The sequence below is a fragment of the Arachis hypogaea genome, chromosome 20 (assembly GCF_003086295.3).
Source record: "Arachis hypogaea cultivar Tifrunner chromosome 20, arahy.Tifrunner.gnm2.J5K5, whole genome shotgun sequence".
NCBI classification, from domain to species: domain Eukaryota; kingdom Viridiplantae; phylum Streptophyta; class Magnoliopsida; order Fabales; family Fabaceae; genus Arachis; species Arachis hypogaea.
Window position 1 is genome coordinate 57,824,279 of NC_092055.1, and position 72,089 is coordinate 57,896,367.

The window sequence follows — 72,089 nt, forward strand, 5'->3', positions numbered from 1 at the left end:
ATATGATTTTTTGTGAAGTTGAGTGTTAAAGCATTCATAGGAAATCTGAATTGATTGTTTGAATTTGGGAAATAGGCCAATTTACTGCTATAATGCTGCGGATTTCTCCTAAACCTATTTCATTAAATGATATTGTTTTACTTGGTGCAACAAAATTCTAATTGACAGAATTCTGTGTCAAAAAGAATCTTGTTGGCTTAAAGGTTTTGGAAATTTTCTCAAGAGTCTCCTTACAAGTTTTGGTCAATTCTCTAAAATATTTGCTTGTTTTATCTTGTATGTTATTTTTAAGCATTGAAAAATCCCTGTTTTAGTTTCGATTTGACCATAAACTTGGTTTCATTTAACTTCGAGTCTCTTTTGCATGCTCTCACAAGGTTGGATTTCTTTTTACCTATGTGGCTGAATTTGATTCAATTTTCTCCATGTCTAAGTTGCCTTGAGTCACATAGTAACTAAGCTTGTCAATTTTCCATTTCAACCATGTGATTTTCATACCTCATATGAATTTGGTGTTTGAATCTCTCAATGTTTTTAACTTGCTAACACCAAATTGCTTAAACTTATGCCAATTTACTTGTGATTGAGATTTACTTGATTATGTGCTCTACATGTATATGTGAATCACTTGTTTTGGCATCTTGAACTTCTGAAAAGTGAATAGAAACTTGCTTGTTTTGACATTTTTGAAACTTTTTGGAATCAAGGAACTTGTGACTATGTACCTAAATTTTGATTTTCCTCCCATTTCTTTTACTAACTGTTTCTCTCTTTTTACATAACTTTTAAGCTTTGATTTCTTTTTCAACTAACTTTTTCTACTTCTTTTCCTTTTCAACTAATTTTTCTTTTTCTTTGCCTGTCTTTTAACTTTGCTTTTCCTTTTTCATCCAACTTTTCTTTTCACTTTCAATTAACTATTTTCCTTTTTACTAACATAACTTTTAACTTTTAACTTTCTTTTTCCTTTTTCAACTAACATTAACTTTTAACTTTTAAGTGTTTTCTTTCTCCTTATGCATAGTAACAATGCTCCTTCCTTCCTTTATTCTTTGATAAACAAGCAAGTTAGCTTTCCTCATGTCCTGATGAGTTGATACCTCCGGCAAAAGAAAATAGACTTCTCGGTCTGTTGATACCTCTGATGCTGCATTCGATGCAAGGCATATCAGTGGGAATGACAAGGAAGCTCAGAATACACCTCTCACTGATAAACATAAGTTCAGCAATGCATATTCGGAGCGGAAGTTTGAAAAGTTCCTAAAAAAAACTTACATGTTGAGCAGGAACTCCATCTCCCGGATGAGTTGAGCCAGTATACGGATGATCGGATTGCTCAGCAGGGTTAGAGTTTCATAGTCGGGAGCTTCCAACGGTGAATGAATCATGGGTCAAGGAATTTTATGCGAACTACTACACTGGGGCCCTTGATGCAGTTTACCTGAGCGGCCAGCAGATTCTGGTCACTGAGGAGGCAATTGAGCATGCCCTCAAGTGGTAAAGATGCATATGAAGAGGTTGAAGGTGAGAGGCTCATGAAGACTTTTGATTGGGACCAAGTCTTAGCTGTGATTACTGAGCTTGGGAGTCAGTGGATATATGGTGCTGATAAGACGACTCCCTTGGGTATCCATGTCCGTTCTTTGACATATAAGGCCTATATTTGGTAGCAGCTACTGTCCAACTATGTGATGCCAAGCACCCATGAGATGAGGGTTACTGTAGATATGGCTGTTATGGTCTGGTGTGTCTTGGAGGGCCGTGAGTTACACCTTCCATGGCACATTAGACGGTCCATGAGGCGGGCTCACTATGTGGGCAAGCTAGCCTTCCCGTGCTTCGTTACTCAGCTAGCCACGGAGGTTGGGGTTCTTTGGATGACTACTGATCAGAGACCGACAGTCGCCGGCCATAAAAAGATCATTCCACATGGCGACTGGCCGGGACTTGAGCTAGCACTTGGACGACGCAGCAGACAGACACCAGCACCTTCTATAGAGGCGGGACCTTCCACATTAGTCCCTTCAGCTTCAGCACCTACCGATGCAGCACCACCAGCATTCCCACAGCCACTCTTCAGCCTGATCTACCAGTTGTCTGACGACATAGCCAGTTCAGAGCGTCGCAACCAGCAACATTTTGAACAGCTAGAGCATCGCAGCCAGGGATGTTATGAGCATTTGAGGAGGCTTATTCTCTCCGGCGGTGTTGACATTTCACCTGAGCCAAACACTCCACCCGAGCATTCTGAGGAGGCCCGAGACCCACCAGCAGATAGAGGAGCCGATGCGAGTGACGAGTCTTTCCACTCTGCTTGATCTGAGCACCGAGGACGGTGCTACATCTTAAGTGTGGGGAGGTTGTCCTTCAACAAACATATTTTGGGTGACAATTTCATTTCCGAACACTTGTAGTTTAGTTTTTATTATTATTATGCTTTTTAGTTGCTTTGTATATATTTTATCCTCTTGAGAGACTACTTAGTTTAGTTTATTGCACTTTCTTAGTTTATTGAACTTTTTGATTTTGCTTGTACGTAACTTAGTATTATATAGTAGTTATTCATATTTTGACATTTCGCTCTTAATTTTGAATTGTGCATATGCTCTTTTTGGTTTTTAGTTATGATTGTGATTTGGATGATGTGATGATTGCACCTAGTTTGATTTCCTATACACTTGCTATTTTGGTTTGATTGAAATTAGGAATTAAACTTAGGATTTTTGCCCTTTTTCATCCAATCACACTATATATGTATATAGAATAAATGTTAGTTAATTTAATGAAATTTTCAAGAAACTTACTTTTTATAAAGGGCATTGAAATTCAAATTGAGTTGAGTTGAAATTCTTTGAAACCTGCATGATTTATACATTGTGGAATATGGTTTTTGAGTTAAAGAACATACAACTTGTGAGTTTTGAGCCTTATTGTGTGGTTACACCATTTGACCACTTATTCCATTCTTGTGTGTTGCTCTTCGCTATGATTGCAATCTTTGGTTTGTTTAAGTCAATATATCCATTGTTTAATGTATATTCATACAATTATGTGATTGAGGCCATCACTTCATTATAGCTCACTTAACCCAAAAAGCCTACCATTTTATTCACCTTTGTTTGCCACTTTGAGCTTATGAATGCCCCCTTTTTGTTCTTTATTTTGTCACATCATTAACCTTAAGTGAAAAACAATGAAATGTCCTTTATTTGAATCTTTGAGTAGCTTAAGTTAGTGAAAGTGTGTAATGTTTAAGTGTGGGGAAAATGTGGGAACTTTGGGTGATGAAAATGTATTTTATGCTTATTGAAAAATGTTGGAAATTTGGGTACATGCTCATGTAATATTATAGAAACTATATGCATTGATGAGTTGGTATATATTATGTTAAAAAAAAGGAGAAGAAAAAAAGAAAAAAAAAATAATAAAAAGGTGACAAAATTAGCCCAATGTGAAATCTAATAAAAAGCAATGCATATGTGATTGAATTTGATGCATGAGTGTGTATATATGTACAAGTGAGATTATGGGTAGCTAAGCTTGATATTAGAATTGTATAAATTGTATAGGTTGTGTATGTCTTAGGTGAGAATTTAGGCTAATCAAAGATTCAAATGCAAGCTCACCTAGCCATATACACATCCTTACCTTTAACCTTAGCCCCATTACAACCTTGAAAAGACTTCATGATTTTTGCATATGTAAATTAAATTTTTGTTGATTGGTTAGATGAAGAAAAACCTTTAGAAAGCATGATTAGAGGAGAATTGAGTGGATTGACCCTAAACATTTGAGTGATCAGAGTGCATATACATATCCGGTGAGGGTCCAATCACTCAATTCCATATTTCCACCTTTAATCATTGTTATCTTGCAAGTTTGTTAAATTCTTTTATGACTCAATTCAATTGTGAATGTGATTTGGTTATAATTGCCTTAGCCCTTAATTGTGTATGGATGCTTTCTTGAAAATGGACTTATTTGGACTAATTAAATACATATAGATAGTTAGATAGTATAGTTACATACATATAGATAGATTGCATATAGTTAGTTACATTGAATAATTGTTGATTCCCCTTCTTATCTTCCTTTGGTATAGCATTAGGACATGCTATTGTTTAAGTATAGGGATGTGATGAATCCACATTTCATGGTACTTATTTGCTTTAATTAGGTGGATTTCATTGACTTTTCTTGTATTTATCCGTTGAAATAGCATAGTTTCATGATGTCTTCCTAATTTGTGCTTGAAAGTGAAAACATACTCTTTAGGCCTTTTTATTGCTAAATTTTATTCACTTTGATCCCATTTGGTGCCTTGATGGTTTTGATGAGTGATTTCAGGTTTTCAAGACAAGTTTCGGTTGAAGAAGTGAAGAAAGAGCATCCAAAAGGGGAGAAATCATGAAGAAAATAGAGTTTGGAAGCTGCTGCAAAGATGTGTACACACAGTGATGCGTGCGTACGCACAACGGACTTCGTGCAAGGATGCGTACGCACTGAATGTTGTGCATACGCACGATGGAAATTATGCACAACTGTGCGTACGCACCGTAGGTCTTGCGTACGCACGCGTGCATATGCGTGAGGACATTAATGCAAATTACTGGGGGTGAATTCTAGGCCTTCAAAACCTAGTCCAACTCATTTTCTGAAGCTATTTAAGGCCAAAGTAAAGAGGAATGAAGGGGGCAATTAGGTTTAGTTTTTATTATGTTTTCTCTTAGTTTCTAGAGAGAGAAGCTCCCCCCTCTCTCTAGAATTAGGTAAGGTTTAGTTAATTTCTCCTTAATTTCTGTCTTTAATTCTTGTTTTAGTGTAGTTTCATTTATGTTTTCATGCTTTCTTGTCTTTATCTTCTTCATCTCTTTTGTTATTTTCTCTTTTATGTTAATATTCATGTTATGAAAACTCTTGTCATTTTAATTCCAATCAATGCAAAATTATCATTCAATTTTATTTATTGCTTTCTTTAGTTGTCATTGTCATTTTCTTGCTTTTGGTATTTTAGATTTTATTTTTAATACAATTTAATATTATTTTATTTTCATGCACACCAATTGTTTGATAAAATGCTTGGCTTAGTTTTTACTTAGTTTTTCTACACTTTTGGCTTGAAATTGATGACTTTGGTGATCCTTGAGCCATTGATGTCCATTCTTGTTTGATACATTAGAGTAGTTAGTTGATTTGGTCTCCCTTGACTCTATGTGACCCCTTAGTGTTGACATAGGACTTAGGGATTGGAATTAACTATGCCTATTTGACTTATTTTCGATGTAAGGTTGACTAAGTAGGATTAACTCTTCATAATCATCATGTGTTTGTGGTCAATGGCTAGGATAGGTAACCTTAGCTCTCAATTACTTGCCAAGATGTTTTCTTGCATTTTAAGTTTTCTTTCCTTGCATTTAATTGCTTTGATTGTTATTGTTTTGACTTTTAATCCCTTGCATGTTTATTTAATTACTTTGATGTTTAAATTCTTGCATGTTTAGCTTTTACACTTTTGGTTGAGAAATTGGGTGTTTGGGTGGAATTGAGTTGTTGATGTTCATTCCGCATTATGTGAGAATAGTTAATTGGTTTAGTTTGCATTGACGCTAGTCTTTCACTAAGTTATTAGTGAGTTGACTAGGACTTATGGATTGAGATCAATTACACTCTTTGACTAATTCTCAAGGAGGATTGACTAGCTTGGATTGATTCCACACAATTTCCATGTTTGTAGTCCATAACTAGGATAGGAATCCTAAATTTTCAAATTCTCACTAGGAGCTCCTTTTAGTATTTAATTTCCATTTCCATTGCTTTAATTACTTTCCTTTAATTCCTTGCACGATCATTTAATTTCTTGCTATTTACATCTTTTGCTCTCTTTCATTCCCAATTTCCCTTGATCTCATAGCCAATGATATGACACTTAATTGCAATTCCTAGGGAGAACGACCCGAGGTTTTATTACTCTCGGTTATTTTGTATTGGATTTAATGTTTGATCTTGGGAATTAATTGTTGGTCTAGACTATACTTTCAATGATAGAATTCTATTTTGTGAAAATCTAGACTAACAATAATTCTCTTATCACACGCTAAGCCAAGCTACGGAGCTGGGAATGGCACGCCGATCACACGCCGGTCACACGCCAGGCACATATCTCAATTTAATTAGTTTTTCCTTTTTATTTCAATTGTAATTTTTTTTCCTTTTTGTAATTTTTATTTCTAGTAATATAAGTGGTATAAATACACCTTGAGAGTACTGAAAAAGGGGGTTGGTTGGCTAGTAGAGGAATTAGTTTAGTTTTACTCTTACACTTCACTTCATCTTCTTCCATCTCTTATATTTTTTTCTAAGCTATAAGTAGCTAAACTCCCTCTCATTGGAAAAGGGAGCTCTGTTGTACTTGATGGATTAATGATAGTGAATTTCTACTTCTTTTCATCTCTCTTTGATTTGCTAGAAGGAATTTTATTTCTCAAGCCTAGTATTCAATCATATTAGAAAAGAGGTTGAATGCAAATTGGGTTTTATGGGAACCCTGGAAAAGAAAACATGGAACCATGCTTGAAATCCTTTCTTACACTTGAGTAGATCTGGGTTTTGAGATTGGATATGGTGACATGAAATCCACCCACTACTTGGATCTATGAGGATGTGTGGTATAATCAGGAACCAAGTTTATCTCTCTTTATGAGAAATTAGACCAAGGAATTGGCTGATTATCAAGATTTGAGAGATTGAATCACCAAGAAATCGGGATTCAATCAATCATGATTGCCAAGTGGTCAATGAGTTGCATGATGAAGATGAGATGATCTAGATTTGATCCAAAGAGAGCAACATCTCCTAATCCCAATGAATTTCTCCTATTCTTATCTTCCCTATTCTTTATAGCTTTCTTTAATTTCCGCTATCAACCCATTCCCCATTTATAATTCAGTCATTTATGTTTCCGCAATTTACCTTCATGCTCTTTATAATTCTGCACTTTACTGCATTCCTTTATCTTTAAGTCATTTACAATTATGTCATTTATAATTCTTCACTAAACAATTCTTATCGATTAGCTTGACTAAATCACTCATTAACTAAAGTTTCTCAATCAATCAATCTCTATGGAATTCGACCTCACTCTATTATATTCATTATAGTGAACTTAAAATCCAGTCAACAAGTTTATGGCGCCGTTGCCGGGGATTGATTTTGGATTGACAATGATTAAGTTTATGGGTATTTAGATTAAGCATTTTTATTTACCTTGTTAGTTACTTGAATTTCAGTTCATATTTTCTTTCTTTCTTTTAGCACTTGAATTTCCAGTTGTTCATTGTATATATATCCATTCTAATAAGAAACACAATAACTGTTTGATGCTTTGCGTCAACCAAATTTGACTTATCTACCTTTCTTCCAAAGAGGGTGATAACCATTGCTTTAGATTGGGTTTGGTGTTCTGTATGACAGGGAGGAGTGGAGCTGTAACCTCCTACAATTTTAAACCTGAAAGGACATTTCTAAGATTGAAAAGAGAAGCAGTGGCAAGAGGCAAAAGGGTAGTTGGTGAAGAAGAAGAAGAAGAGAATCTAACTCAAAGTATGGATGGTGAAGCACACAATCATCAAGATGAAGTAGTGGGCAACCATGCTCTCCTACAAGAAAGGAGAGTGCTAGACTCTTATATCAATCCCAATCCTGGGAATTGTGGGAGTAGCATTTTGAAACCCACCATACATGTGATGCCAGGGAATCTTGGCTAGTTTCACAAGCCATTTTGAGTTTGTTTTAGGTTAGTTTCATGCAATTTCTTAGGCAATAAGCAAGTATTTGGTTGAATATGCATTCATATCTTGATTCAATCAAACATTGTGAATTCTAAACATTTTCATGAGAATAAGGCAAGCATTGATTGATGTAATGAGTAATGCATTATCTCATGATTAGAGCAAGGCTTTGATGCAGTTTATTTGATTAATTTCAGGTAGGAAAAAGCAGAGAAGAGCCACGTTATTGGCCACGTTAATGCCACTAACATGGCCATTAATGTAGAGGAAAGGACAACTTGCAACGTTAGTGGTGAAGTTAGCACCACTAATGTGTTCGAAAGCCAAACAAGCCCATGTTAGTGGCGACGTTAGTGCCACTAACGTGGGTACTAACGTGGAAGAAGGAAGAGCTGAAGACGTTAGTGGTGAAGTTAACACCACTAACGTGAGGAATGGCCAAGGAAGCCCATGTTAGCGGCCACGTTAGTGCCATTAACATGGGCACTAATGTGGATAAAGGGGGAGTTTGCAACGTTAGTGGTGAAGTTAGCACCACTAATGTGTTCGAAGCCAAGGTTTGCCCACGTTAATGGCCATGTTAATGCCACTAACGTGGGCCATTAACGTGGAGGAAAGGGTGTCTTGGACGTTAATGGTGAAGTTAACACCATTAACGTGATCAAGGGTTAGGAAAGGCTACGTTAGTGGCCACGTTAGTGCCACTAACGGTGGGGTTAACGTGACTCAAAGGGGTTGGGGACGTTAGTGACTAAGTTAGTGTCACTAACGTCTTCGAACTAGGAATTTACACTCAACGTTAACCACACTAACGGCCTGACTAACGTGAAAGCCACACAACTCAAACTCTTCCAGCAAGCTGATCAAAGTCCACTGAGATTGTAACTGCTTCAACTAAGCTCAAGGGCTCACATCCAGAGACTTGAAGACTGGTGCACGAAATCACAATCACACTTTTGCAATTTCACACAACTAACCAGCAAGTGCTCTGGGTCGTCCAAGTAATACCCTACGTGAGTAAGGGTCGATTCCACGGAGATTGTCGGCTTGAAGCAAGTTATGGTTATCTTGTAACTCTTAGTCAGGATATCAATAACAATTCTTAGTTTTAATTAGAATGAGTAAAAGAACATATATTAAATAATACTTGTTATGTAGTAATGGAGAACAGGTTGAAGTTTTGGAGATGCTTTGTCTTCTGAATCTCTGCTTTCCTGCTGTCTTCTTCTTCATGCACGCAAGGCTCCTTCCATGGCAAGCTGTATGTTGGGGGATCACCATTGTCAATGGCTACCGTCCGTCCTCTCAGTGAAATGGTCCAAATACGCTGTCACCGCATGGCTAATCATCTGTCGGTTCTCACTCATGTTGGAATAGGATCCATTGATCCTTTTACGTCTGTCACTACGCCTAACACTCGCGAGTTTGAAGCTCGTCACAGTCATCCCTTCTCGGATCCTACTCGGAATACCACAGACAAGGTTTAGACTTTTCGGATCTCAAGGATACTCCCAATTAATTCTAGCTTATACCACGAAGACTCCGATCTCATATATTCGAATGCTCTGTTGTCAGGAGAGGCAATCAAACTCGTGAATCAGGAACCAAAGAGATATACACTCAATCTAAGGTAGAACGGAAGTGGTTGTCAGGCACGTGTTCATAGGTTGAGAATAGTGATGAGTGTCACGGATCATCACATTCATAATGTTGAAGTGCGAGTGAATATCTTAGAATAGAAACAAGCGTGATTGAATGGAAAACGGTAGTAATTGCATTAATCCATCGAGACACAGCAGAGCTCCTCACCCCCAACCATGGAGTTTAGAGACTCATGCCGTAGAAGATACAAAATTCAGATGTAAAAAATGTCATGATGTACAAAATGAATCACTAAAAGTAGTTTTTATAATGAACCAGTAACCTAGGTTTAGAGAAAATGAGTAAGCTAAGATAGTTAGTGCAGAAATCCACTTTGGGGCCCACTTCGTGTGTGCTTGGGCTGAGTATTGAAGTTTTCACATGTAGAGACTTTTTTTGGAGTTAAACTCCAGCTTTTAACGCCAGAAAAGGGTAGAAAGTTGGCGTTTAAACGCCATTTTGCGTTATCAAAACTCGGGCCATGTATGGACTATTATATATTGCTGGAAAGCCCAGAATGTCCACTTTCTAACGCAATTGAGAGCGCACCAATTGGACTTCTTTAGCTCCAGAAAATCCACTTCAAGTGCAGGGAGGTCAGAATTCAACAACATCTGCAGTCCTTTTTCAGCCTCTGAATCAGATTTTTGCTCAGGTCCCTCAATTTCAGCCAGAAAATACCTAAAATCACAAAAAAAACACAAAAACTCATAGTAAAATCCAGAAATGTGATTTTTATTTAAAAACTAATAAAAATATAAAAAAAGTAACTAAAACATACTAAAAACTGCCTAAAAACAATGCCAAAAAGCGTATAAATTATCCGCTCATCACAACACCAAACTTAAATTGTTGCTTGTCCCCAAGCAACTGAAAATAAAATAGGATAAAAAGAAGAGAATATGCAATGAATTTCAAAGTTATCAATGAAGATTAGCTTCAATTAGATGAGCGGGACTTGTAGCTTTTTGCTTCGGAACAATTTTGGCATCTCACTTTATCCTTTGAAGTTCAGAATGATTGGCATCTATAGGAACTCAGAATTCAGATAGTATTATTGATTTTTCTATTTTAGTATGTTGATTCTTGAACACAGCTACTTTATGAGTCTTGGCTGTGACCCTAAGCATTTTGATTTCCAGTATTACCACCGGATACATAAATGCCACAGACACATAACTGGGTGAACCTTTTCAGATTGTGACTCAGCTTTGCTAGAGTCCCCATGACGTTAGGATTTTTGCCAGTAAAGAATTTCATAAAAACAGTCGCGTTGTAGATATAGTCTCTAAACCGACAGAAATCCCTTCGTACAAACGTTTTGGTTGTCACAAGTAACAAATACCTTTAAAATTGATAACCGAGTATTTAAACCTCGGGTCGTCTTCTCAAGGAATTGCAGGGAGGTGTTCTTATTATTGGTTATGAGTCTTGTAAATTGGGAGTTTTGAAAGTAAGGAAGCAGTATGTTGAATGATAAGAAAAATAAATAATAATAATAAAATAAACTCTTGGCAAGGTATTAGAAATTGGAAGTCCAGACTTAGTTATCCTTATCAATAATAATGAAAATTGAATCTTAATTCCACTTAGTCAACCTTTACTAAAGTAAAGGAAAGTCAAGGGATTAATTAGTTTGATCTTCGAATCCTATTTATTTCCTAAGAAAAGATTGGGATTATTGAAGTTCAATTCAATTGGCAAGATAACAATTATCAATTATGCTGTTGAATTGGATAACTCCTGAGTTACTGATTTCTTAACCAAAACCAAGAATGTAAAAAGCTAAATATAAATCACAAATCTGAAAATACCTCAATTGCATTAATAAAGAAAATCATAACATGAAAGCTATAAGCCAATTATTCAAAAGATAAATATCAATTAAAGTACTAAGGTGAATAAAAATGGAAACAAAATTAAACAGAAAAGAACATTAAACCTGGGATCGAGAGTCACTCCTAAAACTAAGAAAAGTCCTAAATCCTAATCCTAAGAGAGAGAGAGAGATGAGAGAACCTCTCTCTCTAAAACTATATCTAAAACATGAAAAGTGAGTTATGAGAGCCTGTTCATGAATGGATGCATTCCCCCACTTTATAGCCTTTAATCTGTGCTTTCTGGGCCGAAAACTGGGTCAGAAACAGCCCAGAAATCGCTGGTTGCGAAATCTGCCACGCTGGTTTTTCGTCACTGCGATGCGGCCGCATGGAGCACGCGGTCGCGTCACCTAGTATCAGGGAAACCATAGCAAATTATATATCAAATCGAAGCCCCGGACGTTAGCTTTCCAACGCAACTGGAACCGCATCGTTTGGACCTCTGTAGCTAAAGTTATAGCCATTTGAGTGCGAAGAGATCAGGCTGGACAGCTTAGCAATTACTCCAACTTCTTGTATTCCTTCCACTTTTGCATGCTTCCTTTCCATCCTCTGAGCCATTCCTGCCCTGTAATCTCTGAAATTACTTAACACACATATCAAGGAATCTAATGGTAATAAGAGAGGATTAATAATAAGCAAATATAAGATCAAAGAAGAATGTTTTCAATCATAGCACAAAATCAAGAAGGAAATATAAAACCATGCAAATATTATGAATAAGTGGATAAAGGGTTGATAAAATCCACTCAATTGAGCACAAGATAAACCATAAAATAGTGGTTTATCAACCTCCCCACACTTAAACATTAGCATGTCCTCATGCTAAGCTCAAGAGAAGCTATAAAGGTGAAGAGGAGTAGTAGAATGTATGAAATGCAACCTATCTATATGAATGCAACTACATGCAAAATGTTTCTACCTACTTGGTTAAGAGTAAATAAGTTCTCCAAGACAAATACAAACCAATTTCCACTAATTCAAATCATACAATAAAAAGCAAGTAAACTTGTAAGAAGATAGCTCATGAAAGTAGGGAACATAGAATTTAAGCGTTGAACCCTCACTGGAAGTGTATATTACTCTAATCTCTCAAGTGTATAGGGTAATTCACTCTAGTCTTCTCTAATAATGCTTTTTAAAACTTTGTTCTTCATCTAACCAATCAACAAATATTTAGCATTCAAATGCAAACATCATGAGGTCTTTTCAAGGTTGTAATGGGGCTCAGGTAAAGGTAAGGATATATATATGGCTAAGTGAGCTATAATTTGAATCTTTGACTAACCTAAGTTCTCACCTAACATACATACACTCTATATAACTTTAAAATCATACCTAGCTACCCATAATTCTCACTTTTGTATGATTCCCATACTCATGTACCAAAATTTGATATTTCTTTACTTTTGTCACATGTGCATTGATATTTTCATTAACTTAGCATTGGGGTAATTTTGTCCCCTTATATATATATTTTTTTTCTTTTAACATAAAAGCAAACATAACTTATCAATGCACATGGATTTTCCATTATTTTTCTATTTTGGTTTTTCATGAGTAGGTTCCCAAATTCCCAATATTCAAATAAATTAGAAACATGATACATTTCCTTATTAACCCATGTTCCCACAGTTTTCCCACACTTAGTTGATGTACAATCTCTATCTTAAGCTAACCAAAGATTCAATTGTGATATTACTTTTGTTTTTCTGCTTAAGGCTAGTGATGTGGTAAAATAGAACAGAAGGGGATTAAAAGGCTCAAAGTGGCTAACAAGGGTGATTTAAAGGGTAGGCTTATTTGGGATAAGTGAGCTAATAACAAATAATGGCCTTAATCATATGCAAGCATGTAAATACACTAAATAATGGACATATAGATTGAAACAAAATATAGATTACAATCATAGAGAAGAAAACACACAAGAATAAAAAATTATGGTTAAATAATGTAACCATGTAAATAAGCTCAAAACCTCACAGCTTGTGTGTTTTTTTGCTCAAAAATCATGTTCCAAATACAACTTCTGATAAGTTTAACACAAAAATTTTGATTTTAAATTAGTGAAAATTTTTCAAAAATAGGGTCTTTAAAAAGAAACTTATTATTTCTCAACCAAGCAATAGCTAAATGCATAAAATCAAACAAACATGCAATTAAATATGCAGATGCAATAATGAACAAACAAAGAAAATAAAACAATGGTGTTGAAAAGAAAATACTAACCCATGGAGATCGGTATCGACCTCTCCACACTTAAAGATTGCACCGTCCTCAGTGCATGTTAAGATGTACAAGTGGATGGGCTGCTCCAACTGATGCTTTTCTCCAAAGATTTGTGCAGATGGACTTGTCTATCTCCCCATGTAAACGTCTTCCGGTTCTCTTTCTGGTGGCCATCCTGAAAGAAAAAGGGAAGAAAGGTAACCCAATAATAGAGATAAGAAAATAAATGAAGTATGGTTGGATTAATGCCAATTGGTAAGGGTCTCATTTACATGGAAGCTTCAACATGTACGTGAGAAAACAATAGAAGCCATGGCATACCAGTGGTGCAAAATTTGCAACAATGGGGAAGAGAGTGGGTAACGAAAGACAATGTAAGTTCATGTCAATGTAAAAGGAATATCAGTAACATAAAAATTAACATTGATTTGAATAATATTACCCAATCAGAATAAAACAAGTCATGAAGCACCCAAAATAATTCAAGAGAAAATGCAATAGTTAAATAAGAAAATTTTAACACCAAAGGAGAAATAATTAATTTTAGAAAAGAAAATAAAAATATGCACAAAATTAAGATGTAATGAATGAAATATGCAAATAAATTAAGTAAAATAAAATGGAGGTGAAAGAAAATTAGAAAGGAAGAAGAAAGAAATAAGAAAAGATAAGAAAAATAAGGATTAGAGAAGAAAAGATAAGAAATTTGGCTGATCTGGATATTCTGTGCGCTGCATGTGACGCGGACGCGTGAGTGACGCGGTCGCGTGGTGCGCAAGAAGGTCAGGTGACGCCAACGCGTGGGTCACGCGATCGTGTGGCCTGTTTTGTGCGATTGGCGCGAGTGCAGCCTCGCGATCGCGCAACTCTCTGTTCGAAACTCTTTTTGCCAAGATTCTGGGCGACGCAATCGCGTGAGTGGCCTTTCTTTTAAAAATGACGCGGACGCGTGGGGCCCGCGTTCGCGTGGTAAGGCTTGGGCTTCCAGCACGAGTCTAGCCCAACTCCAGCTCAACTTTCTGCCATACACCCTTTTTACGCCGATTTCAGGTCACGCGGCCGCGTGGGTGACGCGGTCGCGTGGGAGGCTATTTTTCCAAATGACGCGGATGCATCATCGACGCGGTCGCGTGGAGTCAATTTGTGCTAATGGCGCGCCTCCAGCCACGCTTTCGCGTGACTCTCTGTTCAACTTCATTTTCTTCCGAACGCACATACGACGCGGACGTGTCGGTGACGCTGTCGCGTCGCGTGCAAAAATCCCTCTTTTTTTTTTGATAATCTGAAAAAAATGCAGAATGCAGTGTTAATATGAATGTGATGCAAAACTCCAGGTTCAATATAAAATAAAATAAAACTCGAGAACAAACAAAACTAAATAAAAATGAAAAAGGAACGATCATACCACGGTGGGTTGTCTCCCACCTAGCACTTTTAGTTAAAGTCCTTAAGTTAGACATTTGGTGAGCTTCCTGTTATGGTGGCTTATGCTTGAACTCATCCAGGAATCTCTACCAATGTTTGTGATTCCAATATCCTCCAGGGTCCCAAACTAGGCACGTAAAGCCTTTGAGCAGCTTCAAACAGATTCTTAGGCTCCCGGGGTGTCGGATGTCAGAACAGATTCCAGGATCCCAAATCTTGCTTTTACACCCATCTTTGTCGGGATTTGTATTTTTCCAACTGGGTGATAAGTAATTTGAATTCTCACTGCAGCTACCAAATAGCTTCCTAGACCCATTTATTTGAGCTTTATACCAACCTTTGCGTTTAAACTTAAAGCTTCCAACCATGATGAACCTTGCAGGACAATTCTTACCACTGGCCATCTTCCTCTTACTCTTAATGTTACAAAGAGCTCTAAGTTGACCATCCGTCTCCAGTAGCCCATATTCAAGTGGAATTAGAAAGCTAAGGGATATGAATTTTACCCACTTGAATGTTGTGAAAGATGATGGCAACTTAGGGGGAGGTATTTTTAATGAAATTGCAAGCTCCACTCCCTTGTTCTCTTCTCTGATAATTACCACCTCTTTGCAATCTTCTTCAATTTCAACCTCTTCCTCTTGGTAGCTTTCTTCCAATTCAATCTCCTCTTCATTGCTTTCCAAGGGCATGGGAGGTTGTGCTTCTTCTTCTTGAATCTCCATCTCTTAATCAACCTCTTCCAAGTCTTTAACTATGATATGCTTTGGAGGTTGTACACCCTCCTCAGCATTAATTTCAAACGTCTTGGAAGGGGGTTCTATGACTGGACTTTCCCATGGAGGTTCTGCATTTCCTAAGTCTTCAACCAATTCTTCTTCTTCAATAATTCCAGCTTCCTCTACTTGTTCCAGTACAAAGTCATGCTCCGTACTGTTCACTGGAGTTTCTAGTATCTCCTTCATACTACGTTCTTCATTAGATTGTCCACATGAAGCCATGGGGGTTCCTTGAGTGTTCGAACGTCGGGAAGCTAATTGACTCATTATTGCTTGCTCCAATTGACGAATGGTTGCATGAAATCAATCCACTGTTTCCTTGAAATGATCCTTTGTCTCTTGATGCACTTGGCTTTCATAAATAGGATCATAGTGCTCTTAGATTGATGGATATGGAGATGGTGAATATTGAAGTGGTGGTTCTTATGGGTAATTGGTTTGGAATTGGGGTGGTTCTATATATGGTTCATATGGCTCATAAGGTGGTTGGTATGGTGGTTGAGGGTTAGGGTCATATGGAGGTGAATGGCGGAAAGGGGCTTGTGAGTATGGTGGTCCAAAGTCATGTTGAGGAGAGGATTCATAGGCATATGGTGGTGGTTGTTGATAGTCCATTGGAGGTGGTTGTTGCCATGAGGGTTGATCAAATCCTTGTGGCTCCTCCCATCTTTGATTGTTCCAACCTTGATGCCTGTTCTCATTGTAATTTCTTCTTCCTGCAACATTATTGTAACCAGACTCATAGCCAAAGGGTGAGAGTTCATAGTAGCAAATAAAAATTAAAAACAAAAATAAAAACAAATTTAAATTAAAAGGTTATTTATATTTCGAATTTCAAAATTAAATTTTGAAATTTTGAATTTTAAATTTTTGAAATTTGAATTTTTGAAATTTGAAATTTGACTTTTGAAAAATAAAAATTTTAAAATAAAAACCAATAACCTCTTAACTTAAGAAAAAGCAAAAATAAAAAACAAAAATAAAAACAAATAAACAAGCAAAAATAAAATATTTACAATAACCAATAATAAGGCACACATTTGTAATTCCCCGGCAACGGCGCCATTTTGACGTTAGGATTTTTGCCAGTAAAGAATTTCATAAAAACAGTCGCGTTGTAGATATAGTTTCTAAATCGACAGAAATCCCTTCGCACAAACGTTTTGGTTGTCACAAGTAACAAACCCCTTTAAAATTGATAACCGAGTATTTAAACCTCGGGTCGTCTTCTCAAGGAATTGCAGGGATGTGTTCTTATTATTGGTTATGAGTCTTGTAAATTGAGGATTTTGAAAGAAAGGAAGCAGTATGTTGAATGATAAGAAAAATAAATAATAATAAAATAAACTCTTGGCAAGGTATTAGAAATTGGAAGTCCAGACTTAGTTATCCTTATCAATAATAATGAAAGTTGAATCTTAATTCCACTTAGTCAACCTTTACTAAAGTAAAGGAAAGTCAAGGGATTAATTAGTTTGATCTTCGAATCCTATTTATTTCCTAAGAAAAGATTGGGATTATTGAAGTTCAATTCAATTGGCAAGATAACAATTATCAATTATGCTGTTGAATTGGATAACTCCTGAGTTACTGATTTCTTAACCAAAACCAAGAATGTAAAAAGCTAAATATAAATCACAAATCTGAAAATACCTCAATTGCATTAATAAAGAAAATCATAACATGAAAGCTATAAGCCAATTATTCAAAAGATAAATATCAATTAAAGTACTAAGGTGAATAAAAATGGAAACGAAATTAAATAGAAAAGAACATTAAACCTGGGATCGAGAGTCACTCCTAAAACTAAGAGAAGTCCTAAATCCTAATCCTAAGAGAGAGAGAGGAGAGAACCTCTCTCTCTAAAACTACATCTAAAACATGAAAAGTGAATTATGAGAGCCTGTTCATGAATGGATGCATTCCCCCACTTTATAGCCTCCAATCTGTGCTTTCTGGGCTGAAAACTGGGTCAGAAACAGCCCAGGAATCGCTGGTTGCAAAATCTGCCACGCTGGTTTTTCGTCACTGCGACGTGGCCGCATGAAGCACGCGGTTGCGTCGCCTAGCGTCAGGGAAACCATAGCACATTATATATCAAATCAAAGCTCCAGACGTTAGCTTTCCAACACAACTGGAACCACATCGTTTGGACCTCTGTAGCTAAAGTTATAGCCGTTTGAGTGCGTAGAGGTCAGGCTGGACAGCTTAGCAATTTCTCCAACTTCTTGTATTCCTTCCACTTTTGCATGCTTCCTTTCCATCCTCTGAGTTATTCCTGCCCTGTAATCTCTGAAATTACTTAACACACATATCAAGGCATCTAATGGTAATAAGAGAGGATTAATAATAAGCAAATATAAGATCAAAGAAGCATGTTTTCAATCATAGCACAAAATCAAGAACGAAATATAAAACCATGCAAATATTATGAATAAGTGGGTAATGGGTTGATAAAATCCACTCAATTGAGCAGAAGATAAACCATAAAATAGTGGTTTATCACCCCAATTAGAGGTGTCCAGAGCTCTTAAGCACACTCTTTTTGTTTTGGACCACGACTTTAACCGCTCAGTCTCAAGCTCTTCACTTGATACCTTCACGCCACAAGCACATGGTTAGGGACAGATTGGTTTAGCCGCTTAGGCCAGGATTTTATTACTGTGGACCCTCCTATCCACTGATGCTCAAAGCCTTGGATCCTTTTTATTTTACCTTTGCCTTTTGGTTTAAAGGGCTATTGGCTTTTTCTGCTTGCTTTTTTTTCTTTTTTTTTCTTTTTTTTCGCAATCTTTTCACTTCTTTTTCTTGCTTCAAGAATCAATTTATGATTTTTTAGATTATCAATAATATTTCTCCTTTTCCATCATTCTTTCAAGAGCCAACAATTTTAACATTCATAAACAACAAATTAAAAAAAAATGCACTGTTCAAGCATTCATTTAGAAAAGAAAAAGCGTTGCCACCACATCAAAATAATTAAACTATTTTCAAGATATAATTCAAAACCATGTACTTCTTGTTCTTTTGTAATTAAAAATATTTTTCATTTAAGAAAGGTGATGGATTCATAGGACATTCATAGCTTTAAGACATAGACTCTAAATTTTATTAATCATGAAATAGAAATAAGACTTAAAATAAACATAAAAGCAGACCAATAATAATAGAAGACAGAAAATTAAAAACATAAAATAAATGACTCTTAAAATAGATCTCTAATAACAAAAGTTATCACAGAGTTAGGACTCAACAACCTGCATTGGGGGAGGTAAGTACTCCTTCAAGTTATGGGACGCCTGGCTCTTCAAGGGAGAGCTTCTGGCACTTCAGCTCCTGTAGCTCACGCCCTTGCTTCTCCTATTCTTTAAGAAGCTTACAAAGCATGCTATTTTGATTTTGTTGTTCCTCCTTAAGTTGATCCATAGCTTCTTGCAGCTCGATGACAGATGCTTCTAGGCGGGTCCAGTAGTCAATCTGAGGGATTTCTGGGAGGAACTCTTGCGCCCTCCTTTTGATGGAGTTATCTTGCAATTGTTGTCCTTCCATTCACTTCTTGGTGATTGGGTGCTCGACTGGGATGAACTCATCTACTCCTATCTTTACCCCAGCATCTTTATATAGCAGAGGGATTAAGCTTGGGTAAGCCAATTTGGCTTCAGTGGAGTTCTTATTTGCAATTGTGTAGATCTCACAAGAAATCAGATGATGAATCTCCACTTCGTTTTCCAGCATAATACAATGAATCATCACTGCTCTTTTGACAGTGACCTCAGAGCAGTTGCTAGTCAGTAGTATGGAATGCCCAATGAAGTCCAGCCAGCCCCTAGCAACTGGTTTGAGATCTCCTCTTTTAAGTTGGTTTGGGACACCTTTTAAGTTGGTTATCCACTTGGCTCCAGGGATGCATATGTCCTCTAGAACTTGGTCCAACTATTTATCCATTCTCACCATTCTCCTATTAAAGGATTCTGGATCATCTTACAGTTGAGGTGGCTTGAAGACCTCTCTTATTTTGTCAAGGTGGAAGTAAATAATCCTCCCTCTGACCATAGTTCGAAAGGTATGGAAGGTAGTTCCAGTCATTCTTGGCTTATCTGTTAGCCACAGATTTGAGTAGAATTCTTCAACCATGTTTCTTCCAACGTTTGTTTCAGGATTGGCTAGAATTTCCCAACCTCTGTTTCGAATCTGTTCTTGGATCTCCAGATATTCGTCTTCTTTTAGATCGAACTTAACTTTCGGGATCACTGACCTCAAACCCATTATTTTGTGATAATGGTCTGCATGTTCTTTGGTTAAGAACCTCTCTTGAATCCAAAGTGGTTTTGGAGTATTCTCTTTCTTACCTCTTGAAGTGGTTTATTTTCCCTTAGGAGCCATGATCTTGATGAGTCTTAGCTCGGTGATCACGGAAAAATACACCAAACTTAGAGGTTTACTTGTCCTCAAGCAAAAGAAAGGAAATGAGAGGAATAGGAGGAGATTCAAATTTGAATGGTAGAGGTATGGGGATGGCCGAATGTGTATTTATAGGTGGAGGGGTGGGGTTTCAAAAATTTTGAAAAAGATATGATTGGTAAAAATGAATCATGATATAAAAAAGATATAAAGAAGTTAATTCTGAAAAATTGTTGATGCATCTAAGAATTAAATGAAGATATGATGAGTTGGAAAATATTTGGAAAGGAATTAAAAAGATAAATAAGTTTTTGAAAAAAATTTAGAAAGGATTTGAAAGAAAATTGAAAAGGGATTTAGAAGAGTATTAAATTTTTGAAAATTGAGTGTGAGTGATGAAGATTTGTAACATGTTTTATGCAGAAAATTATGAATTAAAACTTGAAAGTTTGAAAAAAATTTGAAGTGAAAGCAAAATCCCCTCCCCCTGTCTTTTCTGGCATTAAACGCCCAGAATGGTATCCATTCTGGCGTTTTAACACCCATATGTTGGCCATTGTGGGCGTTTAACGCCAGAAATCTTTTATCACTGGGCGTTTTTCTAAATGCCCAAGATGCTGCAACTCTGGCGTTAAACGCCCAGAATGGTACCCATTCTGGCGTTTAACGCCCAGAATGGTATCTTTACTGGCGTTAAACGCCCAAAATGGTACCCATTCTGGCGTTTAATGCCCAAAATACCCCTTACTGGCGTTTTCGTGCCAGTGAGCTCCTTTTCTCTGCTTTATGCTCTGAATCCTTCTGTAACTCTGTAAACTCCTACAATTGATAATTAATCTTGAAGAAAATTTACATCAAACTCATATAATTATTATTTAAATAACAAATAAACTTTGGTAATAGCTGGGTTGCCTCCCAGCAAGCCCTTCTTTATTGTCTTTAGCTGGACTTTACTGAGCTTTAATCTAGTCTCAGTTTTGAGCACTCTTGCTCAACATTGCCTTCAAGATAATGCTTTACTCTCTGTCCATTAATAATGAACTTTTTGTCAGAGTCAATATCCTGAAGCTCTACATATCCATATGGTGACACACTTGTAATCACATATGGTCCCCTCCACCGGGATTTTAATTTCCCAGGGAATAATCTGAGCCTAGAATTAAACAGCAGAACCTTCTGTCCTGGCTCAAAGACTCTGGATAACCGTTTCTTGTCATGCCAACTTTTTGCTTTCTGCTTGTAAATTTTTGCATTTTCGAAAGCATTGAGTCTGAATTCCTCTAGCTCATTCAACTGGAGCAATCTTTTCTCTCCAGCTAACTTGGCAACAAGGTTTAGGAATCTGGTTGCCCAGTAGGTCTTATGTTCCAGTTCCACTGGCAGGTGACAGGCTTTTCCATACACAAGCTGGTATGGAGAGGTCCCTATAGGTGTTTTAAATGCAGTTCTGTATGCCCATAGAGCATCATCCAGACTCCTTGCCCAATCCTTTCTACAGGTACTCACAGTTCGTTCCAGGATTCGTTTTAGTTCTCTATTTGAGACTTCAGCCTGCCCATTTGTCTGTGGATGATATGGAGTTGCCACTTTGTGGTTAATTCCATATTAGATTAGAGCAGAGTCAAGCTGTTTATTGCAAAAATGAGTCCGTCCATTACTGATTAGTATTCTAGGGACACCAAATCTACTGAAGATATGCTTCTGGAGGAACTTCAGCACTATCTTAGTATCATTAGTGGGTGTGGCAATTGCCTCTACCCATTTAGATACATAGTCTACTGCCACCAGAATGTAAGTGTTTGAGTATGATGGTGGGAAAGGCCCCATGAAGTCAATACCCCATACATCAAATAACTCAATCTCTAAGATCCCTTGCTGAGGCATGGCGTAACCATGAGGCAGATTACCAGCTCTTTGACAACTGTCACAGTTATGTACAAACTCTCGGGAGTCTCTATAGAAGGTAGGCCAGTAGAAGCCACATTGGAGAACTTTTGTGGCTGTTCGCTCACCTCCAAAATGTCCTCCATATTGTGATCCATGGCAATGCCATAGGATCTTCTGTGCCTCTTCTCTAGGCACGCATATGCGGATCATTCCGTCTGCACATCTCCTAAAAAGATATGGTTCATTCCACAAGTAGTACTTTGCATCAAAAATTAATTTTTTCGTTTGCTGTCTACTGTACTCTTTGGGTATGAATATCATAGCCTTATAGTTTGCAATGTCTTCAAACCATGGTATTTCCTGAATAGCAAAGAGTTGCTCATCCGGAAAGGTTTCAGAGATCTTAGTAGGAGGGAGGGATGCCCCCGCTACTGGTTCTATCCAGGACAGGTGATCAGCTACCTGGTTCTCTGTCCCTTTTCTGTCTCTTATTTTTATATCAAACTCTTGCAGAAGCAACACCCATCTTATGAGCCTGGGTTTTGAATCCTGCTTCGTGAGTAAATATTTAAGAGCAGCATGGTCAGTGTACACAATCACTTTTGATCCTACTAAATAGGATCTAAACTTGTCAATGGCATTAACCACTGCAAGCAGCTCTTTTTCTGTGGTTGTGTAATTTTTCTGTGCGCCATTTAGAACACGACTGGCATAGTAAATGATGTGCAGAAGCTTATTGTGCCTCTATCCCAATACTGCACCAATGGCATGGTCACTGGCATTACACATTAATTCGAATGGTAATGTCCAGTCTGGTGCAGAGATGACTGGTGTTATGACCAGCTTAGCTTTCAGAGTTTCAAACGCCTGCAGGCACTCCGTGTCAAAGACAAATGGCGTGTCAGTAGCTAGCAGATTGCTCAGAGGTTTTGCAATTTTTGAAAAATCCTTTATAAACCTCCTGTAGAATCCTGCATGTCCCAGAAAGCTTCTGATTGCCTTAGCATTGGTGGGTGGTGGTAATTTTTCAATTATCTCTACCTTAGCTTGATCCACCTCTATTCCTTTGTTCGAAATTTTATGCCCAAGGACAATTCCTTCAGTCACCATAAAGTGACATTTTTCCCAGTTTAAAACCAGGTTAGTCTCTTGGCGCCTTTTCAGAACAAGTGCTAGATGATCAAGACAGGAGCTGAATGAGTCTCTAAATACTAAGAAGTCATCCATGAAGACTTCCAGAAATTTTTCCACCATCTCAGAGAAAATAGAGAGCATGCATCTCTGAAAGGTTGCAGGTGCATTGCACAGACCAAAAGGCATCCTTCTGTAGGCAAATACTCCAGATGGACATGTGAATGCTGTTTTCTCTTAATCTTGAGGATCTACTGCAATTTGGTTATAACCTGAATAGCCATCCATAAAGTAGTAATAGTCATGACCTGCTAGTCTTTCTAGCATCTGGTCTATGAATGGTAAAGGAAAATGATCCTTTCTGGTGGCTGTATTGAGCCTTCTGTAGTCAATACACATATGCCACCCTGTAACTGTTCTTGTAGGAACCAGTTCATTCTTTTCATTGTGAACCACTGTCATGCCTCCCTTTTTGGGTACAACTTGGACAGGGCTTACCCAGGGGCTATCAGAAATAGGATAAATAATCCCAACCTCTAGTAATTTAGTGACCTCTTTTTGTACCACTTCCTTCATGGCTGGATTCAGCCGCCTTTGTGGTTGGACCACTGGCTTAGCATCGTCCTCTAATAGGATCTTGTACATGCATTTGGCTAGGCTGATTCCCTTAAGGTCACTTATGGACCACCCAAGAGCTATCTTGTGTGTCCTTAGTACCTGAAGTAGTGCTTTCTTTTCCTGTGGCTTCAAGGCAGAGCTTATGATCACAGGAAAAGTGCTATCCTTTCCCAGAAACGTATATTTCAGGGATGGTGGTAGTGGTTTGAGCTCGGGTTTAGGAGGTTTATCCTCTTCCTGAAGAGTTTTCAGAGGCTTTTCTGTTTCCTCTGTTTCCTCCAGATCAGGCTGAACATCTTTAATGATGTCCTCTAGCTCTGATTCGAGACTCTCAGTCATATTGATCTCTTCTACCAAGGAGTCAATAATATCAAAGCTCATGCAGTCATTTGATGTGTCTGGATGCTGCATAGCTTTGACAGCATTTAACTTGAATTCATCCTCATTGACCCTCAGGGTCACTTCCCCTTTTTGGACATCAATGAGAGTTCGTCCAGTTACTAGGAAGGGTCTTCCTAGAATGAGAGTTGCACTCTTGTGCTCCTCCATTTCCAGCACACAAAGTCAGTGGGAAAGGCAAATGGCCCAACCTTGACAATCATGTCCTTAATTATGCTTGATGGATATTTAATGGAGCCATCAGCAAGTTGAAGACATATCCGGGTTGGTTTAACCTCTTCAGTCAAGCCAAGCTTTCTGATAGTGGATGCAGGGATTAGGTTGATACTTGCCCCAAGGTCACATAGAGCTGTCTTGGTACAAGCACCCTCTAATGTGCATGGTATCATAAAGCTTCAAGGATCCCTAACCTTCTCTGGTAAGCTTTTCAGAATGACTGCACTGCATTCTTCAGTGAGGAAAACTTTTTCAGTTTCTCTCCAATCCTTCTTATGACTTAAGATCTCTTTCATGAACTTAGCATAAGAGGGTATTTGCTCAAGTGCCTCTGCAAACAGAATATTTATTTCAAGAGTCCTGAGATAGTCTGCAAAGCAGGCAAATTGTTTATCTTGTTTCGCTTGGCGGAGTTTCTGAGGATAAGGCATCTTGGCTTTATATTCTTCAACCTTAGTTGCTACAGGTTTATTTCCTATAGAGGCGGGTTGAGAAGCCTTCTTAGGAGGGTTACAATCAGCACTTGCAGGTGTCTGATCCCTCATTGGCGTTTGAACGCCAGGATTAGGGGTTGGATGGGCGTTTAACGCCAATTTTCCACCCTTTTCTGGCATTTGAACGCCAGAACTGGGCATGGAATGGGTGTTTAACGCCAGTTTTTCACCCCCTTTCTGGAGTTTGAATGCCAGTAGTGGGCATCCACTGGGCGTTTGACGCCAATTTTTCACCCTTTTCTGGCGTTTGAACGCCAGAAGCATTCCTCTCTGGGCTCTTACTGTCCTCAGAGGGATTTTGAGCACTGGTTTGGTCATCATCTGTCAGTTGTTCCTTTTTTGGCTTTCTGCTACTTTGAGCTGAATTATTCAATGTTTTTCCACTCCTTAATTGAACAGCTTGGCATTCTTCTGTTATCTGTTTAGATAGCTGCTGTCTTGCCTAATCTAATTGTGCTTCCATATTCTGGTTAGCATTTTTAGTGTCTTGGAGCATCTCCTTGAATTTTGCAAACTGTTTTGTTATAATAAGCAATTGCTGATTGAGTTCAACAACTTGTTCTTGAGGACTAAGTTCAGTGGATACTGCTTTAGCCTCTTTTTTCGGGGAGGACTCACTGCTTAAGTACAGATGCTGATTTCTAGCAACTGTATCAAAGAGCTCTTGAGCTTCTTCAATTGTCTTTCTCATGTGTATAGATCCACAAGCTGAGTGATCTAGAGATATTTGAGCTTTTTCTGTAAGCTCATAGTAAAAGATGTCTAACTGCACCCACTCTGAAAATATTTCAGAGGGGCATTTTCTTAGCATCCCTCTGTACCTCTCCCAGGCATTGTAAAGACATTCATTATCCTCTTGTTTAAAGCCTTGGATGTTCAGCCTTAACTGTGTCATCTTTTTTGGAGGGTAAAATTGATTCAGGAATTTGTCTGATAACTGTTTCCATGTTCTTATGCTTGCTGTAGGTTGGTTATTTAACCACCTCTTAGCTTGATCTTTTACAGCAAATGAAAATAGTAATAATCTGTAGACATCCTGATCCACTTCTTTATCACGTACTGTGTCAGCAATTTGTAAGAACTGTGCCAGAAACTCAGTCGGTTCTTCCTGTGGAAGACCGGAATACTGGCAATTTTGCTGCACCATGATAATGAGGTGAGGATTTAGCTCAAAACTGCTTGCTTTGATGGGGGTATACAGATACTACTCCCGTATGCAGCAGTAATGGGGTTAGCATATAACCCCAGATTCCTTCTGGACTCTTCATTTCCACTTAGGTCCATGATGGAGAAAAGGGAATTGATGTGAATTGTAAATAAAATATATTTTTATTTTTATTTTTATTTTATTTAATTAAAAACAAACCGAATAAATAAAAATAAGATAAAATAGAATAATTAGAAATTAAAATATAAATTTCAAAAACTAAAATAATTACTTAATTAAGAAAATTTGAAAAATTTTGGATAGGATTTTTGAAAAGGATTTTGAATTTTGAAATTTCAAAACTAAGATAAGATAAAATATAAATTTTAAAATAAAAATCTAAATTTTTAAATGAAATTTTCGAAAATTCAATTAAATAAATAGAAAAGATATTTTTGAATTTAATGAGGAAAGAGAAAAATAATAAAATGACACCAAACTTAGAATTTTTAGATCAAAACAGAGAAAACAAACAAGAAAACTTAGAACGTTAAGATGAACAACAAGAACACTTTGAAGATCAAGATGAACACCAAGAACAATTTAAAAAAAAAAATTTTTAGAAAATAGAAACACAAAGGACACCAAACTTAAAAATTTTTATATTTTGGACACTAATAATTCAAAAAATTGAAAGAAAAATAAAAACGTGCAATTGACACCAAACTTAAAACATGAAACTAAACTCAAACGGAAGACTAAATTATGAAGTTATTGGTTTTAAAAATTTTTCGAAAATAATTTAAAAAATGAAAATAAGGATTCTAAAATTTTAACCAAAAACAATAATAGAAGACTCTAAACCAAAAAGATAAATTTTTCCTAATCTAAGCAACAAAATAAAGCGTCAGTTATCCAAACTCGAACAATCCCCGGCAACGGCGCCAAAAACTTGGTGCGCGAAATCACAATCACACTTTTGCAATTTCGCACAACTAACCAGCAAGTGCACTGGGTCGTCCAAGTAATACCTTACGTGAGTAAGGGTTGATCCCACGGAGATTGTCGGCTTGAAGCAAGCTATGGTTATCTTGTAACTCTTAGTCAGGATATCAATAACAATTCTTAGTTTTAATTAGAATGAGTAAAAGAACATAGATTAAATAATACTTGTTATGCAGTAATGGAGAAAAGGTTGAAGTTTTAGAGATGCTTTGTCTTCTAAATCTTTGCTTTCCTGCTGTCTTCTTCTTCATGCACGCAAGGCTCCTTCCATGGCAAGCTGTATGTTGGGGGATCACCATTGTCAATGGCTACCGTCCGTCCTCTCAGTGAAAATGGTCCAAATGCGCTGTCACCGCACGGCTAATCATCTATCGGTTCTCACTCATGTTGGAATAGGATCCATTGATCCTTTTGCGTCTGTCACTACGCCCAACACTCGCGAGTTTGAAGCTCGTCACAGTCATCCCTTCCCGGTTCCTACTTGGAATACCACAGACAAGGTTTAGACTTTCCGGATCTCAAGGATGCGGCCAATTGGTTCTAGCTTATACCACGAAGACTTTGATCTCACAGATTCGAATGCTCTGTTGTCAGGAGAGGCAATCAAACTCATGAATCAGGAACCAAAGAGATATACACTAAATCTAAGGTAGAACGAAAGTGGTTGTCAGGCACGCGTTCATAGGTTGAGAATAGTGATGAGTGTCACGGATCATCACATTCATCATGTTGAAGTGCGAGTGAATATCTTAGAATAGAAACAAGCGTGATTGAATGGAAAACGGTAGTAATTACATTAATCCATCTAGACACAGCAGAGCTCCTCACCCCCAACCATGGAGTTTAAAGACTCATGCCGTAGAGGATACAAAATTTAGATGTAAAAAATGTCATGATGTACAAAAGGAATCACTAAAAGTGGTTTTTATAATGAACCAGTAACCTAGGTTTACAGAAAATGAGTAAGCTAAGATAGTTAGTGCAGAAATCCACTTTCGGGGTCCACTTGGTGTGTGCTTGGGCTGAGCATTAAAGTTTTCACATGTAGAGACTTTTCTTGGAGTTAAACGCTAGCTTTTATGCCAGTTTGGGCGTTTAACTCCAGCTTTTATGCCAGTTCTGGCGTTTAACGCCAGAAAAGGGTAGAAAGTTGGTGTTTAAATGCCAGTTTGCGTTATCAAAACTCAGGCCAAGTATGGATTATTATATATTGCTGGAAAGTCTAGGATGTCTACTTTCCAACACAAATGAGAGCACGCTAATTGGGCTTCTGTAGCTCTAGAAAATTCCCTTCGAGTGCAGGGAGGTCAGAATCCAATAGCATCTGCAGTCCTTTTTTAGCCTCTGAATCAGATTTTTGCTCAGGTCCTTCAATTTCAGCTAGAAAATACCTGAAATCACAGAAAAACACACAAACTCATAGTAAAGTCCAAAAATGTGATTTTATTTAAAAACTAATAAAAATATAATAAAAATTAACTAAAATATACTAAAAACTGCCTAAAAATAATGCCAAAAAGCGTATAAATTATCCGCTCATCACAGACTTAATTGAAGATCAGAGAGGTAGTATATATAGGGGTAGTTTTGAGCTAGAAAAGAGGATTAGAACCGGGGGGATCCAAGATTGTAAACACTCTGTATTTACTCTTTTCTGAATTCAGTTTTACTTTTAATGGAATTTACATTTTCATCTTCGATTCCCAGAGCTATGAAAAACTAAACCCCATTTCATCGGGTTAGGGAGTTCTGTTGTAATTCAATGGATCAGTTATAGTTCTTATTCTTCTTCGTCTTTCCATTCTCTTTGATTTGCTTGAAAGCTTTCTCTCTTCATCCAATTGAGCAATTGTCTCGGAAGAGAAATTGCTCATACTTGGATTTCCTCTGAACCTTGGAAGAGGAATGAGGAAATCATGCTAGAAATACTTTCTCATGTTGGACTGGATTGTGGGTTGGATGGATACAGTGACATATAATCCTCACAATACTTTGATCTACAAAAACATGTGGTATAATCAATGATCGCACTTCATTTCTTCCCATGAGAAATTAGATCAAGGAATTGGGCAATTGTTCAAGCTTAGAGAGATTGAATTGCCAAGGAATTGGGATTCAATCACCTAAGATTGCCAAGAGATCAATGAGTTGCATGGATCGAGTAAGAGATGAGAATGAACTTGATCTAGAGAATACAATATCTCCTGAACCCAATGAGCTTCCCCATTCTTATCTTCCCATTCTTTATATTCTGCTATTTACATTTATGCTCATCACCCCATTCCCATTTAAGTTTCTGCAAGTTTAATTTCCTGCAATTACTTTATGCAATTTACATTCAGCTCCTTTACCTTCAGTCATTTACATTTCTTGCAATTTACGTTTCCCGCCATTTAATTTTTTGCAAATCCAAATTCAAATTTTCTCAGTTCAACTAGAACACTTCTCTGATTAAAGTTGCTCAACCAATCAATCCCTGTGGGATTCGACCTCACTCTATTGTGAGTTTTTACTTGGCGATAATTCGGTATACTTGCCGAAGGGAATTTGTAGCGATACAGATTTTTATGCATCAACATGCCAACAATTTTGAGCTCAAACCACAGCTAATCACCCTTGTTCAGAATAACTGTTCATTTAGAGGAAATTCTCAAGAAGATCCAAATCAATATTTAACCACATTTTTGAGAATCTGTGATACAGTGAAGGCTAATGGTGTTCACCCGGACACCTATAAGCTACTTTTGTTTCCCTTTTCTCTTAGGGATAAAGCATCTAAGTGGTTAGAATCCTTTTCAAATGAAAGTTTGACAACTTGGGATGATGTAGTGAACAAGTTCTTGGCAAAATTTTATCCTCCCCAAAGAGTTAACAAGTTGAGAGCTGAGGTACAAATATTTAGACAACAAGATGGGGAGACTCTCTATGAAGCTTGGGAGAGATACAAAGAGTTGACAAGGAAATGCCCACTGGATATGTTCAATGAGTGGGTTCAGCCGCACATTTTCTATGAAAGATTATCTCAATAGTCAAATATGCCCACGCGACCGCCTCGCTGACGCGCTCGCGTCGTTTACGAAATAGCCTCCCCACGCATCCGCATCACCCACGCGACCGCGTGGCCCTGCAAAATCAACGTAAAGGGGTGTATGGCAGAGAGTTATGATGGAGTTGGGCTGGAATGATGCTGGAAGCACAAGCCCTACCACGCGACCGCGTGCCCCACGCAGCCACGTCGTTTTCAAAATATGGCCATTCACGCGGTCGCGTCACCCAAATATTTGGTAATGAGAGTATGAACCAGAGAGTTGCGCGATCGCACGGCTGCACTCGCGCCAATAGCACAAATTAGGCCACGCGATCGCGTGACCCACCCGTCTGCGTCACCTGAACTTATGATACACCACGCGATCGCGTGACCCACGCGTCCGCATCGCCTTCGCCGCACAGCTTATCCAGATCAGTGGTAGATATCTTATCTTTTCTTCCCCAATCCTAGTCTTTTCTTTTCCTTCTTATTTCTTTCTTCCTCCTTTCTTACTTTCTTCTTCTTCATCCCTTAAACCTCTCATCCATCTTCACTTCCATTCTTTTTTACTTAATCTGCATACTTTCATTCATTGCATTTTAATTTTGTGCATCTTTTTATTTTATTTTTTTTAAATTTATTTTTTTTCCTTTGGTGTTAAATTTTCTTTTTCAACTGTTTTATCTTTTCTGGTATTATTTTGGTGCTTAGTGACTTGTTTCACACTGTTGGGGGACATTATTTAGCTATCAATGCCAATCTTTTATGTTACCTGTATTCCTTTTGCATTGACATAAGCTTATACTATCGTGCATTACCCACACCCTCTCCCCCATTGTTGCAATTTTTACACTATTGATATGCCATTTGCTTCTACTGTTTTCTCACTTGCATGTCGTAGCTACCATGTAATTGAGACCCTTATCATTTAGCATTAACCCAACCATATTTTATTTGCTTTCTATCTTTGTTTCTGGATCACTTTTCTTCTTTTCCTCTTCTTTCAGGATGGCCACCGGAAAAGGAAGGGAAAGGAGAAGCTTCTATATGGGGCAACAGAAAAGTCCATCTGCACAATCTCTAGAGAAAAGTATCAGTGGTAGTAGCCCGTCCACTTGCACATCTCAGCATGCACCGAGGATGGTGCAATCTTTAAGTGTGGGGAGGTCGATACCAATCTCCATGGGTTAGTTACTCTTTTATCTCAACACCAATGGTTTATTTTCCTTGTTAGTTGTTGCACTTGCATGTTTGATTGCATATTTATTTGATTTTGTGCATATTTTACCACCACTTGGTTAAAGTAATATTTTCTTTTCCAAGAAATTATTTTATAGCATTTCACTAATTTAAATTAAAATTTTTGATAAACTTGTTTGAAGAAATATTATACTGGAACATGGTTTAGAGCTCGAACACACAAAACCTGTGAGATTTTGAGCTTATTTGAATTGGTTGCATTTTATCAACCAATATTTTATTTTTGGAGTGTGTTTTTCTCTCTAAAATTATGATCTTTGTCTTGCTTAATTCTATATTTCTATGGTTTAATGTATGCATGCACTTATATGATTGAGGCCTTTGTTTCACTGAGCTTACGTACACATATGGCCTTACCTTTCATTATCCCTTGCAAACCAATTTTGAGCCTATTATACCCCTTTGTTCTTTACTTTAGCTCATCACTAACTCTAAGCGGAAAATAATAATGTCCTTAATTTGAATCCTTGGTTAGCTTAGACTAGTGAGAGTGCTCATGAATTAAGTGTGGGAAAAAGTGGGTTTGGAAACATTTGGTTTAAGAATTGGGTGTTATATATCTTTATGAAAATGTGAAAGAAATGTTTAAGACATGTTCATACATTCAATAATTTAATCATATGCATTGAAAAAGAAAAGAAAAGAAAAAAATTTAAGGAAAATAGAAAATAAATAAATAAATAAATAAATAAGAGAGAAAAAGAAAGGAAAAATGGCAAATAACAAAAAGGGGACAAAATGCCCCAAAGTAAATGCTGAAAAGCAATGCATATATACTGTACTCGAAATTAGGATGCATGAATTGTGGAAAATATGGTTAATGGATAGTTAGACGTGGTATTATGATTACATGGATTGTCTAAATGTTAGGTGGAAATTTTAAGTTAATTAAGGATTCAAATTTTAGTCCACTTGGCCAAATACAATCCTACCTTGACCCTAACTCCATTACAACCCTTAAAAGACCTCTTGATATGTGTATCTGTGCATTAAATTTTTGTTGATTGGTAGAAGAAGAGCAAGCCTTAGAAAGCAAGGTTAGTAGAGAATTGAGAGAATCGAACCTTAAACAGCTGAGCGATTAGAGTGCATACACTTCTAGTGAGGGTTCGATGCTCGATTCTTTGTTCTCGGCTTTCATGAGCTATTTTCTTCTGCAAGTTTACTTGTACTTTATTTTGTGATTTGAATTAGTGAAATCCAGTTCATATTTGTTCTTAAAAGATTTGTTTACTTTTAACCAAGTAGGAAAAAGCATTCTGCATGTAGTTGCATTCATATATATAGGTTGCATTTCATACTTATCTACCATTCCTCTTCACCTTTATAGCTTCTCTTGAACTTAGCATGAGGACATGCTAATGTTTAAGTGTGGGGAGGTTGATAAACCACTATTTTATGGTTTATCTTCTACTCAATTGAGTGGATTTTATCAACTCTTCACTCACTTATTCATACTAATTGCATGGTTTTACAAATTCCTTCCTAATTTTGTGCTATGATGGAAAATATGCTTCTTTGGCTTTTATTTTCCTATGTTTAAATCCTCTTTTATTACCATTCGATGCCTTGATATGTGTGTTAAGTGTTTTCAGAGATTACGGGGTAGGAATGGCTTAGAGGATGGAAAGGAAGCATCCAAAAGTGGAAGGAATACAAGAAACTGAAGGAACTGCTAATGCTGTCCAGCCTGACCTCCTGGTACTAAATCGACCATAACTTGAACTACAGAGGTCTAAATGACGCGGTTTTAGTTGCGTTGGAAAGCTAACCTCCGGGGCTTCGCAACGATATATAATTTTTTATAGCTGCTCCGAATCCAGGTGACGCGAACGCGTGGATCACACGGACGCGTGACCTGGCAAAAACACAATCCACGCTAACGCGTGGACGACGCTTCCGCGTCACTTTGCAGTGACCTGTACGTACCAGAAATCGTTGGGGGTGATTTCTGGGCTATTTTGGCCCAGTTTTTGGCCCATAAAACACAGATTAGAGGCTATAAAGTGGGGAAATGCATCCATTCATCAACATCATACATTCACATTCACAATTATTAGGATTTAGATGTAGTTTTTAGAGAGAGAGGCTCTCTCCTCTCTCTTAGGTTTTAGGAATTAGGATTTTTCTTATTTTATGGTTATTTCTTCATACTAGGTTCAATGTTGCTTTAATTTATTTTCTACTTTTATTTATTCTATTACTTTAATTATTATTTATCTTTTCAATTTGATTTATGAACTTTCCTATGTTAGAATTGATATCTTTATTCAATATAATTCGAGGTATTTCAGATTAACGATTTTTATATTCTATTCATGATGCTTTCAATTTAATTTAGATTTATTTTCCCTTTTGTCTTTGGTTGATTAATTGGTAACACTTGAGTTATCAAACTCAGCTGTTGATTAAAATTGGAAGGAAAATGTAAAACATGCGAATTATATGAATAAGTGTGAGAATAGTGGATAAAATCCACTCAATGAAGTACAAAATGTACGACGAAATAGTGGTGCATCAAATCTCCCCACACTTAAACATTAGCATGTCCTCATGCTAAGCTCAAGAGAAGCTATAAGAGTGAAGAAGAATGGTAGAAAGTATGAGATGTAACCTATAAATGCAACTATATGCTAAGATGTTTCTGTCTACTTGGTTAAAAGTAAATAAGCTCTTCAAGACAAACATAAATCAGATTTTAGTAATTCAAATTATACAATCAAAGACAAGTAAACTTGTACGAGGATAATTCATGAAAGCAGGGAACATAGAATCGAGCATTGAACCCTCACTGGTAGTGTATATGCACTCTAATCTCTCAAGTGTCTAGGGTCAATCTCTCTACTCTTCTTTAATCATGCTTTCTAAAATTTTGTTCTTCATCTAACCAATCAACAAATATTTAGTATACCAATGTAAACATCATGGGGTCTTTTCAAGGTTGTAATGGGGCTAAGGTAAGGGTGAGGATATATGTATGGCAAACTGAGCTAAAATATGAATTTTGACTAACCTAAGTTCTCACCTAACATACACACACTCTATGTAATTCTAAAATCATGCCTAGCTACCCAAAATTCTCACTTTTGTATTACATACTCATGTACCAACTTTTCTTTAATTTTATCACATATGCAATGATCTTTTATTGAACTTAGCATTGGGGGTAATTTTATCCCCTATTTATTTATATTATATTATATATATATATATATATATATATATATATTCTCTTTTTCTTTTTCTCTTTTTTTATTTTTTTTATTGATTAAAAATATAAAAGTAAAAATAACATATCAATGCACATGGATTTTTAATTTTTCTGGTCTCACATGAGTAGGTACCCAAATTCCCAATATTTTGTCAATGAAACACTATACACTTCCATCAACCTAAGTTCCCACAGTTCCCCACACTTAATTGACACGCAATCTCTACTTAAGCTAACCAAAGATTCAATTAGGGTAATTAATTATTTTTTCGCTTAAGGCTAGTGATGTGGTAAAATATAGAACAAATGGGATTAAAAGGCTCAAGGTGGCTAACAAGGGTGATTGAAAGGGTAGGCTATTTGGGATAAGTGAGCTAACAACAAATGATAGCCTCAATCATATGCAAGCATGTAAGTAGACTAAACAATGGACATATAGAATGGAACAAAGCAAAGATTGCAATCATAGAGAGAAAAACACATAAGAATAAAATATTATGGTTAAATAGTGTAACCATGTAATCAAGCTCAAATCTCACAGGTTGTATGTTCTTTGCTATAATTCATGTTCCAAATACAATCTTCAAACAAATTTAACACAAAATTTTAATTCGAATTAGTGAAATTTTTCAAAAATAGGATCTTAAAAAGGAACTTATTATTTTTCAACCGAGTAGAACATACATGCAAACACTTATTATTATGCAATCTATCCTATCTAAGAAAAGAAAGAAAAAATATAACCTATTGGTGGTAAGAAAAAGCAATTACCTCCAGAAGTCAGGTACGGATCGACCTCCCCACACTTAAAGCTTGGCACCGTCCTCGGTGCCATCAGTCAGGAACAAAGGAGGGCTAGTAACAGCATCTCCACAGTCAGGGTTGTCATGACTCCCGGTGTTGGTAGGTGAGGTGGAGTCCGGAGTTTCTAGATCTTCCTTAGGTGGGTGGTTGCCAACAATCAGCTCCTTGAGGTATGTAAATTGGCACTTGTTACGGTGCTACATTCGCTTTGCCTGCCGGTCTAGCTGGTCCAACCTTTGAAGTATCTAAAGGAGCAGCTGATTTGTTGAAGGTGCTTGTACTTTTCGTTCCTCTCCTCGCCGGTGGCTTGTTAGTGGCTCTCTCTGTACCCTTCCTGGTGGCCATCCTGAAAAGGGAGAGAAGAAAGGGACATGAAATCAAATATCTAGAACCAGGAGGAGGAAAATACAAGTGATAATCAATGCCAAGGTAAAGAAGAATGTCGTAAACACATGTTCGCGACTCCATGTAATTAGGACATCAATGGAAATATAGCATGATGAATTGAGGCAATTAAATGCAAGATGTTTATTGGCATGCCGGCAAAGGCATGAGTAGCATAGATCAAGCATTAATAGCTCAATTTGATTATCAAATGTAACAAAGTAACAATCACGTTTGTGTTGAAAATTATTTTCAATCAATAAAAATTGCAAGGGTTTTGTGAAAAACAGGCAGTAGAGTAGAGGAATAGAATAATGAAGAATTTGCAATGCCATACGGGCTTTTCACAAACACTTGGTATGCATATAAAGCATGTTAAGGAAAGTATGAAATCAAAACATGCATGCAATCCAAAAATTAATATTAATTGTCAAATCACTCTTGATGACATCCACAAGCTCAAGTATAATAATATAAGATCCAAATAATATTCCAACAATAATATAAAAATTAATGCATGAAGAAAAAAGAAAAGAATGGAAAAGAAGCCATAAATAACTAAGCATGAAAGAGAAATTGAAAAGGAAGAAGAATAAATAAATGCAGTAAATTAAAAGAGAAGAAGAAAAGGAGTAGGAATGAAAAAGAATTAGGATTGGGGGAGGGGAGATGTGAAATCAGGCGGTGATCTGAGTGAATTGTGCATCGCATGCGACGCGTACGCATGGGTCGCGTAAAGTTCCAGTTACGCGTACGCGTCAAGGACGTGCACGCGTGGATCGCCACATATTGAAAATGACGCGCACGCGTCAGGGACGCGTTCGTATGGATAAATTTATGCCTGTAGCACTATTCCAGCGTGGGGGGCAGCACAACTCTCTATTCAGCACGCTATTGACGCCGATTTCCATGCCCACGTGTACGCGTCGCTAACGCTTACGCGTGGGTCAAACTTTTTGCAAGGGACGCGTACGCGTGAGGTACGCGTACATGTGAGGTGCCTTGTGCGCCACATACCCCTCCCGCATGTCTCTCGCACAACTCTCTGTTCAAGTGCGTATATGTAGCGCGCGTCATGGACGCTTGTGCGTCGATCTCCCCCTTTTTTTTATGCAGAATGCAAAATGCAGAATGCAGAATGTAGATGCTGATGATTATGCAGAAATTATGAATGAAAAACTTGTGAAAAATAAAATAAAACTAGGAATAAAAAGGAACAATCATACCATGGTGGGTTGTCTCCCACCTAGCACTTTTAGTCAAAGTCCTTAAGTTGGACATTTGGCGAGCTCCTTGTCATGGTGGCTTATGCTTGAACTCATCCTGGAACTTCCACCAATGCTTGGACTTCCAATAAGCTCTATCAATACCAGGTAAATTCTTCAAGTTTTGATGGGGTTCTTCACAAGCTTTGAGCTCCCAAAATCAATCCTCATATATTCCTGGATCTCAAATCTTGTATCTACACCTGTCTTGAAGTGGATCACTATTGTCCCAATCGGGTGGCAAGCAGTCTGAATTCTCTACGGAGTACCAAACTCATCTTTTAGATCTAACCAAATTATCACCAGTTGAGCCCTTACATCTAGCTCTTGAAATATCAACCTTGATGAGCCTTGATTTGCAACTCCAACCACTAAACAGTCTTCTCTTACGCTTTATTCCACAAAGCCTTCTAAGTTGACCATCCATTTCAAGAATACCATACTCAAGTGGAATAGTAAAGCGAATAGAGATAAGTCTTACCCACTCAAATGAAGGGGTAGATGGTAACCTAGGTAGAGAAGTCTCCAATGATCTTGACAATGCATGTTCAACTCCCGTCCATCCTTTTCGAAAGGCTTCTACTTCCACATCATTCGCAGACTCAATCAGAGAAGAGTCTTCATATTCAAGGAGTTCATTTGCGGATATAGATTCATCACTAGAAGGGCTTGATACATGATCCTCATCACCAAGGGAACTTGCTTCTTGATCTATCCCATCCAAGTCTTCATAAGGAATATGCCATGGAGGTTGTGCACTGGCCTTCTTGACATCAATTTCAATCTTCTTGGAGGAGTACTCTACAACTCTAGATTCCCATGGAGGTTCAGCATCTCCTAAATCTTCAACCACTTCTTCCTATGCAACTATTATGGCTTCCTCCACTTGTTTTAATACAAAGCCACGTTCCTCATTGTCCACTGAAGTTTCTAGTGTCTCTTTCATACTACGCTCTTCTTTAGATTCTCCACATGTAGTCATGGGAGTACTTTGAGTATTCAAATGTTGGGAAGCTAATCGGTTTACTACCTCGGTTAAGGCAGCCGTGAATTCTAGTACCTTCTTTTCCATCTCTTCTTGCCCTTGAAGAAGTACACCAAGGGTTTCATTCATTGGAGATTGGGGTGTATATGAGGGTTCATTACTAGGGAGGAAGGATTCATGATACGGAAGTGGTTCTTCTTGATAAGGATATAGCGGTTCAACGCTCTCCATCTTTTCCACTTGTTGCTCAACACACTCATTTGTGGGAATTCTTTGTTCATTGCATGAGTCTCTTGGGCCAAAGTTTTGATGGATGGTTGCTTGAAGTTGATCCATTTCTTCCTTGAGACGATCCCTTGACTCTTGTCCAGCTTGAATAACATGATTAGGATCATATGGCTCTTGGGTTGATGGATATAGACATGGTATATATGGAGGTGGTGGTTCTTGGGAGTAATTCGGTTGGAATTCGGGTGGATCTATGTATGGCTCATAAGGCTCATAGGGTGGTTGATATGGTGGATAAGGGTTAGGATCATGTGAGGGTGTTTGGTAGTAAGGGGCTTGTGAGTATGGTGGTCCAAAGTCATGTTGAGGAGGGGGTTCATAAGCATAGGGTGGGGCTTGTTGGTAACTACAAGGGGGTCCACCATATCTATCATCTTGGTACGCACCTCGGAATGGCTCTTGACCATAGTAATTTGGTGGAGGTTGGTTGTCACGAAGAGGTCCACCATAACTATTGTCTTGGTATGCATCATAGAATGGTTGTTGGTTATAGCGCATTGGAGGGGTTGTTGCCAAGAGGGTTGATCAAATCCTTGTGGTTCCTCGCATCTTTGATTGTTCTAACCTTGATGCATGTTTTCATTATAGCGTCTATTCCCTACAACAACATTGGAACCAAACTCATAGAGACAGGGGTGAGAATTCATAGTAGCTAATAAAAATTAAAAATAAAAACAAATAAACAAGCAAAAGCAAATATTTACAATAACCAATAATAAGGCACATGTTTGTAATTCCCCGACAACGGCGTCATTTTAACGAATGGATTTCTGCCAGTAAAGAATTCACAATAAATTCCCGTTGTAAGTATAGTTTCTAAACCAACAAAGAATCCTTTCGTACAAAAAATTGTTTGTCACTAAAGCAAACCCAATAAAATTAATAACCAAAGTATTTAAACCTCGGGTCGTCTCTCAAGGAATTGCAGGGAGGTATGATTTATTATTGGTTATGGAAAAGTGTATTTTTGGGTTTTTGAAATAAGGAACAAGGAAGGTAAATTGCAAGAAATTAAATTAATAACTAATAAAGCTCTTAGCAAGGTATGGGAACTGGAAATCCTATCCTAGTTATCCTTATCAATTGTGATGAGAATTGTTTATTTCTCCCACTTAGTTAACCCTTACTAAATAAAGAAAAGTCAAGTGGACTAATCAACTTGATTCCTCAAGTCCTAGTTAACTCCTAAGGAAAGACTAGCTTTAGAGGGATCCAAATCAACCAGCAAATTCCAATTATCAATCAACAAAGGAGTTTGATGACTCAAGTATCACCAATTACTCCACCAAAGCTAAGAATGTAAAAAGCTAGATTAAAATCATAAATATGAAATACCTCAAATTGTATTAATTAAAGAAATCAAATTAAACATGAGAATCCATAAACCAATTAGCAACATAAAGTAATCAATGGGGGAAATAGATAAAGTAGAATACTAAGACAAATAAAAGTAGAAAAGAAACTAAATTAAAGGAACATTGAACATGGAATTGAGAAGAAGAAGAAATCATAATCCTAAAACCTAAGAGAGAGGAGAGAGCCCCTCTCTCTAGAAAACTACATCTAAAATCTAAAATTTGGGAATAATTGTTGTCTCAATGAATTGATTGATTTCCCCATTTTGTAGCCTCTAATCTATGTTTTCTGGGCCGAAAACTGGGTAAAAAATAATCCAAAAATTACCCCCAGTAATTTCTGATACGTCCAGCACGCGGCTCTGTCACGCGTACGCGTCGTTCACGCGTATGCATGGATTGAATTTTTGAAAGGTCACGCGCACACGTGACCCACGCGTGCGCGTCGTCTAACAGCATGGCAACTATGGCAAATTATATATCGTTGCGAATCTCCAGATGTTAGCTTTCCAACGCAACTAAAACCGTGTCATTTGGACCTCTGTAGCTCAAGTTATAGTCAATTTAGTACGAAGAGGTCAGACTGGACAGTTCAGCAATTCCTTCGATTTCTTGTATTCCTTCCAGTTTTGCATGCTTTTTTTCCATCCTCTAAGCCATTCCTGACCTATAAACCCTGAAAACACTTAACACACATATCACGGCATCGAATGGTAATAAGAGAGGATTAATAATTAGCAATTTTATGGCCAAAAAAGCATGTTTTCAATTATAGCACAGAATTAGGAAGGAAAATATAAAACATGCAAATTATATGAATAAGTGTGAGAATAGTGGATAAAATCCACTCAATAAAGTACGAAATGTACCACGAAATAGTGGTGCATCAGTCGTCTTGAGACAAAACCTTTAGAGTTGTGGTCAATAAAGGAAACAAAGGAGGAATGAAAAGAAAAGAACAATCAAAAGAAAATTGATAACAAATCCTACTACTTCAAAATGACAATCAATGGAAAGGGCTCCAGAAGCAAGAACTTAAAAAGGTCCTCAAAAGTCTAAGAGTTCATTGTAATATAAAAATCACAAAGTTCATGCATGATTTGATACTTAGCCTCTATCTTTAATTGTGAATATATTCTCTTAAGGGTCAAGTCTCAATCAATTAAGAATAATTCACATCGATTTACTTGGGGACAAGCAAAACTTAAGTTTGGTTTGTGATGACTTGCATCATCTACCTCTTTCTCCTAACTAAAAGGTCCATAGAATTAGTAAATTCTCATTCAATTGATGCAATTACCTGAACTAAATGATGAATTTTATGGTACATTGCTTTGAAAGGGATCTTGTTTGAATTTTAGGTGAAAATAGCAACAAAAGAGGAAGAAAACAAGAAAAATAAGCTGGACGTGTGTACTAGGGTTGCCACTTGATGTAAACGCCAACAATTTGAATGGGTGTCGCACGCCTGAGTAGGGTGTGGCATGCCAGCTATTGCTTCCAGAGAGAGCCTATGATGAATTACAATAGGCGTGGCACACCAGCTATCAATTCCAAAGAAGGGACTCCAAGCTTTACAATGGGCGTGGCATGCCAAGGCCAGGCGTGGCATGCCAACTACAAATACCAGAGAAGGATCCTTGAAGACGTGCAAGGGGCGTGGCACGCCATGCTCGGCATGGCACGCTAACCCTATCATCCACAATGGGCGTGGCACACCAGGTCGAAGGGGTGGCACGCCAACACAACTGAACAGAGGAGAATGGAGGAAGCATCACCTAGACGTGCCACTTGAGACTTGAGGCGTGGCATGCCAAGTTAAAGAATCTATGGGCGTGCCACTTAGTACTAGAGGTGTGGCACGCCAAGCTCATGAGCCCTCAACACCACTATGGGCATGCCACGCCAGACCTAGGCGTGGCACACCAGAGAGGGTAAGTGAAGCTCCAAAAAGGGCGTGGCATGCCAGATTGAAGGCATGGCATGCCAGCACAAGCCTCCAGTGAAGAAGATCAATGGGCATGCCACTTGAGACTTTAGGCGTGGCACGCCAAGGAAAAATAATAATGGGCGTGCCACTTGATGTTTGGGGCGTGGCACGCCAACCTTACTCGCATCATGGGCATGTCACTTGACTCCTGGGTGTGGCAAGCCAGCTTACGGAGCCAGAGGGGAGTACTCATACTTTATTGAGGGCATGGCATGCCAGTTCAACATTCCAGAGGAGAGATTGAAGGCCTTATTGAAGGCGTGGCATGCCAGATCTGGGAGTGGCACGCTAGTTTATTTGACCCAAAAAGAAAGATGAAGAGTTCAACAAGGGCGTGCCACTTGACTCCTGGGCGTAGAACGCCAGTTATATTGACCAGAAGAGAAGAAGGAGGGCTTTGCTGAAGGCGTGGCACGCCAGTTCTAGGCGTTCCATGCTAGCTCATTTGACCAGAAAGGATTATCACTTGGGCGTGCCACTTGAGTTCGAAGGTGTGGCACGCCAGACTAGCTGCACAAAGAAGGCGTGCCACTTGGAAGCCAGTCGTGGCATGCCAAGCCAAGCTAAGGAGCTGGGCTGGCATGCCGATCAGACGCTGGTCACACTCCAGGCACATGTCTCAATTTAATTAGTTTTTCCTCTTTATTTCAATTGTAATTTTCTTTTTCTTTTGTTAATTTTTATTTCTAGTAACAGGAGTAGTATAAATACCCCTTGAGAGTACTGAAAAGGGGGTTGGATGGCTAGTGGAGGAATTAGTTTAGTTTTACTCTTACATTTCGCTTCATCTTCTTCCATCTCTTGTACTTTTCTCTAAGCTAGGAGTAGCTAAACTCCCTCTCATTGGGAGAGAGAGCTCTGTAGTTCTTGATAGATTAATGATAGTGAATTTCTTCTTCTTTTCATCTCTCTTTGATTTGCTATATGGAATTTTGTTTATCAAGCCTAGTATTCAATCATCTTGGAAAAGAAGTTGAATGCAAATTGGGTTTCATGGGAACCTTGGAAAAGGAAACATGGAACTATGCTTGAAATCCCTTCTCACACTTGAGTAGATCTGGTTTTTGGGATTGGATATGGTGACATGAAATCCACCCACTACTTGGATCTATGAGGATGTGTGGTATAATCAGGGACCAAGCTTATCTCTCTTCATGAGTAATTAGACTAAGGAATTGGCTGATTATCAAGATTTGAGAGATTGAATCACCAAGGAATTGGGGTTCAATCAATCATGATTGCCAAGAGGTTAATGAGTTGCATGATTGAAGATGAGATGATCTAGATTTGATCCAAAGAGAGCAATATCTCCTAATCCCAATGAATTTCCCCTATTCTTATCTTCCCTATTCTTTATAGCTTTCTTTAATTTCTGCTATCAACCCATTCCCCATTTACAATTCAGTCATTTACCGTTCCGCAATTTACCTTCATGCTCTTTATAATTCTGTACTTTACTGCATTCCTTTATCTTTAAGTCATTTACAATTCTATCATTTAGAATTCTGCACCCAACAATTCTTATCGATTAGCTTGACTAAATCACTCTTTAACTAAAGTTGCTCAATCAATCATTCTCTGTGGGATTCGACCTCACTCTACTGTGAGTTATTACTTGACGACAATTTGGTGTTCTTGCCAATGACGGATTCATTATATTCATTATAGTGAACTTAAAATCCAGTCAACAGTATACAACTCAAGTAAGATGACATGATCTAAGCACTTAAGCTAGCAAGCTAAAATGACAATAAAAACAAACAAACAAAATGCAAAGGATCATGATAACAAGGTACAATTATACTTCCACTTAAAGCACTTCAAATTGGAATAGTTAAGTAACAATACAACCTCTTGGTGTCTTCTTTACTTCCTCCTTGTCTTCATCCTTTGTAGCTTTTGTATTATTCTCTATTTCTTTAGATGATGGTGCATATTTCCTTCAAGAGATTGAATGGCTTCCTGCAAAGATATTGGAAGTTGCTTGTCCCCCAAGAACTTGAAAGATGGTTAGCATGCATGTATACTTGTGATTTTCTGAACTTAAGTTGGTGTGTGAACACCAAACTTAGTTCTTTGCCTACTTCTATATACAGCAGGTTGAATACATGCAGGAAACATCATGTGCTTTTATTAAGAAAACAAACTATGAACTAAAAATTAAATAACTGTTAAGTAGTTTCCTTGATTGTTTGGAATTAGTGACCAGTCATGCTACCTGGAGGGTTGCAATGTGTTTTAATATAATCTGTGGTGGCACACCAAACTTAACCCCTTGCACGCAGGGAAATCTACTTAACTCTCTTATTAAAAAAGTAAAAGAAAAGACTTAAGAAAGTTACCTCTGGTTGGGTTGCCTCCCAACAAGAGCTTCTTTATCGTCATTAGCTTGATGTCCCTCATTCTTATTCAACTCAGCTCATGAATGCTCTCCTCCTTGTCCTAGGGTCCTCCCAAGTAATGCTTCACCTTGTGACCATTTACTGTGAATGTATCCTTTGTAGCTTCATTCAAAAGTTCAAGATTTCCATGTGGGAAAACCTTGGTCACCAGATAAGGGCCGGTCCATTTGGACTTGAGTTTGCTAGGAAAAATCTTGAGCCTGGAATTATACAATAGCACTTTCTGCCCTGGCTCAAAATCCCTTCTTAAAATTTTTTTGTCATGCCATCTTTTGGCCCTCTGATGAGCGGATAATTTATACGCTTTTTGGCATTGTTTTTACATAGTTTTTAGTATGATTTAGTTAGTTTTAGTATATTTTTTATAGTTTTGAAATAAAAATCACATTTCTAGACTTTACTATGAGTTTGTGTGTTTTTCTGTGATTTCAAGTATTTTCTGGTTGAAATTGATGGACTTGAGCAAAAATCAGATTCAGAGGTTGAAGACGGACTGCAGATGCTGTTGGATTCTGACCTCTTTGCACTCGAAGTAGATTTTCTGGAGCTATAGGAGTCCAAATGGTGCGCTCTCAATTGTGTTCGAAAGTAGACATCCAGGGCATTCCATCAATATATAATAGTCCATACTTTGCCTGAGTTTAGACGACGCAAACTGGCAATTCAACGCCAGCTTTCTGCCCTATTCTGGAGTTAAACGCTAGAAACAGGTTACAAACTGGCGTTTAACTCCAAGAAAGACCTCTACACGTGAAAGCTTCAATGCTCAGCCCAAGCACACACCAAGTGGGCCCGGAAGTGGATTTCTGCATCATTTACTCATTTCTGTAACCCTAGCAACTAGTTTAGTATAAATAGAACTTTTTACTATCATGTTAGGGATCCGATCTTTGATTAGTCTTATGCTATCTTAGACCTTTATGGGGGTTGGCCATTTGGTCATGCCTGGACCATTATCACTTATGTATTTTCAACGGTAGAGTTTCTACACACCATAGATTAAGGTGTGGAGCTCTGCTGTTCCTCATGAATTAATGCAAAGTACTATTATTTTTCTATTCAATTCACGCCTATTTCTTCTCTAAGATATTCATTCGAACACAAGAACATGATGAATGTGATGATTATGTGACGCTCATCACCATTCTCACCTATGAACGCGTGCCTGACAAACACTTCCGTTCTACATGAAAGCAAGCTTGAATGCATATCTCTTAGCCTCCTGATCGTGAGATCAGAGTCTTCGTGGTATAGGCTAGAATTATTGGCGGCCATTCTTGAGATCCGAAAAGTCTAAACCTTGTTTGTGGTATTCTGAGTAGGATCTGGGAAGGAATGGCTGTGACGAGCTTCAAACTCGCGAGTGCTGGGCGTAGTGACAGACGCAAAAGGATTACTGAATCCTATTCCAGTATGATCGAGAATCGACAGATGATTAGCCGTGCGGTGACAGCGCATCTTGGACCATTTTCACTGAGAGGACGGGAAGTAGCCATTGACAACGATGATGCCCTACATAAAGCTTGCCATGGAAAGGAGTATGAAGGATTGGATGAAGACAGTAGGAAAGCAGAGATTCAGAAGGAACAAAGCATCTCCATACGCTTATCTGAAATTCTCACCACTGAATTACATAAGTATCTCTACCCTGTTTTATATTTAAATTATATTTTAATTATCAAATATCTATAACCATATGAATCTGCCTAACTGAGATTCGCAAGATGACCATAGCTTGCTTCAAGCCGACAATCTCCGTGGGATTGACCCTTACTCACGTAAGGTTTATTACTTGGACGACCCAGTGCACTTGCTGGTTAGTTGTGTGAGATTGTGAAGAAGAACTAAGATTAAGAACGTGCATATTAAGTTTTTAGCGCCGTTACCAAGGAATGAACGATCACGATTTTGCCACACCAAGTTTTTGGCGCCGTTGCCGGGGATTGTTCGAGTTTGGACAACTGACGGTTCATCTTGTTGCTCAGATTAGGTAATTTTATTTTAATTTTAAGTTTTTTTTGTTTTTATTATTTTTATTTTCGAAAAATTTTCAAAAGAAAATAAATAAATAAATAAATAAATTATTCTATGGCTTCAGAATTTTTAAGAATGAATTCTAGAGTTTCATGATGATCTGTTGAAATCTGGCTGGCTGTGAAGCCATGTCTAATCTTTTGGACCGAGATTTCAACTTATCATCACAAGAGTCTGTGGACTCTCATCAATTCAGTTGTTGTATGCCTGATTTGTATCTGCTAAAGCTTGGCTGGCCAGTGGCCATGTCTAGTGTTTTGGACCGGAGCTTTCACTGAAAGCTTGGCTGGCTAGTGAGTCATGTCTAATTCCTGGACCGGAGCTTTAGACTAACATTGAATGATTCCTGGAATTCTCATTAAAAATTTTTGAAATCCTTAATTTTTTTTTTCCAAATAATTTTCGAAAAATAAAAAAAATTTAATAAAATCATAAAACCAAAAATAATTTTGTGTTTCTTGTTTGATTATAGTGTCAATTCTTAAGTTTGGTGTCAATTGCATGCTTTTATAATTTTCTTTAATTTTCGAAAATTCATCATATGTTTTCCATGATCTTCAAGTTGTTCTTGATGAATTCCTTTGTTTGATCTTTAAATCTTTCTTGTTTGGTGTCTTTTCTTGTTTTTCGCATGCATTTTCAATTTGTTAGTGTCTAAAGTTTGAAAATTTCTAAATTTGGTGTCTTGCAAGTTTTTCTTTTATTAAAAATTTTCAAAAATAAGTCTTGATGTTCATCTTGATCTTCAAAGTGTTCTTGGTGTTCATCTTGACATTCATAGTGTTCTTGCATGCATCATTTATTTTGATCCAAAATTTTCATGCATTGAGTCTTTTTGATGTTTTTCTCTCTCATCATTAAAATTCAAAAATAAAAAAAATATCTTTTCCTTATTTCACTCATAATTTTCGAAAATTTGATTTGATTTAGTCAAAAGTTTTAAAAATTTAGTTGTTTCTTATGAGTCAAGTCAAATTTTCAATTTAAAAACCTTATCTTTTTCAAATTTTTTTTAAAAATCAAATCTTTTTCATTTTTCTTTCATAATTTTTGAAAATTTCAAATTGATTTTCAAAAATCTTTTTCTTATTTTGTTTCATAATTTCAAAATCTTTACTAACAATTAATGTGATTGATTCAAAAATTTTAAGTTTGTTACTTGCCTAGTAAGAAAGGTTCAATCTTTAAAATTTTAAAATCATATCTTTTTGTTTCTTGTTAGTCAAGTAATCAACTTTAATTTTCAAAATCAAATCTTTTTAAATTTCTTTTTCAATTCTTTTTTCAAAATAAATGTCAATCACATCTTTTTCAAAATCAATTTCAAAATCTTTTCTAACCTCTTATCTTTTTAAAATTTATTTTCAAATCTTTTTCAAACTAATCCTATCTTTTGTTTGATTCTTATCTTTTTTCAAAACTACCTAACTAATTTTCTCTCTCTAATTTTCAAAAATCACCTTCCTCTTTTTCAAATTTCTTTTTAATTAACTAATTATTTTAAATTTTAATTTGATTTAATTTTATTTTTCTTTCTTAATTTTCGAATTCTAACCAAAATTCAAAATAAAAACAAAAATATTTTTCTTTTCTTTTCAATTATTTTCGAAAATTCTTCTCTCTCACCTCCTTCTAATTATTTATTTATCTACTAACACTTCTCTTTCTTAAAAATTCGAACCCTCTCCCTCTTTCTGTGTTCGAATTTCTTTTCTTTTTCTACTCACACAAAGGAATCTCTATACTGTGACATAGAGAATTCCATATTTTCTTTTGTGTTCTCTTCTTTTTCATATGAGCAGGAACAAGGATAAGAACATTCTTGTTGAAGCTGATCCTGAACCTGAAAGGACTCTGAAGAGGAAGCTAAGGGAAGCTAAAGCACAACTCTCTGGAGAAAATCTAACAGAAATTTTTGAAAAAGAAGGAGACATGGCCGAAAATAATAACAATGCAAGGAAGATGCTTGGTGACTTTACTGCACCAAATTCCAATTTACATGGAAGAAGCATCTCAATCCCTGCCATTGGAGCAAACAATTTTAAGCTAAAGCCTCAATTAGTTTCTCTGATGCAACAGAACTGCAAGTTTCATGGACTTCCCTCAGAAGATCCGTTTCAGTTCTTAACTGAATTCTTGTAAATCTGTGATACTGTTAAGACCAATTGGGTTGACTCCAAGGTCTACAGGCTTATGCTTTTCCCGTTTGCTGTAAGAGACAAAGCTAGAATAGGGTTGGACTCTCAACCTAAAGATAGCCTGAACTCTTGGGATAAGCTGGTCACGGCTTTCTTAGCCAAGTTTTTTCCTCCTCAAAAGCTTAGCAAGCTTAGAGTGGATGTTCAAACCTTCAAACAGAAAGAAGGCGAATCCCTCTATGAAGCTTGGGAGAGATATAAGCAACTGACCAAAAAGTGTTCCTCTGACATGCTTTCAGAATGGACCATCCTGGATATATTCTATGATGGTCTGTCTGAATTATCAAAGATGTCATTGGACCATTCTGCAGGTGGATCCATTCACCTAAATAAAACGCCTGTAGAAGCTCAGGAACTCATTGACATGGGTGCAAACAACCAGTTCATGTACACTTCTGAAAGGAATCCTGTGAGTAATGGGACGCCTCAGAGGAAGGAAGTTCTTGAAATTGATACTCTGAATGCCATATTGGCTCAGAATAAAATATTGACTTAGCAAGTCAATATGATTTCTCAGAGTCTGAATGGATTGCAAGCTGCATCCAACAGTACTCAAGAGGCATCTTTTGAAGAAGAAGCTTATGATCCTGAGAACCCTGCAATAGCAGAGGTGAATTACATGGGGGAATCCTATGGAAATACCTATAATTCCTCATGGAAAAATTATCCAAATTTCTCATGGAAGGATCAACAAAAGCCTCAACAAGGCTTTAATAATGGTAGAAGAAACAGGTTTAGCAATAGCAAGCCTTTCCCATCATCCACTCAGTAACAGACAGAGAATTCTGAGCAGACTCCATCTAGCTTAGCAAATATAGTCTCTGATCTATCTAAGGCCGCTTTAAGTTTCATGAATGAAACAAGGTCCTCCATTAGAAATTTAGAGGCACAAATGGGCCAGCTGAGTAAAAGAGTCACTGAAACCCCTCCTAGTACTCTCCCAAGCAATACAGAAGAGTATCCAAAAAGAGAGTGCAAGGCCATTACCTTACTTGGGGTGGCCGAACCCAAAGAGGAGGAGAAGGACGTGAATCCTAGTGAGGAAGGCCTCGTGGGATGTTCAGTGACCAATAAGGAGTTTCCCTTTGAGGAACCAAAGGAATCTGAGGCTCATCTAGAGACCATAGAGATTCTATTGAACCTCCTTTTACCATTCATGAGCTCTGATGAATATTCATCTTCTGAAGAAGATGAAGACATTGCTGAAGAGCAAGTTGCTCAATATTTAGGAGAAATCATGAAGCTGAATGCCAAATTATTTGGTAATGAGACTTGGGAGGATGAACCTCCATTGCTCATCAAGGAACTAAATGCCTTGGTTCAGCAAACTCTACCTCAAAAGAAACAGGATCCTGGTAAATTCCTAATTCCCTGTAACATAGGCACCATGACCTTTGAGAAGGCTCTGTGTGACCTGGAGTCAGGAATAAACTTAATGCCACTCTCTGTAATGGAGAAATTTGGGATCTTTGAGGTGTAAGCTGCCAGAATCTCATTAGAGATGGCAGACAACTCAAGAAAACAGGCTTATGGACTAGTAGAGGACGTGCTAGTAGAGGTTGAAGGCCTTTACATCCCTGCTGATTTCATAATCCTAGACACTAGGAAGGATGAGGATGAATCCATCATCCTTGGAAGACCCTTCCTAGCCACAGCAAAAGCTGTGATTGATGTGGACAGAGGAGAGTTGGTCTTTCAACTGAATGAGGACAACCTTGTGTTTAAACCTCAAGGATCTCCTTTTGTAACCATGGAGAGTAAGCATGAAAAGCTTCTCTCACTACAAAGTCAACCAAAGCCCCCACAGTCAAACTCTAAGTTTGGTGTTGGGAGGCCACAACCAAACTCTAAGTTTGGTGTTGAACCCCCACATCCAAACTCTAAGTTTGGTGTTGGAAGGTCCCAACAATGCTCTAAACATCTGTGAGGCTCCATGAGAGCTCATTGTCAAGCTATTGACATTAAAGAAGCGCTTGTTGGGAGGCAACCCAATGTTATTTAATTATATCTATTTATTTTCTATTGTTATTTTATGTTTTTTTTTAAGGTTGATGATCATGTGGAGTCAAAAAAAGTACTGAAAAATTGAAAACAGAATGAAAAACAGCTCACCCTGGAGGAAGAACTTACTGGCGTTAAGAAGCATCAAACTGGCGTTTAACGCTAGAAAGAAGCATCAAGCTGGCGTTAAACGCCAGAAACAAGCACCAGACTGGCGTTTAACACTAGAATAGAGCATGGAAGTGGCGTTAAACGCCAGAAACAAGCAGCAAGCTGGCGTTTAACGCCAGACATGTATACTAAGGGCGTTTTACATGCCTAATTGGAGCAGGGATGTTAAGTCCTTGACCCCACAGGATCCCCACCATTTCTTCTCTCTTCTTCACACCTTTTCATAACTCTCTTCCACAAATACCCTTTACCAATCACCTCAATCACTCTTCCCCATCACCTATTCACCACTCACATCCACCCTCTCTTCCCCAAAAATCCCACCTACCTCCAAAATTCAAACTCTTTTCCCTCCCAAACCCAACCCTAATGGCCAAACCCTAAACCTTCCCCCACTCCTATATAAACTCCTCATTCCTTCTTCATTTTCACACAACACAACCCTTTCTTCTTCCCCTTGGCCGAATACACACCTCTCTCCCTCTCCTCTATTTTTCTTCTTCTTCTCCTTCTTTCTTTCTTCTTCTGCTCGGGGACGAGCAAACATTTTAAGTTTGGTGTGGTAAAAGCATTGCTTTTTGTTTTTTCATAACCATTAATGGCACCTAAGGCCAGGGAAACCTCAAGAAAGAGGAAAGGGAAGGCAATTGCTTCTACCTCTAACTCATAGGAGATGGAGAGATTCATCTCAAAGGTCCATCAAGACCACTTTTATGAAGTTGTGGCCAAGAAGAAAGTGATCCCTGAGGTTCCTTTCAAGCTCAAAAAGAGTGAATATCCAGAGATCCGACAAGAGATTAGAAGAAGAGGATGGGAAGTTCTCTCTAATCCTATTCAACAAGTCAGGATCTTAATGGTTCAAGAATTCTATGCAAATGCATGGATCACTAAGAACCATGATCAAAGTTTGAACCCAAATCCAAAGAATTGGCTTACAATGGTTCGGGGGAATTACTTAGATTTCAGTCCGGAAAATGTAAGGTTGGCATTCAACTTGCCAATGATGCAAGAAAACGCACGCCCCTATACTAGAAGGGTCAACTTTGATCAAAGGTTGGACCAAGTCCTCATGGACATATGTATGGAAGGAGCTCAATGGAAAGTTGACTCAAGAGGCAGGCTAGTTCAATTGAGAAGACTGGACCTTAAGCCTGTAGCTAGAGGATGGTTGGAGTTTATTCAACGCTCAATCATTCCTACTAGCAACCGGTCTGAAGTTACTATAGACCAGGCCATCATGATCCATAGTATCATGATTGGGGAGGAAGTGGAAGTTCATGAGATTATACCTCAAGAACTTTATAAGGTGGCTGACAAGTCTTCCATTTTGGCAAGGTTAGCCTTTCCTCACCTGATTTGTCACCTCTGCAATTTGGCTGGAATTGACATAGAGGGAGACATCCTCATTGAAGAGGACAAGCCCATCATTAAGAAAAGGATGGAGCAAAAAAGAGATCATGGGCCTCAACAAGAGCATGAGGAAATTCCTCACCATGAAATCCCTGAGATGCCTCAGAGGATGCACTTTCCTCCACAAAACTATTGGGAGCAAATTAACACCTCCCTAGGAGAATTAAGTTCCAACATGGGACAACTAAGGGTGGAACACCAAGAGCACTCCATCATTCTCCATGAGATTAGAGAAGATCAAAGAGCTATGAGGGAGGAGCAACAAAGACAAGGAAGAGACATAGAGGAGCTCAAGAGCACCATTGGTTCTTCAAGAAGAGGAAGACGCCACCCTCACTAAGGTGGACCCGTTCCTTAATCTCCTTGTTCTTATTTTCCTGTTTTTCGGTTTTTGAGCCTTATGTTTTATTTATGTTTGTGTCTTTACTATATGATCATTAGTGTTTAAGTGTCTATGTCTTAAAGCTATGAATGTCCTATGAATCCATTACCTTTCTTAAAAGAAAAATGCTTTAATTACAAAAGAACAAGAAGTACATGAGTTTCGAATTCATCCATGAAATTATTTTAATTATTTTGATGTGGTGACAATACTTTCTGTTCTCTGAATGAATGCTTGAACAGTGCATATGTCTTTTGAATTTGTTGTTTAGGAATGTTAAATATGTTGGGTCTTGAAAGAATGATGAAAAAGGAGACATGTTATCTGATAATCTGAAAAATCATAAAAATGATTCTTGAAGCAAGAAAAAGCAGTGAATACAAAAGCTTGCGAAAAAAAAAAGAAAAGAAAAATGGCAAAAAAAAAAAGAGAGAAAGAAAAAGAAAAAGCAACCAGAAAAAGCCAAAAGCTCTTTAAACTAAAAGGCAAGAGCAAAAAGCCAATAGCCCTTAAAACCAAAAGCCAAGGGTAAAAAGGATCCAAGGCTTTGAGCATTAATGGATAGGTGGGGGCCTAAAGGAATAAAATCCTGGCCTAAGCGGCTAAACCAAGCTGTCCCTAACCATGTGCTTGTGGCGTGAAGGTGTCAAGTGAAAACTTGAGACTGAGCGGTTAAAGTCGAGGTCCAAAGCAAAAAGAAGAGTGTGCTTAAGAACCATGGACACCTCTAATTGGGGACTCTAGCAAAGCTGAGTCACAATCTGAAAAGGTTCACCCAATTATGTGTCTATGGCATTTATGTATCCGGTGGTAATACTGGAAAACAAAGTGCTTAGGGCCACGGCCAAGACTCAAAAAGTAGCCGTGTTCAAGAATCAACATACCGAACTAGGAGAATCAATAACACTATCTGAATTCTGAGTTCCTATAGATGCCAATCATTCTGAACTTCAATGGATAAAGTGAGATGTCAAAACTATTCAAGAGGCAAAAAGCTACTAGTCCCGCTCATTTGATTGGAGCTAAGTTTCATTGATATTTTGGAATTTATAGTATATTCTCTTCTTTTTATCCTATTTGATTTTCAGTTGCTTGGGGGCAAGCAACAATTTAAGTTTGGTGTTGTGATGAGTGGATAATTTATACGCTTTTTGGCATTGTTTTTACATAGTTTTTAGTATGATTTAGTTAGTTTTTAGTATATTTTTATTAGTTGTTAAATAAAAATCACATTTCTGGACTTTACTATGAGTTTTTGTGTTTTTCTGTGATTTCAGGTATTTTCTGGCTGAAATTGAGGGACTTGAGCAAAAATCAGATTCAGAGGTTGAAGAAGGACTGCAGATGCTGTTGGATTCTGACCTCCCTACACTCAAAGTGGATTTTCTGGAGCTACAGGAGTCCAAATGGCACGCTCTCAATTGCATTGGAAAGTATACATTCAGGGCTTTCCAGCAATATATAATTGTCCATACTTTGCCCGAGTTTAGATGACACAAATGGCATTCAATGCCAGCTTTCTGCCCTATTCTGGAGTTAAACACCAGAAACAGGTTGCAAAGCAGAGTTAAACACCAAAAACAGGTTACAAACTGGCTTTTAACTCCAAGAAAGACCTCTACACGTGAAAGCTTCAATGCTCAGCCCAAGCACACACCAAGTGGGCCTGGAAGTGGATTTCTGCATCGTTTACTCATTTCTGTAACCCTAGCAACTAGTTTAGTATAAATAAAACTTTTTACTATCATGTTAGGGATCCGATCTTTGATTAGTCTTATGCTATCTTAGACCTTTATGGGGGCTGGCCATTCGGCCATGCCTGGACCATTATCACTTATGTATTTTCAACTGTAGAGTTTCTACACACCATAGATTAAGGTGTGGAGCTCTGCTGTTCCTCATGAATTAATGCAAAGTACTATTATTTTTCTATTCAATTCACGCCTATTTCTTCTCTAAGATATTTATTCGCACACAAGAACATGATGAGTGTGATGATTATGTGACGCTCATCACCATTCTCACCTATGAACGCGTGCCTGACAAACACTTCCGTTCTACATGAAAGTAAGCTTGAATGCATATCTCTTAGCCTCCTGATCGTGAGATCAGAGTCTTCGTGGTATAGGCTAGAATTATTGGCGGCCATTCTTGAGATCCAAAAAGTCTAAACCTTGTCTGTGGTATTCTGAGTAGGATCTGGGAAGGGATGGCTATGACGAACTTCAAACTCGCGAGTGTTGGGTGTAGTGACAGACGCAAAAGGATTACTGAATCCTATTCCAGTATGATCGAGAACCGACAGATGATTAGCCGTGCGATGACAGCGCATCTTGGACCATTTTCACTGAGAGGACGGGAAGTAGCCATTGACAACGGTGATTCCCTACATAAATCTTGCCATGGAAAGGAGTATGAAGGATTGGATGAAGACAGTAGGAAAGTAGCGATTCAGAAGGAACAAAGCATCTCCATACGCTTATCTGAAATTCTCACCAATGAATTACATAAGTATCTCTATCCTGTTTTATATTTTCATTATATTTTAATTATCAAATATCCATAACCATATGAATCTGCCTGACTGAGATTTGCAAGATGACCATAGCTTGCTTCAAGCCGACAATCTCCGTGGGATCGACCCTTACTCACGTAAGGTTTATTACTTGGACGACCCAGTGCACTTGCTGGTTAGTTGTGCGAGATTGTGTAGAAGAACTAAGATTAAAGACATGGGTATTATGTTTTTAGCGCCGTTACCAAGGAATGAACGATCACGATTTTGCCACACCACCCTCTCCTTGTAGATCTTAGCATTCTCATGAGTTTCCAGTTTGAATTCATCCAATTAATTAAGTTGCAGTAACCTTTTCTCTCCTGCTGCTTGAGAATCAAGTTTGAGTTGCTTAGTAGCCCAGAAAGCCTTATGCTCGAGCTCCACAGAGAGGTGGAAGGATTTGCCATAGATTAGCTGAAATGGTGACCTCCCGATTGGGGTTTTGAATGCAGTTCTATATGCCTACAGAGCATCATCCAACTTCCTTGCCCAGTCATTTTTTGTAACTCCAACCATTTTCTCTAGAATCTTTTTTAGCTCTCTGTTTGCTAATTCAACCTAGCCATTAGTTTGAGGATGGTATGGTGTAGTGATGAGTCCATAATTGATGGTGTATTTTGACTCAATTTGGATGGATTCTAGCACATGAACTCACACTTAAGCACCAAAATAGCATACTTTTGTGTTTAATCCCTAGTTTGATCTTAATGTGAAAACTTGCAATTTTGTGCTTTAATAGAGCAATTTAATCCCACCTTTGTGTCATTCGATGCCGTGATATGGTTTGTGTTGAGTTAAGAAATTAATTAATAGAATTGATGATGACAAAAATTTAATTAGTGGGCTAATCACCAAATTAGTTTTGATTATTTTTGATAAATGATGCAGGCTAAAAACAAGTGTTGCAGCAGCCCAACATCAAACAAAAGAAATATGCTATTGGGCTGAATGGTAAGTGAAAAATTAAGACAAGCCCAAGTCATTCATCCCAAGCAGAATTCTTCAAAGAATCAAGGCAAGACACCAACGGGTTGCTTAATGGAAAACCAATCCAAGCCCGTATCCATCCCACAAAGCTTCTCTTGTAAGATTGAAGTCTTTACTCTTTCAATGTGCAACATTCATCTCTCTCTGACCAAGTCAAATCAGCTTCAGAAAAGCAAGAAAGAGAAAGAGAGAAAGAGCTTCTTCACCAAGATAGTCACAAAAGAAGCAAGAAAGAGAAACTAAGCTTGAAAGGCAGAAGTCATCTCAACAAATCCAAACCAAATCAAGCTTAGGTTATAGGTAAATCTTTTCCTCATACATGCAACTCGCTTACATCTCTTCTTCCCAACTCTCTGCTCTATCCGAAATGGGATACAAAGGAAAGAGGATTTCTGTTCTTCCCTGCTGTGTATCTACGGTGTTAAACAAGACTTGGGGACCAAGTTGGTTTTCAAGGGCTCAGATCAAGTTGACCTTGGAAGATTTCTATGGTTGATGTTTTATGGCTTCCGATCAAGATGAGGAAGTCAGAGGGAAAGTTTCTTCTCTAAGGATTAAGGTGAAAAAGTGAATCTGTGGGTTGGTGAATGATGCCAAGGCATCTTAGGCTAGTTTCACTAGCCTTTTTCTTTTATTTTTAGTTGTTTTATGCATTTTCTTGAGCCTTAAGTAATCATTTTGGGCCAAATAGTCATGCTTGTCTTAAATCATTCAACATGAAGATTTTGATGCAAATTCCATGAGTTTTTAGTTATATTCCTTGAATGCTATGAATGGAAGAATTCTCATGAAATTTTGCAAGACTTTGATGCAATTGTTTGGATGATTTCAGGAAAGAAGAGGCTAGGCAAGGAAGCAACAAAATCAATAAAGGAAGCTTGAATATCACATGTGGAGTTTAAGTTCCAGTTTAAGCTTAAACTGGAGCTTAAACGCCAGAATCATGAAGGCTAAGAAATGCTGAAACCGAAGTTTAACCTCCAGTTTAACCTTAAACTGGAGGTTAAACGCCAGAATGAAAGTCTCACCAAAGAAGCATTTCCACGTTTAACCTCTAGTTTAACCTCAAACTGGAGGTTAAACGCCAGAATGAGAATGCCACTCAGGAAGCATGTCCACGTTTAACCTCCAGTTTAACCTTAAACTGGAGGTTAAACGCCAGAAATGGGAAATGCACCAGGGAGCCATTTCCACGTTTAAGCTCCAGTTTAACCTTAAACTGGAGCTTAAACGTGTTCGACCAAGTTTTCTCCTCCAGGGTTGCTTTCTCCATTTCCACGTTTAAGCTCCAGTTTAACCTTAAACTGGAGCTTAAACGTGTTCGACCTCCCAGATGGCTTTCTCTATTTCCACGTTTAAGCTCCAGTTTAACCTTAAACTGGAGCTTAAACGTGTTATATGGAACAGCTTGACCATGCCTTCTTCAAACATAAATAACTTGAGCTACAAAACTTCAAATGATGTGATTCAAAATGCATTGGAAAGAAGACATCTAGAGCTTTCCAAGCATATATGGCATGCATGGTGGATACTAAAAATTGAGGGAGAAAACAGCCCCGTAATGTGCATAGAAGAGCATAGTACCAACATGCAATCAGGCCAGCTGACCTCTTCACCTTCCATGGAGTATAACTCGAGTTGTAGAGATCCAATTGAGGTGCTTCCAGTTGCGTTAGAAAGCTGACATCCATAGCTTTCCAACGAGGTATAATAGTCTATATTTGGCATCAAATTGGCAAGGTTGACAAGAGAACAAAGTGACGACTCAAGAAAGGGGGGTGCAACGTTTGAGTGTAGTTTAATGGATCATTATCCTTTTTGGATCAATTATGTCACTCTACCCTTCAAGCAAGCAAGGCCCATCAACAACACCAAATCAAGGCCACAAGAATCATCTAGAATAGTTTATTTTCATTTGATTGTAATTTGCTTTGAATTTCATTTTCATTTTGTAATTTAGGGAGCCTATTTAAAGGCCTTAGTTTCTGCATTTGGGAGGGGGGATTGAAGGGAATCCAGCCCCTGAGGGGGACTTGACTTTTACCTTCACTTTTAGCTAGTTTTCATATCTTTGTAATTGAATTCAGAGCTATGACTCACTAAACCCCCTTTCATTGGGTTAGGGAGCTCTATTGTAATTCAATGAATCAATAATAGTTTATCTTCTTCTTCAATCTTTTCTCTTGAATTTTGTTAGAAAGCTTCTCGATCTAATTCCATTGGGTAGTTGTCTTGGGGAAGAAATTACCCATAATTGGAATCCTTCGGAACCTTGGGAAAGGAATGGAGGATTCATGCTAGAGAAGCTTTCTCACAGTGAATTGGATTGGGGTTTGGATGGATATTGTGACATGTAATCCTACCAAATTGTGGTTCATGAAACTGTGTGGTATAATCAGTGATCGAGCATCATCTCTTCTTATGAACATTTAAACCAAGGGATTGGGAATTTGTTCATTTTTAGAGAGAATTGGTGAGCCAAGGGATTGGGATCCAATCATATAAGATTGCCAAGCAAAATTCAATGAACGCATTGCTTGAGGAAGAGATAAACATGTTTTGATTCGGAGATCTCAATATATCCTATAACCCAATGAATCCCCCAATTCTGATTACATCTTCTCTTTACATTCTGCAACTCAATTCATGCAATCACCCCCATTCCCTTTTAATTTCAGCAATTTAGTTTCTGCTCTTTAATTCATGCAATTTAAGATTCCGCCATTTCAATTTCTTGTCATTTACTTTTCCCGCCAATTTTACATTCCGCAATTCTCATCTCAATCTTGATTCCGCTCAACTAGAACACACTTCTAATCCGAATTGCTCACTCAACCAATCCTTGTGGGATTCGACCTCACTCTATTGTGAGTTTTTACTTGACGATAACCGGTGCACTTGCCGGAAGGAATTTTGCCGATCGTGCAATTTCCTAAATCGTAGCATAACTAGTTTATGCGCATCAAGTTTATGGCGCCGTTGCCGGGGATTGGTTTTCGATTGACAATTCTCCAATTGGAAGTTAACTAGATTGAGCAATTTTTCTTTTCTTTTGTTAATAGTTTTTGTTTCAGTTTATTACTGCTAATTTCTGCAAATTTTAATTTGTTTTCTTTGCTTATTCACTTGTTAGCATACTAACCACTAGCTGTTTGTGATATTGCCTCACTATGGGATTTCCACTATCTTTGGATGAGTATTGTTTGAGACTGAGCACATTGCAAAAAAGAAAGGAGTATCCATCATCTTTTGGTCAATCAAAATTCATGAGAAACTCTCCACCACCACAGAATGATTCATGTTATTATGCTCATGGTGGGTGGGAGTATCAGGAACAGGAAACGGGGTACTTCCCAGAGCCACAAAATGGTCCATGTTTTGGTGAATTTGATCACTACTCAAGTTGTGGCTGGGAAGATCAAAACCAAAGAGACTTCACTTATTCACACCCCATTCATCAAGAGCCATCACCTCTGAATTATCCAACCTCACCTCCTAGTTTTACATATCCAAATTCTTCATCACTTGAGCATTTCTCAGCACAAAATTCCTTCTCAAATTCATACAATTCATTTCACTATCCACAAGACTCATTCCACTACACACAAGAGTCATACCACTACCAACACTCCAACCAAAGACTCTATCAGCCCACACAAAACACATACCCCCAGCCACCATATCACAGCCAAGATAATCAACCTCATCAACCCAATCCGAACCAACAATTTCAAGATCAATTAAACAGGATAGAAGGAATGCTTGCAACTATGGGCAGAGATGTGGCCGATTTGAAAGGCTTTAAGGAAGAAGTGATATCCAACTTACAAAATCAAGGTGCTGCCATTCAAAAGCTAGAAGCACAAATTGAATATCTATCAAAGCAAATCCCTACCCACAATTCTTCTAGTGATACCATGGCAAACCCAAGGGAGGAATCAGAAGAACAAGAAAGGGAGAAAGTCAATCAAGGGAGATCACACTCCAATGAAACAGAGAGTTGCAAAGAGGAAGGGTTCATTGAACCACAAATTCAGGAAGCTTTTGATGAACAGGATACTCCAACTGTCCAACAACAACCAAGTTCTGAGATCAAGGATGTGAAGGCAGTAGAAACAAGCACCAAAATGAGGATTGTGACCGAGAAACAAATGACCATATCCATGAAGAAGAGAAGGTCGAAGAACAATCCAACTCCTGAGCCAACAAGCAAGTTCACTCAAGCCAATCACAAGGGAAAGCTTGCTGGAAAGAAGCATTCACAACAAGGGGCACTAACTAGCTCCTTTATCCACTTGAAGTCATTCCTCTTAACAAACTGGAGGAAGAGGAAGAAAGTCAGGAACAGCATGTCAAGCTAATGACGTTAAAGAAGCGCTTGTTGGGAGGCAACCCAACCAAAGGTAGTTTTTCTTTTCTAGTTATTTCAATAAAAGAGTTAAGTAGATTTATCTGTATTGCAAGGAGCTAAGTTTGGTGTTGCACACCAAAACAATTCAAGGGTGAATGTGAGATTCTAAGTTTGGTGTTCCACCAAAAACTTCATTTAAAGCACATTTCTACCTCAGCATGACTAGTCACTAGCTCCAACCAATCAGGGAAACTACTTAAACAATAGTTTAATTTCTAGTTCATAGTTTCTTTTTCTAGTTCATAGTTATTTTCTTAATAAAAGCACATGAGGTTTTCTGCATATGATCCAAATTGCTGCATATGGCAAGGAACTAAGTTTGGTGTTCACACACCAATCTAAGTTCAGAGGCCTACAAACATACATGCATGCTAACCAATTCTCAAAGTGCTTGGGGAACAAGCAACTTCTAATAGCTTTGCAGGAAGACAATCAATCTCATGGAAGGAATATACACCATCATCAAAGAGAACACCAAGGCTAGGAAGGATGATGAACAACAAAGAAGATGCTAAAAGGTTGTATTGTCACTTAATTGCTTGTACTTTGAATTGCTGATATTGGAAGTTTGCATGCACCCCTGCTTTAAGTTTGAGTCATTGCAGTTTTTGTTTGTCTGTTTGTTTAATTTCCAAATAAGTGATAGTCTAAGTGTCTGGATAAACTTCACTTGCTTAAATGTATGCTTGCCATGCTTGTTCTGTTTCCAAAAATAAAAGAAAAGTTTGAACAAAAGTAACTCAATTCCATTTGGTAAGAAATCAAATAAGATTAAGTGGTGGTATGCATGTTTGATTGAATAGTCAGCTCACTAAGAAATTAAGTTAGAATTGTCACTTTTAGTGGAAATTAGGATGCTGTCTATGGATCTTGATGAATAAATGTCTTTGGCCATGAAAAAGAAAGAAAAAGAAGAAGAAAAAGCCACTGAAAAAGGGCAACCAAAAAGCAAAAAATTGAGAAAATAAGCTAGGCACCAATGGTTTGAACTTCTGAGACAAATGCCTGTGGTGTTTATGTATTAAGGATATGCTTGGATGAATAGGTTCTGAGGAGTGTTTCAACACTTGGTAACTTGGGTTAACTAACCCGGGATTATCAACCAAAAGTCCATTATCAAGAGCAACCTAAATACAAAACATTTAGTCACACAAAGAGGTGCTGGGCACCAATGTCTCAAGAAGAAATGTGAACTAAAATGCCTGTAGTGGATATGTGTAGTGCACTGATAAGAAAAAGAAAATGCCAAAGGCTTGTGCAACACATGACACTGAGCAACAAGGAGCAAATAAGCTCAAAGGAAAAGAAAAACAAAGAAAAGAAACTTGCCAAGGATATGTGAATAACAAGAGGCCATAGCAGTGTTTTAGTGGAAACATAAAAAGTGACATTCTTACCTAAGAAACAATAAAGTGATGCTGCAACAACTTTCTGCATGAACACCCCATTAATCAATGTCAATTACTTACTGATATGGCTAATGAATTTACTTTCTGTTTCATTCTTTCTTCTCAATAATTCAGAACTTGCTTGGGGACAAGCAAGGATTAAGTTTGGTGTTGTGATGCCAAGGCATCTTAGGCTAGTTTCACTAGCCTTTTTCTTTTATTTTTAGTTGTTTTATGCATTTTCTTGAGCCTTAAGTAATCATTTTGGGCCAAATAGTCATGCTTGTCTTAAATCATTCAACATGAAGATTTTGATGCAAATTCCATGAGTTTTTAGTTATATTCCTTGAATGCTATGAATGGAAGAATTCTCATGAAATTTTGCAAGACTTTGATGCAATTGTTTGGATGATTTCAGGAAAGAAGAGGCTAGGCAAGGAAGCAACAAAATCAATAAAGGAAGCTTGAATATCACATGTGGAGTTTAAGTTCCAGTTTAAGCTTAAACTGGAGCTTAAACGCCAGAATCATGAAGGCTAAGAAATGCTGAAACTGAAGTTTAACCTCCAGTTTAACCTTAAACTAGAGGTTAAACGCCAGAATGAAAGTCTCACCAAAGAAGCATTTCCACGTTTAACCTCCAGTTTAACCTCAAACTGGAGGTTAAACGCCAGAATGAGAATGCCACTCAGGAAGCATGTCCACGTTTAACCTCCAGTTTAACCTTAAACTGGAGGTTAAACGCCAGAAATGGGAAATGCACCAGGGAGCCATTTCCACGTTTAAGCTCCAGTTTAACCTTAAACTGGAGCTTAAACGTGTTCGACCAAGTTTTCTCCTCCAGGGTTGCTTTCTCCATTTCCACGTTTAAGCTCCAGTTTAACCTTAAACTGGAGCTTAAACGTGTTCGACCTCCCAGATGGCTTTCTCTATTTCCACGTTTAAGCTCCAGTTTAACCTTAAACTGGAGCTTAAACGTGTTATATGGAACAGCTTGACCATGCCTTCTTCAAACATAAATAACTTGAGCTACAAAACTCCAAATGAGGTGATTCAAAATGCATTGGAAAGAAGACATCTAGAGCTTTCCAAGCATATATGGCATGCATGGTGGATACTAAAAATTGAGGGAGAAAACAGCCCCGTAATGTGCATAGAAGAGCATAGTACCAACATGCAATCAGGCCAGCTGACCTCTTCACCTTCCATGAAGTATAACTCGAGTTGTAGAGATCCAATTGAGGTGCTTCCAGTTGCGTTAGAAAGCTGACATCCATAGCTTTCCAACGAGGTATAATAGTCTATATTTGGCATCAAATTGGCAAGGTTGACAAGAGAACAAAGTGACGACTCAAGAAAGGGGGGTGCAACGTTTGAGTGTAGTTTAATGGATCATTATCCTTTTTGGATCAATTATGTCACTCTACCCTTCAAGCAAGCAAGGCCCATCAACAACACCAAATCAAGGCCACAAGAATCATCTAGAATAGTTTATTTTCATTTGATTGTAATTTGCTTTGAATTTCATTTTCATTTTGTAATTTAGGGAGCCTATTTAAAGGCCTTAGTTTCTGCATTTGGGAGGGGGGATTGAAGGGAATCCAGCCCCTGAGGGGGACTTGACTTTTACCTTCACTTTTAGCTAGTTTTCATATCTTTGTAATTGAATTCAGAGCTATGACTCACTAAACCCCCTTTCATTGGGTTAGGGAGCTCTATTGTAATTCAATGAATCAATAATAGTTTATCTTTTTCTTCAATCTTTTCTCTTGAATTTTGTTAGAAAGCTTCTCGATCTAATTCCATTGGGTAGTTGTCTTGGGGAAGAAATTACCCATAATTGGAATCCTTCGGAACCTTGGGAAAGGAATGGAGGATTCATGCTAGAGAAGCTTTCTCACAGTGAATTGGATTGGGGTTTGGATGGATATTGTGACATGTAATCCTACCAAATTGTGGTTCATGAAACTGTGTGGTATAATCAGTGATCGAGCATCATCTCTTCTTATGAACATTTAAACCAAGGGATTGGGAATTTGTTCATTTTTAGAGAGAATTGGTGAGCCAAGGGATTGGGATCCAATCATATAAGATTGCCAAGCAAAATTCAATGAACGCATTGCTTGAGGAAGAGATAAACATGTTTTGATTCGGAGATCTCAATATCTCCTATAACCCAATGAATCCCCCAATTCTGATTACATCTTCTCTTTACATTCTGCAACTCAATTCATGCAATCACCCCCATTCCCTTTTAATTTCAGCAATTTAGTTTCTGCTCTTTAATTCATGCAATTTAAGATTCCGCCATTTCAATTTCTTGTCATTTACTTTTCCCGCCAATTTTACATTCCGCAATTCTCATCTCAATCTTAATTCCGCTCAACTAGAACACACTTCTAATCCGAATTGCTCACTCAACCAATCCTTGTGGGATTCGACCTCACTCTATTGTGAGTTTTTACTTGACGATAACCGGTGCACTTGCCGGAAGGAATTTTGCCGATCGTGCAATTTCCTAAATCGTAGCATAACTAGTTTATGCGCATCAGTGAAGCTCAAGGCTCAAGGTGTTGACCTTGGAAGAAGAACCAAGCAACATGCAAGGAGATAAAAGAAGCTTGCTGTTCATTCAGTAAGTAAGAAAAAAAAACCAGAGTGTGAGAACAGTGTTCTGTTAAGAAGTTCCTCTACTTAGATAATGCTTTCTTTCAAAGAAGCATTCGGCCAATACTGAAGATCTGCATCTGAGGTTTGCGAATCTGGTTTTGCACATAGCAAAGAGGCTGATGATGAAGTCAATCTCCTTCATGATTTACTGATTGTAATGTACTTTTCTAAGTTTATCTTTCTGTAATTTCTTGAGAAAAAAGGCATTGTGAGAAAGCTTAAGAAAAAGACATGGGTGGAAAAAGGTTGAGAGATACACTTGAGAGAAAAGCCTAGAGTTATTTTCTGATTTCTTTAGGTTGATTAAGTGTGTTGTATCTTGTACCTGTAAGGTATCCCTTTCTTAGTTGGGTTAGCACTAAGAGAAATAGTTAGGTATTAGCATAGCCAATGTCAAGTTAGGTTAGAACTTGAGTGTGAAAGGATTGGGTCAATCCTGTGAAATTGGTGTATGTAATACTGTTAACTATAGTGAAATTCTTCTATAGTTGTGGAGGAGACTGGATGTAGGTTGCATAGCACAAGGCAACCGAACCAGGATACATGCTGGTGTTAGCTTTTCTCTTCTCTGCTGAATTCTGTTTTCTGATATTCATGAGACAAAAATAAATTGTCTCATAAATTTCCGCTGCAGAGTTCAAACAGAACATGAATTGAAAATTCATTTTAAAAGGGTAATAACAGCAACTTAAAAGGAAGGCATAGATTCAACCCCCCCTTCTCTAAGCCTACCACAACCTTCAATTGGTATCAGGAGCTAAGGTCTCAAGAATCAAGCTTAACCGCTTTGAGCAAAGATCCAATGGCGAACAACTTGGGCACAACCATAGTTGCCTACACCGTCACTGAAGGCCAGTCAAACAACCAGCCACCTTTCTTCAACGGGAAGAACTACTCCTACTGGAAAGAAAGGATAAGGATTTTCATCCAATCTATTGACTACAATATATGGAAGATTGTTGTGAGCAGTCCCAAGATCCCAACAAAAACAAGTGCTGATGGAGTGGTGACTTCAAAAGAAGAAGCTGAATGGAATGAAGATGACAAGAAGAAGATAGAGCTGAATACTAAAGCAATCAACCTTCTTCACTGTGCTATCAGCTTTGAAGAGTATCAGAAGGTGTCTAGATGCAAGACAGCTAAAGAAATCTTGGAAAAACTCCAGGTTACACACGAAGGCACCAAAGAAGTAAAAGAAACGAGGATTGATATGATGTGAAAAGAGTACGAGATGTTTAGCATGAAGGATGGAGAAAGCATTGATGAAGCGTTTGAGAGATTCTCAATCATAATCAACAACCTTGATGCTATGGGTACAAACTATGCAGAACAAACCTTGGTGAGAAAACTCTTTAGAAGTCTCACAAAAGAATGGGAAAACACTGCCACTGTCCTAACCGAGAGTAACAACATAAGTCCCATAACCTATGATGAGCTGAGAGGAAAACTCCTTGCCTATGAAGCCACACACACAAACACAGACTCAAAGAAAAAGGGAATAGCTCTCAAGTCACAAATAGAACCGAAAGAGAGTGAGTCTAGTGATGGTATTTCAGATGACGAACTTTTGTTTTTTGCTAGGAGATTTAGAAGGATGATGAAGAACAAGGGCAAATACAAGGGTTTAAGTTCAAAGGAGCACAAAATCGACTTGAGCAAGGTGACGTGCCATCACTGCAAGGAAGTTGGACATTTCAAGCTAAACTGTCCAAAGCTCAAGAAGGAGGACAAAGGCAAGAAGGAAAGAAAGAGAGTACTCATGGTAGCTTGGGAGGATCTTGAAAATGACTCAAATGAAGAAGAAGAATCTGAAGGAGATAACAAAGACTGCTTCATGGCTGGAAACAACAATTTTGATGAGGTAAACTATTATGATTTGACCATTGAGGACTTGCATGCTATTATTGATGATCTCACTTTAAACACATCAAAACTGCTTGACAAATACAATGAATGCAGATCTGAAAGAGATGTGTTAAGAGCTAAAAATGATTTTTTAAAAGAAAAAGTGAAGGAAACTGAATGTGCCTTGGACATTATTGAAGAAAACAGATTTCTAAAATCTGAACTTGAAAAATTAAAAGGAAAGCACATTGTGGATCCTTCTCATGAGTTAATTGCTGAAAATGAAAGATTAAATGATATGATCAAAAGGCTGAATGGTGACTTAGCAAAATTTGCTCAAGGTTCTAGCAACTTGGATAAATTACTTGCAAGTCAAAGGCCATTGTTTGAAAAATCTGGTTTAGGCTACATAGCCAAGGAAGATGTAGTTTCTAACACTTCCTCTATAAAATTTTTGGCCTCTTTATCAAATACCAAATCCATACCAAACAAATCAGGTATCGGATATGTTTCAACTTGTGAAGAAAAATCTGATGAAGAATACACAAATGAAGCTGAGCCTTCACCAAGAACTGGTCCGAGTTCAAACCGGCCAGGTTTGGGTTACATTTCAAAAAATGAGGCTGCTTTCAAGAAACCACCTTTTTACAACAAAACCTCATTTTCGAAAGGTAAAAATGTTCAAAAAAAATTCTGGTGAAAATGCTTTTGCAAAGAGGAATAACTTTAATAAAAATCAGTTTGTCAAAAGAAATGCATCTCCTCCAAAAACCAGAAAATTTCAAAACTTTAATCATTTCAAGCAATATAACTCACATCAATTTCAGCAACACACACCAGAAAATCATTGTGTTAATTGCAAGAAATTTGGTCACTCATATGCACAATGCTTCATTGAAAAGAGAGTTGTAGGAAACAAAGTCTACAATGTTGTTTGTGATTTCAATGCACTTGGGCAACCAAGATGGATTAACTTCAGAGGATCCAAATTAATTTGGATACCTAAGGCTACTTGAAACTCATCATGCAGATTTGCCTAGCATCCAAGAACAAAAAGGACATGTGGTACATGGATAGTGGATGTTCAAGGCACATGACTGGAAGGTCAACCTACTTCATCAAACTAAATAAGTATGATGGAGGTTTTGTGACCTTTGGAGATGATGGTAAAGGTAAAATCATTGTTGTTGGAAAAGTAGATAATGAGCAATCTACTTTCATTGATGATGTACTTTTGGTATGTGGTTTAAAGCACAATCTTTTGAGTATAAGTCAGCTGTGTAATTTAGGATATTTAGTTGTTTTCAAAAGGCTTGAATGCTGTGTTGTTAATGAAAAAACAAATGAAGTGATGTTTGTTGCCAAGCGTTTCAATAATATGTATGGACTTACTCTTGATGAACTAAAGGATCAAAATGTAGCTTGTCTTCACTCTAAAGAATCTGAAAAGTGGTTATGGCACAAGAGATTGGGCCATGCAAGTATGTTTCAAATCAACAAACTTGTAAAGAAAGAATTAGTAAAAGGTCTTCCTTTGATAAAGTTTGACAAAGACATCACTTGTGATGCTTGCCAAATGGGAAAACAAACAAAAAGTTCTTTTAAACCAAAGGAAGGCATCTCTACTAAAAGACCACTTGAGTTGCTAACATTGATTTATTTGGTCCAACAAGAACTCAAAGCCTAGGTGGTAAACATTATGGTTTAGTGATTGTGGATGACTATACTAGGTTTGGTTGGATTTTATTTCTTGCACACAAAAATGAAGCCTTTTTGGCCTTTGAACCTTTTTGCAAGAAAATTCAAAATGAAAAGGATTTGAAAATCTCTTCTATAAGAAGCGATCATGGAACTGAATTTGAAAATAATTTGTTTGAATCCTTTTGTGAGGAATTTGGAATATCTCACAACTTCTCTTGTCCAAGAACACCACAACAAAATGGTGTTGTGGAAAGAAGAAATAGAAGCATACAAGAGATGACAAGAGATATGCTTTGTGAGAGTAATGTTCCAAAATTCCTTTGGGCTGAAGCGGTAAACACAGCTTGCCACATTTTAAACAGAACAATCATAAGAAAATTTTTGAAGAAAACCCCTTATGAACTTTGGAAAGGCTACCCACCAAACTTAGATTACTTACACATCTTTGGATGCAAATGTTTTGTCTTAAATAACAAATAAAATTTGGGTAAATTTGATCCAAAGGCTTATGAGTGTTTGTTTGTAGGATATTCCACAACTAGTAAAGCATATAGGGTTTATCATCAAGATGCTAGGATTATTGAGGAGTCCATACATGTTACATTTTGTGATACTAACTTGGTACAAAGCATTTTGGAAGATTGTGATGCAGGAAATCAATCTCAAAAGGAAGATGAAGCTGCTCAAAATCATGAAAAAGAAAATTCTGGACAAGCTGAACCAGAAACTGCTAATGCCAAAAATTCAAGAGACAATTCCATTTTGTCTCATGAATCTGAAGGAAATCCTGTAGCCAACAGCATTCAGAATCCCTTAGTGACAGAATCTGCCTCCAAGTCCACCAGACCTCGTGAATGGAGATTCTTGAAGCATTATCCTGAGGAATTTGTCATTGGGGACGTATCTCATGGAGTGCAAACAAGGTCTTCCACTAGAAAGGCAAGTGAAGGATCAAACATTGCCCTTCTTTCACAAATAGAGCCTCAAAACGTCAAGGAAGCACTTAGTGACCCTTCTTGGGTTAAAGCTATGGAGGATGAGCTTCTTGAGTTTGAAAAGAACCAAGTATGGACTTTGGTTCCAAGGCCAAGTGGAAAGAAAGTGACCGGCACCAAGTGGATTTTTCGGAACAAGTTGGGAGAAGATGGTAGCATTGCAAGAAACAAGGCAAGGCTAGTGGCACAAGGTTATGACCAAGAAGAAGGAATAGACTTTGATGAATCCTTTGCCCCTGTTGCCCAAATGGAAGCCATAAGTCTTCTCTTAGCTTATGCTGTATATTGTGGTTTTAAATTATATCAAATGGATGTGAAATGTGCATTTTTGAATGGAGTGATAGATAGAGAAGTGTATGTGGAGCAGCCTCCTGGTTTTGAAAATAAAGAGCATTTTGATCATGTTTTCAAATTGTCTAAAGCTCTCTAGGGTTTAAGACAAGCTCCTAGAGCTTGGTATGAGAGACTTAGTTCTTTTTTTTTGAAAAATGGCTTTCAAAGAGGCACCACTGACACAACTCTATTCATCAAGAACTCTAATGATTCTTTTATTCTAGTCCAAATATATGTTGATGACATTATTTTTGGATCAGCAAATGAATCCCTTTGTTCTGAATTTGGAAAACTCATGACAAGTGAATTTGACATGAGTATGATGGGTGAACTTAATTTCTTCCTTGGGCTGCAAATTATACAATCTGAAAAAGGTATTTTCATTCGTCAAGAGAAGTATGCCAAGGAATTAGTTAAGAAATTTGGTATGGAAAATGCCAAACCCATGAAACTCCCATGCATCCTAGTTCTAAATTAGATAAGGGAGAAACTGAGAAAGATGTTGATGAGACTAGGTATAGAGGAATGATTGGTTCTCTAATGTACTTAACTTCCTCTAGACCCGATATTATGCAAAGTGTTGGATTGTGTTCTAGGTTCCAATCCAAACCTAAAGAGTCACATCTTTCTGCAGTTAAAAGGATCATTAGATATGTTCATGGCACATCCAATTTTGGTCTATGGTATCCTAAGATTGATGATTTTTCTGCAGTTGGTTATTGTGATGCAGATTTTGCTAGTGATAGAGTTGATAGAAGGAGCACTTCTGGTTTATGTTGCTTCCTTGGGAAGTCCTTAAATGTATGGTCAAGTAAGAAGCAACCAACAGTGGCCTTTTCCACTGCAGAGGCTGAGTACATAGCTGCTTCTTCTTATTGTTCTCAGCTTTTATGGTTAAAAACACAGCTTGCTAATTACAAATTAAATGCTGAAAATATTCCTTTGATGTGTGATAATATGAGTGACATTAATATTTCTAAAAATCCAGTTTTGCACTCTAGGACTAAGCATATTAAAGTGAAATTTCACTCAATAAGAGAACATGTCTAAAAGGGAGATATTAGTATTCATTTTGTTAAATCAGAGGAGCAATTAGTAGATATTTTCACAAAACCATTAGCTGAGGATATATTCTGCATGCTTACGACTTGTCTAGGAATTTTGAGTTATGATTCTTTATATTGAAAAATGCTGATGTATTTGCTGGAGCTTTTTGTCTCATAAACAGGCATGAGACAATTCTGGGCAGGTGATGAACATTTTCCTCAAGTCAGCGTGTTCTGGGCTTGTTTCAAATGAACCTTAATCTGGGGCAACCTCAAAATTCAGATCATGAGTGGTCCAAACCTGTTTCCTTAAGTCCAACATCTCTGGGCCCAAATATGAATGTTACATTTTTTGGTTAATTTTTGTTGACATGTGTGTTTAATTTTTTAAAAAAAAATTTCTTTTAATTTTTTTGAAAAAAAAAAGGGATTTTCAGTTTTATTTTTTTTGGATTTCAAAATTTTAAAATTAAATTTTTAATCAAATCAAAACTTTCTTTTATGAGGTCATGTCTTTTCAAGTCTTTTCAAATGGTGATGCAGTTGCATGGTTTTGGAAATTTGCTTTTGGGTACGGTTACCAACACTCCCTATCTTCCCTCCATAACTCCTTCTTTATCCCTTCGGTTTTCACCACTACCCACATTACTCTCTTTCTTCTTAAATCAAAAACCACCAAATGAGGAAGAAAACCATAGCACACAAGCCTCCTCGAGAAAAGTTGTATAAACATCCATCCAAGCCTTCCACTCGCTCACAAGACAAAACCTTCACTCCATCTCCTTCTCCTCCTACCTCTCCTCCACGCACGGTTCCCATGGTGCGAACCAAGACCACTCCAAGGTACCCTGCTCCTGCCAAACCGACGCCACCATCTAAGGCAACGCCATCCAATCCAAGTTCCACAAAACCTATTTCATCCAAGGATAAGCGTCCTGCTGTTGAAGAGCCTGTTCCTAAGCCAACAAAACCTAAGTCAAGGTCTGTTCCTGTGCGTTCACAAAGAGGTAACCCTCATCACCCTCTCAAATCTGTTACTGAACCAGACATTGACCCCTTTGCTCATAAATCACACTTCATGACATCTCACTCAGACTTTAACCCCCATCGTTTCAAATCTTCCATGAACCATGATTTCTATGAGGGAGTTATTAAGTATCGCACTCTTTGTCCATCTTTTCTGGCTGATTTACCTGATTTGAAAAAGAAAGGTTTCCTTTTGTTGAAAATTTGGAATTTTTAGATTGGAATCACCTTTTCAAAATCAAAAAACCTGTATATCCTTAGTTGGTCAAAGAATTTTATGCAAACATGACTTACCATGAAGGAAGTGTGCATTCGTATGTTAAGGGCAGAGACATTATCTTGAATAATGAAACCATCAGTGACTCCTTGAAGTACACTGATGTTGGGCCATGTGCTTATACATCTGTAAAGTGGGATGATGGGGTTGGTATCTCTTACCATGATGCTTTGGCTCACATTTGTGAACATGTTTCCCTAATTGATGGCATCACACCCACTCACAAAGCCCTAGGATATGAACGTGCTCAGTTGCACCAAATTGTTAATCACATCTTGATTCCTCAAAGTGGTTCATATCAAAGGGTCTCTTACACGGACACACTTGTTTTGTATGCCCTAATCACTAAAACAGAAATTTCTTTTGTCTATTTGATGGCTAGATACATGTTTGATTCTGTTAGAAGTGTGAAAGATAAAGCACTACCTTATGGCATGTTTTTAACTTGCATATTTGAGAATTTTGGTGTTGATCTGTCAAATGAGGCTTATGAAAACAGACATTCATACCTAAAAGGGGGTGGTTCAGTGAAACAGCAAAAAGGACCAACTAGATCTGAGAGAGTCGTTCTAGATGATGATGATGAAGAGTTCATTCCAGATGACTCTCCTCCTCCTTCCACAGAAGGTACTTCCATCTCCACTGG